We start from the raw sequence: 72,089 nt of genomic DNA, 5'->3' as shown, positions 1-72,089 counted from the left end.
CTTGCTCAGAGATGTAGCGGTGGAACTGGTTCTGCTGGCACTGCTCGATGTAGTCCCACTCTTGGAGAAAGAGGTCTATGTGCTGCACAGGACCAGGCACTAGAATACACATTCAATATTGGTTAACAAGTTACATTGACTTTACTCAAATTGGTAAAACAATTTTTTTTTAAATTTATTAAAATGTGAACAAATCAGTGAAATAAGACATGAAACTATTCCTACTTTCAAAATCAATGTTGTAGAATTTGACATCTCACCATTTGATGGTGGCAAAGGAAGATGCTGTCTTCTTTGTGCCATGCGTGGTGCAAGCTGATGATGTTGCTGGACTCTTGGAGACTCTTGGAGAAAGAGGTCTATGTGCTGCACAGGACCAGGCACTAGAATACACATTCAATATTGGTTAACAAGTTACATTGACTTTACTCAAATTGGTAAAACAATGTTGTTGTTTTTTAATTAAAATGTGAACAAATCAGTGAAATAAGACATAAAACTATTCCTACTTTCAAAATCAATGTTGTAGAATTTGACACTCACCATTTGATGGTGGCAAAGGAAGATGCTGTCTTCTTTGTGCCATGCGTGGTGCAAGCTGATGATGTTGCTGGACGTAAAAGCTCATTTCTGAAGATTTATGGGATATAGATTGGAGCAATAAGTTTCAGGTCTAGTCTTAGGGTTGTTACCACCAAGACTGAATGTTGGTGCTTATCAACCAAACATCCTAACTCCAACATTCTAGAATCAATGCCAATTATTTTGAATCAAAACCAACTCTTGACAACCACATTTTTGGAATGTTGGAAGGGTTAATTTGACTTTACTCAAATTGGTAAAACAATGTTGTTGTTTTTTTATTAAAATGTGAACAAATCAGTGAAATAAGACATGAAACTATTCCTACTTTCAAAATCAATGTTGTAGAATTTGACACTCACCATTTGATGGTGGCAAAGGAAGATGCTGTCTTCTTTGTGCCATGCGTGGTGCAAGCTGATGATGTTGCTGGACTCTTGGAGACTCTTGGAGAAAGAGGTCTATGTGCTGCACAGGACCAGGCACTAGAATACACATTCAATATTGGTTAACAAGTTACATTGACTTTACTCAAATTGGTAAAACAATGTTGTTGTTTTTTAATTAAAATGTGAACAAATCAGTGAAATAAGACATGAAACTATTCCTACTTTCAAAATCAATGTTGTAGAATTTGACACTCACCATTTGATGGTGGCAAAGGAAGATGCTGGGCCCTATTATGCACTTCTTAACTTGCCGTCTTAAGTGTTAATTAAGACGCACCGCCAGGTTAAGACCTACCGCCACCCTTATTATGCGCTTCATACGCGCTACTGCTATTATGCAGGTGTCGATAGGCGCCCACACATAAGACGTAAAACTCCCGTGCATATATTGCTCATTGTGGGAGTGTTCATATGTTAATGAAGTGCACTAGGCGCCCCTGCTATTATGCGATCTGACTTTGCTCCTATCGCTAAGAAGTGGTTTGAAAAGTTCTTAAGTTTAGACTTCATGCACGTTTTGAAACACGAGCGTGCCTCCGCGGTTTGCGCATGCATGTGGGCACACATGAACACGCACGTGGCTCCACGGCAAGACGTCAATTACGGTCACAGTATAAATGCTTTATTTCAGAAGGGAGAGGCAGAGAAGCGCGCTGACCTCCTTCTCAGGACTTCCATAATAGCATAGCGCTAATGACTCAACGCAGCCGGTTCTTAAAGGGAATGGCACCTGGCACACTGATTGGGTTGATTGAGAAGACGCCCAAAACACACCCATGACTAATTTCTTTGCTTAGCGCCGGGTTTTAGGCGCCCACTACAGCACGCATAATAGCAAAGTGGCCTTGACCACGCCTCCACGTCTTAAGTTTAGATCTACCGCCTCGTCTTATTGATGAAGTGCATAATAGGGCCCCTAGCCTGCTATAAAATCCCTGCTGCCGGCCGGTGTGAAATGCATTCTGGGATACTGACCCAAACTAGCGAGCTTGCTTTACACACAAACTTTAGTTACGTCACCTGCATCAGCTTGAATTTTCACATTGAATAGTCACATGCGTATGAAACCCCTATGCACATTTTCCCTCTTGCATTGACTGAATTAGCTTGCTAGCTAGATCATGATCACTAGTGAGCTGGTTAAAAATTACAGGAGGACCCCGAGGTGGCGATGTTTCCAGAGCAGACGATGACAATACATTTCCCCTTCATAGGAGTTCAGTATTTATTTATTTTTTAAAGGTTATTTTTTTCAGAGTGGGGCAGTACCACTCATATTTGTCATTTTATTGGATAGAGATAGTGAAGGTAGACAGGAAAGTACGGAGGAGAGGGCATGTCAGCAGGGCATGGGCCGGATTCGAACCCATGCCGACATGGGCATATGTGTGCACTGTAGCCTGAGAGGTAGAGGTGATAGAGGTGGTCCTCACAGACGCTGTAGATTGTGCATGTATCTATGTGATTGTAGGCAGAAACCACATTAGTCATACACGAGTTACACTAATAACATCACTAATAACATCACCAAATCAATGTAATACCTCAACAGGCTTCCTAGCCACAAGGTTTGGCTTGGCTGCAGCACCAGAGGCCCCTCCAAACCGGGGTTTTTTAAACTCAAGAGAAGAATGGCAAATTTAATTGGTCAGCAGAATAAAATTATGACAAAACAGTGCTTGGATAAAATGAATGAATAACATGGCAAAATGTTATGGACATATTCACCATTGAGACAGTCAATGCAGGCCCAGGCCGGAGAGGACTCTGCACAGGCATGGCAGGGACTGAGGCTGTGGCAGCAGCAGGGCCATGGCAGGAGGTGGAGCTGGACCCTGCACCGTAGTAGCAGCAGTCACAGAGGCAGACGTGGGTGCCGATGGAACACTGGATGACTGCTAAAGACACACAGAAAATATATTCTTATGCCAACAATTCAAACGTATTAAACTGACAATTAAAAGGTATAACAGTCAACCATTCAGAACACTTGTCTGCTCATACATTTGATCAAACAAATATAAAACTCAAAACGGTCAAACCTTTCTGGTAAGTATCAATTACCAGAATAAGAGAGACTGATAATGGGATCATTTTTCAGCATGACAAATAGTTACATTTCCTTACCTTCTGGGAGTGAAATCCACAGACGCAACGCCGTGGCCCACCAAACAGCAATGTCTGGCCATGTGCCTGCGCTGGACCGCCCCAGCAGTAGTGATGTGGTGGCCGAGGAAATCCATGGCAGGCAGTCCAAACTGGCACTTTGCTGGGTTGATGATTAATCCATGTTCCCGGAGGCGACTGAAGAGGAGACGGAGGTGGGATAGGTGCTCTGCCTTGGACGTGCTAGCTACCAGGATATCGTCTAGACAAACACAAAAGGGAGGTTGCCCAGCATGGCGTCCATCAACCTCTGAAAGGTCTGGGCAGCATTCTTGAGGCCAAACGGCATCCTCAAAAACTCAAAAAGTCCGAATGGTGTTATAACCGCTGTCTTGGGGACGTCCTGAGGGCTAACTGGCACCTGGTGGTATCCCCGTACCAAATCCACTTTAGAAAAAATAGACGCGCCCGCTAGATGGGCTGAAAAGTCTTGAATGTGTGGAACGGGGTAACGGTCAGGTGTGGTGACATCATTTAGACGCCGGTAGTCGCCGCACGTCCTTGGGAACGAGATGGAGAGGCGAGGCCCAAGGACTGTCAGAACGGCGAATGATGCCAAGTGCCTCCATGGCTGCAAACTCCTCTTTCGCGATGGTGAGCTTGTGTGGGTCGAGGCGGCGGGCCCTGGCATGCACTGGTGGGCCTTCCGTGGAGATGTAATGCATGACGCCGTGTTTGGTGGTAGCAGCCGAGAAGGTAGGTGTTGTGATGTCTGAGAACTCCAATAGAAGAGGAGAGAAATCGTCAGCCGGCGAGACAGCACTGGACAGCTTCATTGTGGCTGCGTCACTGCGCTCACATGACAAGGAGCCGAATGTCTCAGCGTTGACGAGTCGGCGGTTCCCCACGTCCACCAGGAGGCTGTTAGCGCAGAGAAAGTCAGCGCCTAAGAGGGGAGTAGACACCTTGGCCAACACAAAACTCCAGGTAAAACGCTGGTCAGCAAAACACAAACTCACAGTGCGCTTGCCGAAGGTAGCGATAGCACTGCCATTGGCAGCCTCAAGGGAGGGTCCTCGTTTCGCTGTTTTAATGTCTATTGCCGATACAGGCAGCACGCTCACCTGGGCACCTGTGTCACACAGAAAACGGCGGCCGGAGAGGGAGTCAGTGACGTACAGCAAGCCTGCAGAATGGCCGGCACCCACAGCTGCTAATGAGTGGTGGCCTGTGCGTTTCCCGACACACTGAAGTTGCATGGTGGCAGGCACTTCTTAGCTTTGTCCCCGAATTTCATATGGTAAAAGCACAACCCCGACGGCCTCACCCGTCGGGCCACAGCAGTAGCGGAGATGGAGAGTGGTTGGAACCCAAACTCATCCATGGTGGCTGTAAAACACTTCTTCCCAGCTGAGAAAAATATATCTGCTTCCTTGGCTAGCTGACGAAAGTCTGTTTTGATGGAATTAGCCATTGAAAAACGAACCTGGTCTGGTAACTGTTGCAGAAAAAGCTCATTAAAAAGAAAACACGGCTGATGGTCGCCCAGCAGAGCTAGCATGTGGTCCATCAGTTCAGAGGGTTTTGTGTCACCGAGCCCAGGGAGGGAGAGGAGCTGGCGTGCACGTTCAGATTCAGACAGACAAAAAGTATCTATAAGGTGCGCCTTCAAGGTAACATATTTGTGCTGTGCCGGTGGGTTTTCAATAAGACTCACCACTCTCGCTGCCGTTGAATTGGTTAGAGCTGCTACCACGTAGTAGTATTTGGTATTATCCACGGTAACATCTCTGAGGGCGAATTGAGCTTCAGCTTGTGCAAACCATGCTATGGCATTTTGTTCCCAAAAAACGGGCAGCTTGAGTGAAACTGCGTTTGTTGTCATGTTTCAATGATCTCCGAAAACGTTCGAGAGAATGTCAGGGTCACCAATGTAAGAGTGACGGCAATAACAGGACGATGTAGTCGGTTTGCCGGTAGAAAAACAATCATGTGCTTTATTCTCACTCTCTGCATGCGTACTGACAACAACAACATTCATTCATCTTTGTCCCACTTATATCCCGTCATATCACCCACTAAGCAGCCTGGGTGATTGAGTAAACACAAACATATCAACAGTGCTTTGTACAAGGCTGGAACGCCGTGAATTACGAATACTCTGCTCGCTAACGAGCGGTCACTACACCAGATGATTTTCCATTGTTACCAGCCAATGACGTGTGTGTGTGATGAAGATGGGTATGGGTAGCTATCTCGGAATTAATTAATTGTTCAGGTTTCAAACTAGTTGCTATGATTCTCCTAAATCCCCTCAGGTTATTATCAATATAATCCACACCTTTGATTAAGAGGTCTGCTCACCACTGTCCTGGGTTGATCCAGGTCTGGGTTTCAGTTTGGACTCTTTTGTAAACTGGTCGTTGTCGATGATCAGACAGACACCTCGCGGCTCACTGGTCATCTTATATGAACAGTCCTAGAAACACACACACACACACACACACACACACACACACATACACACACACACACACACACACACACACACAGAGCAGGGCCCAGTTGAATAGCTTCCATGAGTTTTTTTTTATTTTAGACAGTTTTTATATCATACCGCTCCCCACGCCCCACTTCCCTGAAGATCAGCAGGACTCCATTTGGATTTGGGAGAAATCGGACCCTTTTTTTTCAACAACACAGCAGAGGGTGGTGTCAGCACCGATGTCTGTGGAGGACGCCGTCTGGCTGGGACATCGTCCTTCTCTACAGTTTCAGGTGTAAAACATATTACTCTATTATGGGAACATTTTAGAGTCTATAGCAAGACTGACTTAAGGTGAGATCTAAATCTATCTTTTTTGTTTTTTTTGTTTTTTAGTTTAATTAGTTTTAATACAAGTAAAACATTCACAAGTAACACTTGCAAGTAAAACACCCACTAGTCAGAAAAAATATATGGTTGAGAAATCAGTATTGTGTAAGTGTGTCACAGTAGGTTAATTCAGAGGGTTTGATATTGTGTGTTCCATTCTCATGTGGTAAACAGCCTACTTTATGAACACATGCTATAGTATATAGTATACACATAGAGCACATACACTGATGAGCCAACATTATGACCACCTGCCTAATATGCTGTTGATATTATGCCTAATATGCTCATGCATCGATGAGCCTTGGAGCGCCCAACACCCCGTCACCAATTTGTGGTTTGTCCCTGCTCAGACCACTGTCGGTACTCACCACTGCTGACCGGGAGCACCCCACAAGCTTTGCCGTCAGGCCATAACAATTTGTCTCTTGTCAAAGTCGTTCAGGTCTTTACTCCTGCCCATTTCTCCTGCATCCAACACATACAACTTCAAGACCTGACTGTTCACTTGCTGCCTCATACATCCCACCCCTTGACAGGTGCCATTGTAACAAGATAATCAATGTTATTCACTTCACCTGTCAGTGGTCATAATGTTTTGGCTCATCGATGTAATAGTCGAGGACAGGTTGGTAGTGGTAAACAAACAAAATAGGTGACTGAACCCTGAACACCATGGATTGATTAGGTGGGAAAACCCTTAAGCAAATAATATTGGTAGGTGAAAACCTGGTAAATAAAATATAAAAGGTGGGTAAACCAAGTTTACTTGGGGGAGGGAAAAGTCACCATTTGTCAACAAGAATCCATGACAAATCAAAGAAATCATTTCCCAGCTGAGTTCAAGAGTTGAAATTACTCTAGTAGATTTGGCGGTCGGCTGAGGTCCTGCCTCAGTGATTCTGGAATGTCGAGTCTACCATAGTCTTCCTCCCTCACCGACAGTCGGATCAACATCAAGCAGTATTCTTGTAAAGAGTACACTGGCCTTGTTATGGTGACATCCAGATACTCCGGGTGACCATCCTCTTCATTGGGCGCTGGCATATAAACGTCTTCCAGGTTCCCTTGAAGATTTGCGCCAGTAAGAGAGGCTCTAAAAACCCACGGGTGAGTCAGAAAAGTATCCATGCGATTATACCCGCCCGGTGGTATGTCTCCGTACGAGACGGGCCGTCCGGTGAAGTTGAGCCACCATATTGTGGCGCTTTGTTCCGTTCGATTAATGAACTTCACATAGGTCGGAATATCTGAATTGAGAGATCTCAGAGATTGATTTTCACTTCCGCCCCTCTCACCTATCATGGAGGGTGAATGTGGCACGATCCACCCTGCATACTCACCGGCCATGGTCGTCACGTAGCAAGCAGCAATCTCTAAATCTATCTTTATGCAACCGGCCCCTATTCTTTAACCAACTGCTAAGACAACATTAAGCTAGTTACTTTAGCTAGCTAAAGATATTGACCCCCCCCCCTACAACTTGTCTAGATATTATGTTCCAACGTGTCTGCTGAATCCCACAGTAAGGGTATCTAGCTGACTAGCTAGCTAACGCTAGCCTACATAGGTGGTAAACAAACTGGCTACATTTTGGGAATATACATGGGTACTTTCTCGCCAAATGTTGTAGGGCCACATTTACAAAAGCTTAGCCCATGGAGGTGCTGGGCCCTATTATGCACTTCTTAACTTGCCGTCTTAAGTGTTAATTAAGACGCACCGCCAGGTTAAGACCTACCGCCACCCTTATTATGCGCTTCATACGCGCTACTGCTATTATGCAGGTGTCGATAGGCGCCCACACATAAGACGTAAAACTTCTGTGCATATATTGCTCATTGTGGGAGTGTTCATATGTTAATGAAGTGCACTAGGCGCCCCTGCTATTATGCGATCTGACTTTGCTCCTATCGCTAAGAAGTGGTTTGAAAAGTTCTTAAGTTTAGGCTTCATGCACGTTTTGAAACACGAGCGCGCCTCCGCGGTTTGCGCATGCATGTGGGCACACATGAACACGCACGTGGCTCCACGGCAAGACGTCAATTACGGTCACAGTATAAATGCTTTATTTCAGAAGGGAGAGGCAAGATACACATTCAATATTGGTTAACAAGTTACATTGACTTTACTCAAATTGGTAAAACAATGTTGTTGTTTTTTTATCAAAATGTGAACAAATCGGTGAAATAAGACATGAAACTATTCCTACTTTCAAAATCAATGTTGTAGAATTTGACACTCACCATTTGATGGTGGCAAAGGAAGATGCTGTCTTCTTTGTGCCATGCGTGGTGCAAGCTGATGATGTTGCTGGACGTAAAAGCTAATTTCTGAAGATTTATGGAATATAGATTGGAGCAATAAGTTTCAGGTCTAGTCTTAGGGTTGTTACCACCAAGACTGAATGTTGGTGCTTATCAACCAAACATTCTAACTCCAACATTCTAGAATCAATGCCAATTATTTTGAATCAAAACTAGGGGTGGGCATCAATGATCGACGATCGATAATTGATCGATAAGGATCTTGGTCGATCACAAAATATTTTGATCGATAATAATTAACTTTTTATTTATTTAAGTGCTCTCGTAGTTCATTATTGTGGATGTTACAGCGTACATTTTTGGTTAGTGCCATTCTGAAGTTCACGCGAGAGAGAGAGAAAGAAAGTTTCAGCCTCAAATGGACACAGGTTTAACTAAAGAAAAACGCATCACAACTTGAATAAGTGAAATTATTCTTTATTTATAATGTTTTATTTGTATTTTATTTATAAACCTGATATAAATATATCTTATAACTAACATATTTCTACTAACTACTAAATTAATACATTTTAATTATTCAAAGACAGAACAAATTATTCATTCAGATAGGAAGCCCATCTCCAAAGCCAGGTCCAGAATCCCTGGAATGACCTCCAGTTTCTCCATCTCTTCCTCAGTGAAAAGCAGCTGCTGGTTTGAGCTCACACACTGTTTCTTCTGAGGAGGCACCATCCATTCCTTCTGGGCCTTTCTCTTCCTCAGCTGTGTTACTGTGCTCTTGTTGACCTCTCTCTCCACTGAGCGTACCCGCATAACTCTGTCCCTCTGCTCTAAGAAGAAGCTGAACATACGCCCCCTTTTCTCCTCAGGCAGGTAGTGGAGAACCATTGGGTCGTGCTGTAACAGCCAGAGGCAGTACTCTTGCTCAGAGATGTAGCGGTGGAACTGGTTCTGCTGGCACTGCTCGATGTAGTCCCACTCTTGGAGAAAGAGGTCTATGTGCTGCACAGGACCAGGCACTAGAATACACATTCAATATTGGTTAACAAGTTACATTGACTTTACTCAAATTGGTAAAACAATGTTGTTGTTTTTTAATTAAAATGTGAACAAATCAGTGAAATAAGACATGAAACTATTCCTACTTTCAAAATCAATGTTGTAGAATTTGACACTCACCATTTGATGGTGGCAAAGGAAGATGCTGTCTTCTTTGTGCCATGCGTGGTGCAAGCTGATGATGTTGCTGGACGTAAAAGCTCATTTCTGAAGATTTATGGGATATAGATTGGAGCAATAAGTTTCAGGTCTAGTCTTAGGGTTGTTACCACCAAGACTGAATGTTGGTGCTTATCAACCAAACATCCTAACTCCAACATTCTAGAATCAATGCCAATTATTTTGAATCAAAACCAACTCTTGACAACCACATTTTTGGAATGTTGGAAGGGTTAATTTGACTTTACTCAAATTGGTAAAACAATGTTTTATTTTATTTTATTAAAATGTGAACAAATCTGCCTTAAGGGACAGTACCTGGTGCCGGACACCTACCTGGAGGATGAGGAGCAGCAGCTGGACCAGGTGTATAGCTACCTGCTACCTGCTACCTGCTGAATATCTATAAGAGTGCTCCACATACATACCACCCCCGTATGTCTGGCTCACGTGTCTGACAGACCCATGTTATGTATGCAATAGGCATGATGGGACTATTTTATGTTGTTGCTATACTGTGGGTGGGTGCGCTGATTGATATGTACATGTTATGTTGGTGCGTATTGATATGTCTCACCTTATACAACAACAATACTTGGAGGATGTGAGGAGTCATGTTCCTAACAGTTGAGGAAGGTCGACTGATCGTTCAATTTCCAATTGAAATAGATTCTCCATCGTCTGACTCAAGTCCCTTCCAAATATCCCAATGTCATGTCAAGTTGGAACTAATCTACTGATTTCAAGTTGGAAATAATCTACTGATTTAATCTACTGATTTAATCTATTTAATCTACTGATTTAAAGTTGGAAATAATCTACTGATTTAAATTAGAAAAACCTTCTATCTGAACAACCGTGTCTCTGTGGCAGCACTTACTAAGGTTGCTGAGTCGCTAAAGTCCTTTAACCTTCCTTTAACCACTAGGCCGGAAAAGCAGCCTGAATTCAAGTGGGTGGCTGCTGCTGCTGCTGCTGGCAACGTACGTTTGGGCCCAGGGAACGGGCATGGAAAGAGTCACAGTCACCAAACTCTACACACTCCTTCATTGTATCCCTACATTGTACCAATTCAATTTTCAGAGTCCTACGCCATTCCCTTGAGGGCACTGCACTACTTTCAATGGGTTCTGAAGGTCTGAGAGCAAAGCCCTTTCTACCCTAGGTAACTAACCCCGGTTCTAACCTTGGGTTCAAATCTGGAGTGTGTGGGACCAAATCTGTACATGTGGTGACCCGATGAAGCTAATGAAGCTTGAGATGAGAAAAGGGCGCTTGTCACTTTAAGGCCCAGCTGAGGGAGTTAGCGATTAGCCATGTTAGCTTAGGTCAGTTTGGCACTTTTTCCAGTGCCTGTCTGTGTATTCTAGTTGACAAGACATGGATATTGTTTGTTTCAAACGTTTATGCTAGGCTAGCTCGAGAGCTTCAAAGTAGAGCTAGCATCTGTATTTAGCTACTGTGCATAGCAGGGTTGCCAGATGGGGCGGATTACCCTCCAATGGGGCTACTTTTCATCACACTGGGCCGGAAAAAGGCAGTCGGGCTGGAGAAATAACATCATATAGTACTCTGGAGATTTCTTGGACTCTTTTGTAAACTGGTCGTTGTCGATGATCAGACAGACACCTCGCGGCTCACTGGTCATCTTATATGAACAGTCCTAGAAACACACACACACACACACACACACACACACACACAGAGCAGGGCCCAGTTGAATAGCTTCCATGAGTTTTTTTTTATTTTAGACAGTTATATCATACCGCTCCCCACGCCCCACTTCCCTGAAGATCAGCAGGACTCCATTTGGATTTGGGAGAAATCGGACCCTTTTTTTTCAACAACACAGCAGAGGGTGGTGTCAGCACCGATGTCTGTGGAGGACGCCGTCTGGCCGGGACATCGTCCTTCTCTACAGTTTCAGGTGTAAAACATATTACTCTATTATGGGAACATTTTAGAGTCTATATGAATGAATGAATTAGTTGAATTAGAATGAATTAGTTTTAATACAAGTAAAACATTCACAAGTAACACTTGCAAGTAAAACACCCACTAGTCAGAAAAAATATATGGTTGAGAAATCAGTATTGTGTAAGTGTGTCACAGTAGGTTAATTCAGAGGGTTTGATATTGTGTGTTCCATTCTCATGTGGTAAACAGCCTACTTTATGAACACATGCTATAGTATACACATAGAGCACATACACTGATGAGCCAACATTATGACCACCTGCCTAATATGCTGTTGATATTATGCCTAATATGCTCATGCATCGATGAGCCTTGGAGCGTCACCAATTTGTGGTTTGTCCCTGCTCAGACCACTGTCGGTACTCACCACTGCTGACCGGGAGCACCCCACAAGCTTTGCCGTCAGGCCATAACAATTTGTCTCTTGTCAAAGTCGTTCAGGTCTTTACTCCTGCCCATTTCTCCTGCATCCAACACATACAACTTCAAGACCTGACTGTTCACTTGCTGCCTCATACATCCCACCCCTTGACAGGTGCCATTGTAACAAGAGAATCAATTAGTTATTCACTTCACCTGTCAGTGGTCATAATGTTTTGGCTCATCGATGTAATAGTCGAGGACAGGTTGGTAGTGGTAAACAAACAAAATAGGTGACTGAACCCTGAACACCATGGATTGATTAGGTGGGAAAACCCTTTAGCAAATAATATTGGTAGGTGAAAACCTGGTAAATAAAATATAAAAGGTGGGTAAACCAAGTTTACTTACTTACTTACTTACGCCTATCGCTCCTTTTGGAGGAGCATAGGCCGTCGACAACAGTTCGCCAGGGTCCTCTGTCCTGTGCTTTGCTTTCCAGCTGTTTCCATGTTAGTCCACTCTGTGTGATGTCTGTCTCCAAGTCCCTGCGCCAGGTGTTCTTGGGCCGGCCTCTCTTCCTTTTGCCTTGGGGGTTCCATCTAAGGGCCTGTCTGGTGGTGCTGGTGTTTGGTTTGCGTAGTGTGTGGCCGATCCATCCCCACCTTCTTCTCTTGATTTGTTCTTCCACTGGTTGTTCGCCCGTTCTCTGCCAGAGATCGTTGTTACTGATGGTATCTGGCCAGTGGATGTTCAGGATCCGCCTCAGGCATCTGTTGATGAATGACTGCACTCTAGTCATTGTGATCTTGGTTGTCCTCCACGTCTCTGATCCGTATAGGAGTACTGGCTTGATGTTGGATTTGAAGAGTCTGATCTTTGTCCGCTGACTGATTACCTTGGAGCTCCAGATGTTCTTTAGTTGGATGTATGAGGCCCTTGCCTTGCTGATTCTTGCTCTGACATCTGCCTCCGTGCCACCCTTCTTGTCTATGATGCTACCTAGGTAGGTGAAGGATTCTACTTCCTCGAGTGCTGTTCCCTCCAGGTTTACTGGGTCTTCGTTGTTTGTGTTGATCTTTAGGATTTTGGTCTTTGCTTGGTGGATGTTGAGGCCTAGTTGTGTTGAGGTGTCTGCCAGTATGTTTGTCTTCTCCTGCATCTGTTGTCGACTGTGGGATAGTAGGGCAAGGTCGTCTGCGAAGTCTAGGTCGTCCAGTTGTGTTGAGAGTGTCCACTGGATCCCGTTTCTCCTCTGTGCCGTTGTGGTCTTCAATATCCAGTCAATGGCCAGGAGGAAGAGGAAGGGGGACAGTATACCGCCTTGCCTTTTTACTTGGGGGAGGGAAAAGTCACCATTTGTCAACAAGAATCCATGACAAATCAAAGAAATCATTTCCCAGCTGAGTTCAAGAGTTGAAGTTACTCTAGTAGATTTGGCGGTCGGCTGAGGTCCTGCCTCAGTGATTCTGGAATGTCGAGTCTACCATAGTCTTCCTCCCTCACCGACAGTCGGATCAACATCAAGCAGTATTCTTGTAAAGAGTACACTGGCCTTGTTATGGTGACATCCAGATACTCCGGGTGACCATCCTCTTCATTGGGGGCTGGCATATAAACGTCTTCCAGGTTCCCTTGAAGATTTGCGCCAGTAAGAGAGGCTCTAAAAACCCACGGGTGAGTCAAAAAAGTATCCATGCGATTATACCCGCCCGGTGGTATGTCTCCGTACGAGACGGGCCGTCCGGTGAAGTTGAGCCACCATATTGTGGCGCTTTGTTCCGTTCGATTAATGAACTTCACATAGGTCGGATTATCTGAATTGAGAGATCTCAGAGATTGATTTTCACTTCCGCCCCTCTCACCTATCATGGAGGGTGAATGTGGCACGATCCACCCTGCATACTCACCGGCCATGGTCGTCACGTAGAAAGCAGCAATCTCTAAATCTATTTTTATGCAACCGGCCCCTATTCTTTAACCAACTGCTAAGACAACATTAAGCTAGTTACTTTAGCTAGCTAAAGATATTGACCCCCCCCCCTACAACTTGTCTAGATATTATGTTCCAACGTGTCTGCTGAATCCCACAGTAAGGGTATCTAGCTGACTAGCTAGCTAACGCTAGCCTACATAGGTGGTAAACAAACTGGCTACATTTTGGGAATATACATGGGTACTTTCTCGCCAAATGTTGTAGGGCCACATTTACAAAAGCTTAGCCCATGGAGGTGCTGGGCCCTATTATGCACTTCTTAACTTGCCGTCTTAAGTGTTAATTAAGACGCACCGCCAGGTTAAGACCTACCGCCACCCTTATTATGCGCTTCATACGCGCTACTGCTATTATGCAGGTGTCGATAGGCGCCCACACATAAGACGTAAAACTCCTCTGCATATATTGCTCATTGTGGGAGTGTTCATATGTTAATGAAGTGCACTAGGCGCCCCTGCTATTATGCGATCTGACTTTGCTCCTATCGCTAAGAAGTGGTTTGAAAAGTTCTTAAGTTTAGACTTCATGCACGTTTTGAAACAAGAGCGCGCCTCCGCGGTTTGCGCATGCATGTGGGCACACATGAACACGCACGTGGCTCCACGGCAAGACGTCAATTACGGTCACAGTATAAATGCTTTATTTCAGAAGGGAGAGGCAAGATACACATTCAATATTGGTTAACAAGTTACATTGACTTTACTCAAATTGGTAAAACAATGTTGTTGTTTTTTTATTAAAATGTGAACAAATCAGTGAAATAAGACATGAAACTATTCCTACTTTCAAAATCAATGTTGTAGAATTTGACACTCACCATTTGATGGTGGCAAAGGAAGATGCTGTCTTCTTTGTGCCATGCGTGGTGCAAGCTGATGATGTTGCTGGACGTAAAAGCTCATTTCTGAAGATTTATGGAATATAGATTGGAGCAATAAGTTTCAGGTCTAGTCTTAGGGTTGTTACCACCAAGACTGAATGTTGGTGCTTATCAACCAAACATTCTAACTCCAACATTCTAGAATCAATGCCAATTATTTTGAATCAAAACTAGGGGTGGGCATCAATGATCGACGATCGATAATTGATCGATAAGGATCTTGGTCGATCACAAAATATTTTGATCGATAATCATTAACTTTTTATTTATTTAAGTGCTCTCGTAGTTCATTATTGTGGATGTTACTACAGCGTACATTTTTGGTTAGTGCCATTCTGAAGTTCACGCGAGAGAGAGAGAAAGAAAATTTCAGCCTCAAATGGACACAGGTTTAACTAAAGAAAAACGCATCACAACTTGAATAAGTGAAATTATTCTTTATTTATAATGTTTTATTTGTATTTTATTTATAAACCTGATATAAATATATCTTATAACTAACATATTTCTACTAACTACTAAATTAATACATTTTAATTATTCAAAGACAGAACAAATTATTCATTCAGATAGGAAGCCCATCTCCAAAGCCAGGTCCAGAATCCCTGGAATGACCTCCAGTTTCTCCATCTCTTCCTCAGTGAAAAGCAGCTGCTGGTTTGAGCTCACACACTGTTTCTTCTGAGGAGGCACCATCCATTCCTCCTGGGCCTTTCTCTTCCTCAGCTGTGTTACTGTGCTCTTGTTGACCTTTCTCTCCACTGAGCGTACCTGCATAGCTCTGTCCCTCTGCTCTAAGAAGAAGCTGAACATACACCCCCTTGTCTCCTCAGGCAGGTAGTGGAGAACCATTGGGTCGTGCTGTAACAGCCAGAGGCAGTACTCTTGCTCAGAGATGTAGCGGTGGAACTGGTTCTGCTGGCACTGCTCGATGTAGTCCCACTCTTGGAGAAAGAGGTCTATGTGCTGCACAGGACCAGGCACTAGAATACACATTCAATATTGGTTAACAAGTTACATTGACTTTACTCAAATTGGTAAAACAATGTTGTTGTTTTTTTATTAAAATGTGAACAAATCAGTGAAATAAGACATGAAACTATTCCTACTTTCAAAATCAATGTTGTAGAATTTGACACTCACCATTTGATGGTGGCAAAGGAAGATGCTGTCTTCTTTGTGCCATGCGTGGTGCAAGCTGATGATGTTGCTGGACTCTTGGAGACTCTTGGAGAAAGAGGTCTATGTGCTGCACAGGACCAGGCACTAGAATACACATTCAATATTGGTTAACAAGTTACATTGACTTTACTCAAATTGGTAAAACAATGTTGTTGTGTTTTAATTAAAATGTGAACAAATCAGTGAAATAAGACATGAAACTATTCCTACTTTCAAAATCAATGTTGTAGAATTTGACACTCACCATTTGATGGTGGCAAAGGAAGATGCTGTCTTCTTTGTGCCATGCGTGGTGCAAGCTGATAATGTTGCTGGACGTAAAAGCTCATTTCTGAAGATTTATGGGATATAGATTGGAGCAATAAGTTTCAGGTCTAGTCTTAGGGTTGTTACCACCAAGACTGAATGTTGGTGCTTATCAACCAAACATCCTAACTCCAACATTCTAGAATCAATGCCAATTATTTTGAATCAAAACCAACTCTTGACAACCACATTTTTGGAATGTTGGAAGGGTTCATTTGACTTTACTCAAATTGGTAAAACAATGTTTTATTTTATTTTATTAAAATGTGAACAAATCTGCCTTAAGGGACAGTACCTGGTGCCGGCTGACACCTACCTGGAGGATGAGGAGGAGCAGCAGCTGGACCAGGTGTATAGCTACCTGCTACCTGCTACCTGCTACCTGCTACCTGCTGAATATCTATAAGAGTGCTCCACATACATACCACCCCCGTATGTCTGGCTCACGTGTCTGACCCCATGTTATGTATGCAATAGGCATGATGGGACTATTTTATGTTGTTGCTATACTGTGGGTGGGTGCGCTGATTGATATGTACATGTTATGTTGGTGCGTATTGATATGTCTCACCTTATACAACAACAATACTTGGAGGATGTGAGGAGTCATGTTCCTAACAGTTGAGGAAGGTCGACTGATCGTTCAATTTCCAATTGAAATAGATTCTCCATCGTCTGACTCAAGTCCCTTCCAAATATCCCAATGTCATGTCAAGTTGGAACTAATCTACTGATTTAAAGTTGGAAATAATCTACTGATTTAATCTACTGATTTAATCTATTTAATCTACTGATTTAAAGTTGGAAATAATCTACTGATTTAAATTAGAAAAACCTTCTATCTGAACAACCGTGTCTCTGTGGCAGCACTTACTAAGGTTGCTGAGTCGCTAAAGTCCTTTAACCTTCCTTTAACCACTAGGCCGGAAAAGCAGCCTGAATTCAAGTGGGTGGCTGCTGCTGCTGCTGCTGGCAACGTACGTTTGGGCCCAGGGAACGGGCATGGAAAGAGTCACAGTCACCAAACTCTACACACTCCTTCATTGTATCCCTACATTGTACCAATTCAATTTTCAGAGTCCTAGGCCATTCCCTTGAGGGCCCTGCCCTACTTTCAATGGGTTCTGAAGGTCTGAGAGCAAAGCCCTTTCTACCCTAGGTAACTAACCCTGGTTCTAACCTTGGGTTCAAATCTGGAGTGTGTGGGACCAAATCTGTACATGTGGTGACCCGATGAAGCTAATGAAGCTTGAGATGAGAAAAGGGCGCTTGTCACTTTAAGGCCCAGCTGAGGGAGTTAGCGATTAGCCATGTTAGCTTAGGTCAGTTTGGCACTTTTTCCAGTGCCTGTCTGTGTATTCTAGTTGACAAGACATGGATATTGTTTGTTTCAAACGTTTATGCTAGGCTAGCTCGAGAGCTTCAAAGTAGAGCTAGCATCTGTATTTAGCTACTGTGCATAGCAGGGTTGCCAGATGGGGCGGATTACCCTCCAATGGGGCTACTTTTCATCACACTGGGCCGGAAAAAGGCAGTCGGGCTGGAGAAATAACATCATATAGTACTCTGGAGATTTCTTGGAGTCTTTTGTAAACTGGTCGTTGTCGATGATCAGACAGACACCTCGCGGCTCACTGGTCATCTTATATGAACAGTCCTAGAAACACACACACACACACACACACACACACACACACACACACACACAGACACACACACAGAGCAGGGCCCAGTTGAATAGCTTCCATGAGTTTTTTTTTATTTTAGACAGTTTTTATATCATACCGCTCCCCACGCCCCACTTCCCTGAAGATCAGCAGGAGTCCATTTGGATTTGGGAGAAATCTGACCCTTTTTTTTCAACAACACAGCAGAGGGTGGTGTCAGCACCGATGTCTGTGGAGGACGCCGTCTGGCTGGGACATCGTCCTTCTCTACAGTTTCAGGTGTAAAACATATTACTCTATTATGGGAACATTTTAGAGTCTATATGAATGAATGAATTAGTTGAATTAGAATGAATTAGTTTTAATACAAGTAAAACATTCACAAGTAACACTTGCAAGTAAAACACCCACTAGTCAGAAAAAATATATGGTTGAGAAATCAGTATTGTGTAAGTGTGTCACAGTAGGTTAATTCAGAGGGTTTGATATTGTGTGTTCCATTCTCATGTGGTAAACAGCCTACTTTATGAACACATGCTATAGTATATAGTATACACATAGAGCACATACACTGATGAGCCAACATTATGACCACCTGCCTAATATGCTGTTGATATTATGCCTAATATGCTCATGCATCGATGAGCCTTGGAGCGTCACCAATTTGTGGTTTGTCCCTGCTCAGACCACTGTCGGTACTCACCACTGCTGACCGGGAGCACCCCACAAGCTTTGCCGTCAGGCCATAACAATTTGTCTCTTGTCAAAGTCGTTCAGGTCTTTACTCCTGCCCATTTCTCCTGCATCCAACACATACAACTTCAAGACCTGACTGTTCACTTGCTGCCTCATACATCCCACCCCTTGACAGGTGCCATTGTAACAAGAGAATCAATTAGTTATTCACTTCACCTGTCAGTGGTCATAATGTTTTGGCTCATCGATGTAATAGTCGAGGACAGGTTGGTAGTGGTAAACAAACAAAATAGGTGACTGAACCCTGAACACCATGGATTGATTAGGTGGGAAAACCCTTAAGCAAATACTATTGGTAGGTGAAAACCTGGTAAATAAAATATAAAAGGTGGGTAAACCAAGTTTACTTGGGGGAGGGAAAAGTCACCATTTGTCAACAAGAATCCATGACAAATCAAAGAAATCATTTCCCAGCTGAGTTCAAGAGTTGAAATTACTCTAGTAGATTTGGCGGTCGGCTGAGGTCCTGCCTCAGTGATTCTGGAATGTCGAGTCTACCATAGTCTTCCTCCCTCACCGACAGTCGGATCAACATCAAGCAGTATTCTTGTAAAGAGTACACTGGCCTTGTTATGATGACATCCAGATACTCCGGGTGACCATCCTCTTCATTGGGCGCTGGCATATAAACGTCTTCCAGGTTCCCTTGAAGATTTGCGCCAGTAAGAGAGGCTCTAAAAACCCACGGGTGAGTCAGAAAAGTATCCATGCGATTATACCCGCCCGGTGGTATGTCTCCGTACGAGACGGGCCGTCCGGTGAAGTTGAGCCACCATATTGTGGCGCTTTGTTCCGTTCGATTAATGAACTTCACATAGGTCGGATTATCTGAATTGAGAGATCTCAGAGATTGATTTTCACTTCCGCCCCTCTCACCTATCATGGAGGGTGAATGTGGCACGATCCACCCTGCATACTCACCGGCCATGGTCGTCACGTAGCAAGCAGCAATCTCTAAATTTATCTTTATGCAACCGGCCCCTATTCTTTAACCAACTGCTAAGACAACATTAAGCTAGTTACTTTAGCTAGCTAAAGATATTGACCCCCCCCCCTACAACTTGTCTAGATATTATGTTCCAACGTGTCTGCTGAATCCCACAGTAAGGGTATCTAGCTGACTAGCTAGCTAGCGCTAGCCTACATAGGTGGTAAACAAACTGGCTACATTTTGGGAATATACATGGGTACTTTCTCGCCAAATGTTGTAGGGCCACATTTACAAAAGCTTAGCCCATGGAGGTATAGCCTGCTATAAAATCCCTGCTGCCGGCCGGTGTGAAATGCATTCTGGGATACTGACCCAAACTAGCGAGCTTGCTTTACACACAAACTTTTGTTACGTCACCTGCATCAGCTTGAATTTTCACATTGAATAGTCACATGCGTATGAAACCCCTATGCACATTTTCCCTCTTGCATTGACTGAATTAGCTTGCTAGCTAGATCATGATCACTAGTGAGCTGGTTAAAAATTACAGGAGGACCCCGAGGTGGCGATGTTTCCAGAGCAGACGATGACAATACATTTCCCCTTCATAGGAGTTCAGTATTTATTTATTTTTTAAAGGTTATTTTTTTCAGAGTGGGGCAGTACCACTCATATTTTTCATTTTATTGGATAGAGATAGTGAAGGTAGACAGGAAAGTACGGAGGAGAGGGCATGTCAGCAGGGCATGGGCCGGATTCGAACCCATGCCGACATGGGCATATGTGTGCACTGTAGCCTGAGAGGTAGAGGTGATAGAGGTGGTCCTCACAGACGCTGTAGATTGTGCATGTATCTATGTGATTGTAGGCAGAAACCACATTAGTCATACACGAGTTACACTAATAACATCACTAATAACATCACCAAATCAATGTAATACCTCAACAGGCTTCCTAGCCACAAGGTTTGGCTTGGCTGCAGCACCAGAGGCCCCTCCAAACCGGGGTTTTTTAAACTGAAGAGAAGAATGGCAAATTTAATTGGTCAGCAGAATAAAATTATGACAAAACAGTGCTTGGATAAAATGAATGAATAACATGGCAAAATGTTATGGACATATTCACCATTGAGACAGTCAATGCAGGCCCAGGCCGGAGAGGACTCTGCACAGGCATGGCAGGGACTGAGGCTGTGGCAGCAGCAGGGCCATGGCAGGAGGTGGAGCTGGACCCTGCACCGTAGTAGCAGCAGTCACAGAGGCAGACGTGGGTGCCGATGGAACACTGGATGACTGCTAAAGACACACAGAAAATATATTCTTATGCCAACAATTCAAACGTATTAAACTGACAATTAAAAGGTATAACAGTCAACCATTCAGAACACTTGTCTGCTCATACATTTGATCAAACAAAAACAAAACTCAAAACGGTCAAACCTTTCTGGTAAGTATCAATTACCAGAATAAGAGAGACTGATAATGGGATCATTTTTCAGCATGACAAATAGTTACATTTCATTACCTTCTGGGAGTGAAATCCACAGACGCAACGCCGTGGCCCACCAAACAGCAATGTCTGGCCATGTGCCTGCGCTGGACCGCCCCAGCAGTAGTGATGTGGTGGCCGAGGAAATCCATGGCAGGCAGTCCAAACTGGCACTTTGCTGGGTTGATGATTAATCCATGTTCCCGGAGGCGACTGAAGAGGAGACGGAGGTGGGATAGGTGCTCTGCCTTGGACGTGCTAGCTACCAGGATATCGTCTAGGTAGACAAACACAAAAGGGAGGTTGCCCAGCATGGCGTCCATCAACCTCTGAAAGGTCTGGGCAGCATTCTTGAGGCCAAACGGCATCCTCAAAAACTCAAAAAGTCCGAATGGTGTTATAACCGCTGTCTTGGGGACGTCCTGAGGGCTAACTGGCACCTGGTGGTATCCCCGTACCAAATCCACTTTAGAAAAAATAGACGCGCCCGCTAGATGGGCTGAAAAGTCTTGAATATGTGGAACGGGGTAACGGTCAGGTGTGGTGACATCATTTAGACGCCGGTAGTCGCCGCACGGACGCCAGCCTCCGTTGGACTTGGGAACGAGATGGAGAGGCGAGGCCCAAGGACTGTCAGAACGGCGAATGATGCCAAGTGCCTCCATGGCTGCAAACTCCTCTTTCGCGATGGTGAGCTTGTGTGGGTCGAGGCGACAGGCCCTGGCATGCACTGGTGGGCCTTCCGTGGAGATGTAATGCATGACGCCGTGTTTGGTGGTAGCAGCCGAGAAGGTAGGTGTTGTGATGTCTGAGAACTCCAATAGAAGAGGAGAGAAATCGTCAGCCGGCGAGACAGCACTGGACAGCTTCATTGTGGCTGCGTCACTGCGCTCACATGACAAGGAGCCGAATGTCTCAGCGTTGACGAGTCGGCGGTTCCCCACGTCCACCAGGAGGCTGTTAGCGCAGAGAAAGTCAGCGCCTAAGAGGGGAGTAGACACCTTGGCCAACACAAAACTCCAGGTAAAACGCTGGTCAGCAAAACACAAACTCACAGTGCGCTTGCCGAAGGTAGCGATAGCACTGCCATTGGCAGCCTCAAGGGAGGGTCCTCGTTTCGCTGTTTTAATGTCTATTGCCGATACAGGCAGCACGCTCACCTGGGCACCTGTGTCACACAGAAAACGGCGGCCGGAGAGGGAGTCAGTGACGTACAGCAAGCCTGCAGAATGGCCGGCACCCACAGCTGCTAATGAGTGGCGGCCTGTGCGTTTCCCGACACACTGAAGTTGCATGGTGGCAGGCACTTCTTAGCTTTGTCCCCGAATTTCATATGGTAAAAGCACAACCCCGACGGCCTCACCCGTCGGGCCACAGCAGTAGCGGAGATGGAGAGTGGTTGGAACCCAAACTCATCCATGGTGGCTGTAAAACACTTCTTCCCAGCTGAGAAAAATATATCCGCTTCCTTGGCTAGCTGACGAAAGTCTGTTTTGATGGAATTAGCCATTGAAAAACGAACCTGGTCTGGTAACTGTTGCAGAAAAAGCTCATTAAAAAGAAAACACGGCTGATGGTCGCCCAGCAGAGCTAGCATGTGGTCCATCAGTTCAGAGGGTTTTGTGTCACCGAGCCCAGGGAGGGAGAGGAGCTGGCGTGCACGTTCAGATTCAGACAGACAAAAAGTATCTATAAGGTGCGCCTTCAAGGTAACATATTTGTGCTGTGCCGGTGGGTTTTCAATAAGACTCACCACTCTCGCTGCCGTTGAATTGGTTAGAGCTTCTACCACGTAGTAGTATTTGGTATTATCCACGGTAACATCTCTGAGGGCGAATTGAGCTTCAGCTTGTGCAAACCATGCTATGGCATTTTGTTCCCAAAAAACGGGCAGCTTGAGTGAAACTGCGTTTGTTGTCATGTTTCAATGATCTCCGAAAACGTTCGAGAGAATGTCAGGGTCACCAATGTAGGAGTGACGGCAATAACAGGACGATGTAGTCGGTTTGCCGGTAGAAAAACAATCATGTGCTTTATTCTCACTCTCTGCATGCGTACTGACAACAACAACATTCATTCATCTTTGTCCCACTTATATCCCATCATATCACCCGCTAAGCAGCCTGGGTGATTGAGTAAACACAAACATATCAACAGTGCTTTGTACAAGGCTGGAACGCCGTGAATTACGAATACTCTGCTCGCTAATGAGCGGTCACTACACCAGATGATTTTCCATTGTTACCAGCCAATGACGTGTGTGTGTGATGAAGATGGGTATGGGTAGCTATCTCGGAATTAATTAATTGTTCAGGTTTCAAACTAGTTGCTATGATTCTCCTAAATCCCCTCAGGTTATTATCAATATAATCCACACCTTTGATTAAGAGGTCTGCTCACCACTGTCCTGGGTTGATCCAGGTCTGGGTTTCAGTTTGGACTCTTTTGTAAACTGGTCGTTGTCGATGATCAGACAGACACCTCGCGGCTCACTGGTCATCTTATATGAACAGTCCTAGAAACACACACACACACACACACACACACACACACACAGAGCAGGGCCCAGTTGAATAGCTTCCATGAGTTTTTTTTTATTTTAGACAGTTTTTATATCATACCGCTCCCCACGCCCCACTTCCCTGAAGATCAGCAGGACTCCATTTGGATTTGGGAGAAATCTGACCCTTTTTTTTCAACAACACAGCAGAGGGTGGTGTCAGCACCGATGTCTGTGGAGGACGCCGTCTGGCTGGGACATCGTCCTTCTCTACAGTTTCAGGTGTAAAACATATTACTCTATTATGGGAACATTTTAGAGTCTATAGCAAGACTGACTTAAGGTGAGATCTAAATCTATCTTTTTTTATTTATTTTTTGGTTTAATTAGTTTTAATACAAGTAAAACATTCACAAGTAACACTTGCAAGTAAAACACCCACTAGTCAGAAAAAATATATGGTTGAGAAATCAGTATTGTGTAAGTGTGTCACAGTAGGTTAATTCAGAGGGTTTGATATTGTGTGTTCCATTATCATGTGGTAAACAGCCTACTTTATGAACACATGCTATAGTATATAGTATACACATAGAGCACATACACTGATGAGCCAACATTATGACCACCTGCCTAATATGCTGTTGATATTATAAGCCTAATATGCTCATGCATCGATGAGCCTTGGAGCGTCACCGATTTGTGGTTTGTCCCTGCTCAGACCACTGTCGGTACTCACCACTGCTGACCGGGAGCACCCCACAAGCTTTGCCGTCAGGCCATAACAATTTGTCTCTTGTCAAAGTCGTTCAGGTCTTTACTCCTGCCCATTTCTCCTGCATCCAACACATACAACTTCAAGACCTGACTGTTCACTTGCTGCCTCATACATCCCACCCCTTGACAGGTGCCATTGTAACAAGAGAATCAATTAGTTATTCACTTCACCTGTCAGTGGTCATAATGTTTTGGCTCATCGATGTAATAGTCGAGGACAGGTTGGTAGTGGTAAACAAACAAAATAGGTGACTGAACCCTGAACACCATGGATTGATTAGGTGGGAAAACCCTTTAGCAAATAATATTGGTAGGTGAAAACCTGGTAAATAAAATATAAAAGGTGGGTAAACCAAGTTTACTTGGGGGAGGGAAAAGTCACCATTTGTCAACAAGAATCCATGACAAATCAAAGAAATCATTTCCCAGCTGAGTTCAAGAGTTGAAATTACTCTAGTAGATTTGGCGGTCGGCTGAGGTCCTGCCTCAGTGATTCTGGAATGTCGAGTCTACCATAGTCTTCCTCCCTCACCGACAGTCGGATCAACATCAAGCAGTATTCTTGTAAAGAGTACACTGGCCTTGTTATGATGACATCCAGATACTCCGGGTGACCATCCTCTTCATTGGGGGCTGGCATATAAACGTCTTCCAGGTTCCCTTGAAGATTTGCGCCAGTAAGAGAGGCTCTAAAAACCCACGGGTGAGTCAGAAAAGTATCCATGCGATTATACCCGCCCGGTGGTATGTCTCCGTACGAGACGGGCCGTCCGGTGAAGTTGAGCCACCATATTGTGGCGCTTTGTTCCGTTCGATTAATGAACTTCACATAGGTCGGAATATCTGAATTGAGAGATCTCAGAGATTGATTTTCACTTCCGCCCCTCTCACCTATCATGGAGGGTGAATGTGGCACGATCCACCCTGCATACTCACCGGCCATGGTCGTCACGTAGCAAGCAGCAATCTCTAAATCTATCTTTATGCAACCGGCCCCTATTCTTTAACCAACTGCTAAGACAACATTAAGCTAGTTACTTTAGCTAGCTAAAGATATTGACCCCCCCCCCTACAACTTGTCTAGATATTATGTTCCAACGTGTCTGCTGAATCCCACAGTAAGGGTATCTAGCTGACTAGCTAGCTAACGCTAGCTTACATAGGTGGTAAACAAACTGGCTACATTTTGGGAATATACATGGGTACTTTCTCGCCAAATGTTGTAGGGCCACATTTACAAAAGCTTAGCCCATGGAGGTGCTGGGCCCTATTATGCACTTCTTAACTTGCCGTCTTAAGTGTTAATTAAGACGCACCGCCAGGTTAAGACCTACCGCCACCCTTATTATGCGCTTCATACGCGCTACTGCTATTATGCAGGTGTCGATAGGCGCCCACACATAAGACGTAAAACTCCTGTGCATATATTGCTCATTGTGGGAGTGTTCATATGTTAATGAAGTGCACTAGGCGCCCCTGCTATTATGCGATCTGACTTTGCTCCTATCGCTAAGAAGTGGTTTGAAAAGTTCTTAAGTTTAGACTTCATGCACGTTTTGAAACACGAGCGCGCCTCCGCGGTTTGCGCATGCATGTGGGCACACATGAACACGCACGTGGCTCCACGGCAAGACGTCAATTACGGTCACAGTATAAATGCTTTATTTCAGAAGGGAGAGGCAAGATACACATTCAATATTGGTTAACAAGTTACATTAACTTTACTCAAATTGGTAAAACAATGTTGTTGTTTTTTTATTAAAATGTGAACAAATCAGTGAAATAAGACATGAAACTATTCCTACTTTCAAAATCAATGTTGTAGAATTTGACACTCACCATTTGATGGTGGCAAAGGAAGATGCTGTCTTCTTTGTGCCATGCGTGGTGCAAGCTGATGATGTTGCTGGACGTAAAAGCTCATTTCTGAAGATTTATGGAATATAGATTGGAGCAATAAGTTTCAGGTCTAGTCTTAGGGTTGTTACCACCAAGACTGAATGTTGGTGCTTATCTACCAAACATTCTAACTCCAACATTCTAGAATCAATGCCAATTATTTTGAATCAAAACTAGGGGTGGGCATCAATGATCGACGATCGATAATTGATCGATAAGGATCTTGGTCGATCACAAAATATTTTGATCGATAATCATTAACTTTTTATTTATTTAAGTGCTCTCGTAGTTCATTATTGTGGATGTTACAGCGTACATTTTTGGTTAGTGCCATTCTGAAGTTCACGCGAGAGAGAGAGAAAGAAAGTTTCAGCCTCATGGACACAGGTTTAACTAAAGAAAAACGCATCACAACTTGAATAAGTGAAATTATTCTTTATTTATAATGTTTTATTTGTATTTTATTTATAAACCTGATATAAATATATCTTATAACTAACATATTTCTACTAACTACTAAATTAATACATTTTAATTATTCAAAGACAGAACAAATTATTTATTCAGATAGGAAGCCCATCTCCAAAGCCAGGTCCAGAATCCCTGGAATGACCTCCAGTTTCTCCATCTCTTCCTCAGTGAAAAGCAGCTGCTGGTTTGAGCTCACACACTGTTTCTTCTGAGGAGGCACCATCCATTCCTCCTGGGCCTTTCTCTTCCTCAGCTGTGTTACTGTGCTCTTGTTGACCTCTCTCTCCACTGAGCGTACCTGCATAGCTCTGTCCCTCTGCTCTAAGAAGAAGCTGAACATACGCCCCCTTTTCTCCTCAGGCAGGTAGTGGAGAACCATTGGGTCGTGCTGTAACAGCCAGAGGCAGTACTCTTGCTCAGAGATGTAGCGGTGGAACTGGTTCTGCTGGCACTGCTCGATGTAGTCCCACTCTTGGAGAAAGAGGTCTATGTGCTGCACAGGACCAGGCACTAGAATACACATTCAATATTGGTTAACAAGTTACATTGACTTGACTCAAATTGGTAAAACAATGTTGTTGTTTTTTTATTAAAATGTGAACAAATCAGTGAAATAAGACATGAAACTATTCCTACTTTCAAAACCAATGTTGTAGAATTTGACACTCACCATTTGATGGTGACAAAGGAAGATGCTGTCTTCTTTGTGCCATGCGTGGTGCAAGCTGATGATGTTGCTGGACGTAAAAGCTCATTTCTGAAGATTTATGGGATATAGATTGGAGCAATAAGTTTCAGGTCTAGTCTTAGGGTTGTTACCACCAAGACTGAATGTTGGTGCTTATCAACCAAACATCCTAACTCCAACATTCTAGAATCAATGCCAATTATTTTGAATCAAAACCAACTCTTGACAACCACATTTTTGGAATGTTGGAAGGGTTAATTTGACTTTACTCAAATTGGTAAAACAATGTTGTTGTTTTTTTATTAAAATGTGAACAAATCAGTGAAATAAGACATGAAACTATTCCTACTTTCAAAATCAATGTTGTAGAATTTGACACTCACCATTTGATGGTGGCAAAGGAAGATGCTGTCTTCTTTGTGCCATGCGTGGTGCAAGCTGATGATGTTGCTGGACGTAAAAGCTCATTTCTGAAGATTTATGGAATATAGATTGGAGCAATAAGTTTCAGGTCTAGTCTTAGGGTTGTTACCACCAAGACTGAATGTTGGTGCTTATCAACCAAACATCCTAACTCCAACATTCTAGAATCAATGCCAATTATTTTGAATCAAAACCAACTCTTGACAACCACATTTTTGGAATGTTGGAAGGGTTAATTTGACTTTACTCAAATTGGTAAAACAATGTTGTTGTTTTTTTATTAAAATGTGAACAAATCAGTGAAATAAGACATGAAACTATTCCTACTTTCAAAATCAATGTTGTAGAATTTGACACTCACCATTTGATGGTGGCAAAGGAAGATGCTGTCTTCTTTGTGCCATGCGTGGTGCAAGCTGATGATGTTGCTGGACTCTTGGAGACTCTTGGAGAAAGAGGTCTATGTGCTGCATAGGACCAGGCACTAGAATACACATTCAATATTGGTTAACAAGTTACATTGACTTTACTCAAATTGGTAAAACAATATTGTTGTTTTTTTATTAAAATGTGAACAAATCAGTGAAATAAGACATGAAACTATTCCTACTTTCAAAATCAATGTTGTAGAATTTGACACTCACCATTTGATGGTGGCAAAGGAAGATGCTGTCTTCTTTGTGCCATGCGTGGTGCAAGCTGATGATGTTGCTGGACTCTTGGAGACTCTTGGAGAAAGAGGTCTATGTGCTGCACAGGACCAGGCACTAGAATACACATTCAATATTGGTTAACAAGTTACATTGACTTTACTCAAATTGGTAAAACAATGTTGTTGTTTTTTTATTAAAATGTGAACAAATCAGTGAAATAAGACATGAAACTATTCCTACTTTCAAAATCAATGTTGTAGAATTTGACACTCACCATTTGATGGTGGCAAAGGAAGATGCTGGGCCCTATTATGCACTTCTTAACTTGCCGTCTTAAGTGTTAATTAAGACACACCGCCAGGTTAAGACCTACCGCCACCCTTATTATGCGCTTCATACGCTCTACTGCTATTATGCAGGTGTCGATAGGCGCCCACACATAAGACGTAAAACTCCCGTGCATATATTGCTCATTGTGGGAGTGTTCATATGTTAATGAAGTGCACTAGGCGCCCCTGCTATTATGCGATCTGACTTTGCTCCTATCGCTAAGAAGTGGTTTGAAAAGTTCTTAAGTTTAGACTTCATGCACGTTTTGAAACACGAGCGCGCCTCCGCGGTTTGCGCATGCATGTGGGCACACATGAACACGCACGTGGCTCCACGGCAAGACGTCAATTACGGTCACAGTATAAATGCTTTATTTCAGAAGGGAGAGGCAGAGAAGCGCGCTGACCTCCTTCTCAGGACTTCCATAATAGCATAGCGCTAATGACTCAACGCAGCCGGTTCTTAAAGGGAATGGCACCTGGCACGCTGATTGGGTTGATTGAGAAGACGCCCAAAACACACCCATGACTAATTTCTTTGCTTAGCGCCGGGTTTTAGGCGCCCACTACAGCACGCATAATAGCAAAGTGGCCTTGACCACGCCTCCACGTCTTAAGTTTAGATCTACTGCCTCGTCTTATTGATGAAGTGCATAATAGGGCCCCTAGCCTGCTATAAAATCCCTGCTGCCGGCCGGTGTGAAATGCATTCTGGGATACTGACCCAAACTAGCGAGCTTGCTTTACACACAAACTTTAGTTACGTCACCTGCATCAGCTTGAATTTTCACATTGAATAGTCACATGCGTATGAAACCCCTATGCACATTTTCCCTCTTGCATTGACTGAATTAGCTTGCTAGCTAGATCATGATCACTAGTGAGCTGGTTAAAAATTACAGGAGGACCCCGAGGTGGCGATGTTTCCAGAGCAGACGATGACAATACATTTCCCCTTCATAGGAGTTCAGTATTTATTTATTTTTTAAGGTTATTTTTTTCAGAGTGGGGCAGTACCACTCATATTTTTCATTTTATTGGATAGAGATAGTGAAGGTAGACAGGAAAGTACGGAGGAGAGGGCATGTCAGCAGGGCATGGGCCGGATTCGAACCCATGCCGACATGGGCATATGTGTGCACTGTAGCCTGAGAGGTAGAGGTGATAGAGGTGGTCCTCACAGACGCTGTAGATTGTGCATGTATCTATGTGATTGTAGGCAGAAACCACATTAGTCATACACGAGTTACACTAATAACATCACTAATAACATCACCAAATCAATGTAATACCTCAACAGGCTTCCTAGCCACAAGGTTTGGCTTGGCTGCAGCACCAGAGGCCCCTCCAAACCGGGGTTTTTTAAACTGAAGAGAAGAATGGCAAATTTAATTGGTCAGCAGAATAAAATTATGACAAAACAGTGCTTGGATAAAATGAATGAATAACATGGCAAAATGTTATGGACATATTCACCATTGAGACAGTCAATGCAGGCCCAGGCCGGAGAGGACTCTGCACAGGCATGGCAGGGACTGAGGCTGTGGCAGCAGCATGGCAGGAGGTGGAGCTGGACCCTGCACCGTAGTAGCAGCAGTCACAGAGGCAGATGTGGGTGCCGATGGAACACTGGATGACTGCTAAAGACACACAGAAAATATATTCTTATGCCAACAATTCAAACGTATTAAACTGACAATTAAAAGGTATAACAGTCAACCATTCAGAACACTTGTCTGCTCATACATTTGATCAAACAAAAACAAAACTCAAAACGGTCAAACCTTTCTGGTAAGTATCAATTACCAGAATAAGAGAGACTGATAATGGGATCATTTTTCAGCATGACAAATAGTTACATTTCATTACCTTCTGGGCATGGGCGTCAGCAGCTTTTTGAATGTGGGGGGGACACTTATTTTTCGGGGGGTCTGGGGGTCCCCCCCCCCCCCGAATTTTTTTAAATAGTAGATTCAATTTCCTGCATTCTGGTGCGTTTTACACACAAAATAATCTCCCTCTTTCTTTGTTTTTCCTTGGAGCTGGCATGGTCTGCAATTACTGACTACTATTATGTTTTAGTTTAACACACAGAGGCCTGACACTGACACGTGGCACTTTTTAGGTACTTTATTAAATATGAAGATTCAAAAAGAATCAAAGAGTGAATTAGAAAAGAATGAGGTAACTTTGAGTCAACAAATTGAATAAAAAGTTATGAGGAAACATAAAATATGTACCTAGGCTACACAGAGCCTATTACAATCAAACTTAGCCCTCTTCAGTGCATTGCAGAACATACAACTATAACAAAAAAATAATAATCAAAGAGTGAATTAGAGCTGTCTCCACTGCCCCTGCCTGCTGCCCCTGCCTCTGACTCACTCTCACTCTCAACCACCTATATCAGGAGAAATGGGGATGCATTGAGCACTTGTTCATATTGTTTTTCTCTAATAGAACATTTGACATAGAAATACAATCATCAATACAAAAAATACAATCACAAGCATTTTAGAAATAGAAAAATAAATGGAACAGGTGTTTTCTTCTTATTTTTTAACCCTAGCTCAAGCAATCAGATGCAAAATTGATTCTTTGGGTGGGTGCAATGGCCAAATTAAATAGTGCAAATGCTCAGGGCAATGAACACGGGCAGGAGATGCAATAATGACAGGACAGGTAAGCACTGTGAGGTGTTTGTCGCCATTCTGTGCTTTTGATGACATTTCGCCTGTGTCTGTTCTGCATTTAAACATGCCTAACAAAACTGCTAGTGCCATATAGCTGATCTAGCTCGTATTTGGTTGCTAGTAGGCTATGCTAATTATATTGCTAATACAGAGAATGTCTCATAAGGTGCTAACATTCTTATCAGAAAAGCTGGCTGTGTTTGACCTTGGGAGAACGCAATGTTGCTGTTTGGCCACTCACGGGAAAACTTGGATGACTTTGACTTACTTTTCTCTTCTTAGAAAATGTTTTCCTTATATCCATCTTGGTGGATGATCTAAATATCGTCTTGCCTCAGTCTGAATGTTTTGAATCTGCGTGCGTGTCTGATGCGGCTGCTGCCGTGTTAAAAACAGAAGTAAAACGCGGAGTGGACTTCTGGATATGGGCAATCCCCTACTCATAAAGTGGAACGGATTTGATTGTGAAGCAATGAAAATAACGCTGACCAGTCATGCAACATATTTTTGATGGCAAATGTGGGGGGGTCCAAACGACCTTGTTTCAAAGGTGGGGGGGACACGTCCCCCCCCAAATATATGGTGGTGACGCCCATGCTTCTGGGAGTGAAATCCACAGACGCAACGCCGTGGCCCACCAAACAGCAATGTCTGGCCATGTGCCTGCGCTGGACATTTCTCAATCTGTAACCAAATGGAATGCTCAATTTCCTTGCATATACAATCTAGCGGCTAGATGTACTGAACAGCTTCGACATCCTTCTGAACCCCTCCCAATACCCACAGACACAGGATGGTAAGTAGAAGCTAGGCCTATTTAATTAAGTTGGTTGCAAAATGCATAGTATAATTCTTTAAATAGGCCTATCCTTTTTGAATAACCTAAAATGCTTGTCTAAATTGCGAAATGTAGACTATGGCCGCCGCCCATCATAGGCTAATAATAATTATCATCATCATAATAACAATAATTATTATTAGGCTATAATAACAACAATGATGAAAACAACAGGATAACATTTAAACCTTCCTACTTTTCAGTTAATCTGGCTGTTGATGTCATTTTGTCATAAAAAAAAACAGGCCATCACTGATTCATTATCACTCATTCCGTCCTCAGCGCTTGAAGAATATGCCGAACCGGCCATCCAGACCATCATTGGTCATTTTGGCCAAGAAATGACCAGCGATGATGACTCAACACCAGCCACAGCCCCGGACATCGATGCCATAAACGTGCAACGAGATGCCATCGGTGTCATGACAGCGCTTCGTGGTTATGGGGGCTTGCGTTTCTCAACAGCCTGCGAAGTCCTCATCCGAGACTTCAGCGAAATTTACCCAGAGTGGGCCACACTGGCCAACATAGCCTGCTTGATTCCCGTCTCCAGTGTGCCTGCAGAGAGAGGATTCTCTCTGCAGAACCGAATTAAAACTGCGCACCGAAGTCGCCTTGGGGAGGGCAAGGTCACACGGCTAATGCGCATTGCAAGTTGCGGAGAGACACTTTGCACCTTTGATTTCAAGTCCGCAGCTGCACGCTTCAATGCTGCCAAAAAGCGACGTAATAAGTAGCTGAATGATATGAGCAGCCATTGTTATTTTTTAGTTTATTTTCAGTTTTTACTCTAGGCTATTTTATTTAAGGCTATCCCCTATCTGAGAAAAGGCATAGGCGTATGCGCATTGCAAGTTCATTTAAATCCTATGTTAGAAAGGTTCCAATATTGAACGTGCCACTCTGCTGGCCCACGACTCACAAATGGACTCCGCTGAACGTTTGAAGGAGCGCCTGCTCTCTTCCATGAGACAACAGATCTCAGCCAGTCCCAAGACCAAGACCACCAACAGGGCAATCCAGACAGACTTGCTCGGCAGCACAACCAACCAATCAGACATGGCTTCCGTAACTCCCCCTCCTCCCCCTCCACTTCCTGCTGCTACCCCAAATCCTCCTCCTCCCCCACCCCCACCCCTGCCAGGCACCACTTATGGTGCATCACTTCTGGCACACTTTTGGTGCGCCACCCCTGGTGCACCCCCACCACCTCCTCCTTTACCTGGGATGCCACCTCCTCCTCCACCACCTCTACCAGGGATGGGGCAGGGAGGTCCACCTCCTCCCCCTCCCCTGCCTGGTATGGGCCCCCCACCTCCCCCTCCCCTGCCTGGTATAGGCCCCCTACCTCCCCCTCCCCTGCCTGGTATGGGCCCCCCTCCCCCACCACCTACTCCCCCAGGTATTGGAGGAGGTATTATTGTGCCCCAGAACGTGCAGTTCTCGGGGGCATCCCAAGGCCAGCCGCTGTCCCACACTGCGCATGAAGAAGCTCAACTGGCAGAAGCTGCCCTCCAGAGTGGTGTCTGAAAGCCAATCCATGTGGTCGTCAGTGCAGTCTGATTCCCTGGAACCTGACTACTCCAGCATTGAGGAGCTCTTCTGTCTGCCAGTGACTGACTCAAAGGCCAAAAGTACCAACACTACGGTCAAACGAGAGCCCAAAGAGATATCCTTCATTGATGCCAAGAAAAATCTAAATTTGAACATATTCTTGAAGCAGTTCAGATGCTCACATAAAGACTTTGTAGCTATGATCCAAAATGGGGACCGTTCCAAGTTTGACGTCGAGGTGCTGAAACAGATGCAGACGTTACTGCCGGAGAAACATGAGATTGAGAACCTCAAGTCATACCAAGGGGAGATAGAGAAGCTGGCCGGTGTGGATCGGTTCTACCTCGAGCTCCTATCAGTTTCATGCTACACCATGAGGATCGAGTGCATGCTTCTCTGTGAGGAGACCGCTTCTGTGTTAAAGATGCTGCAACCCAAAGCTGAGCTGCTGGACGCAGCCTGTGAGAGTTTGATGGAGAGCACTCGCCTTCCAAGTTTCTGCAAGCTCATACTTGACATTGGAAACTTCCTCAACTATGGGAGTCACACAGGCAATGCAGATGGCTTCAAGATCAGCACCTTGCTGAAGCTCACAGAAACCAAAGCCAACAAGTCCCGTATCACATTGCTCCATCACATCCTGGAGGAGGCGGAGAAAACCCATGCTGACTTGCTGAACCTTCCGGATGATCTAGAGATCTGTGAAAAGGCTGCTGGAATAAATGTGGATTCTATTCAGGCGGAGTCGAGCTCACTGGTCAAACGGTTGAAGGGTTCTGAGAAAAAAGTGTCCTCTTCTTCTCAGGAGGATATCAAGCAGCAGTATCTCACTGCTATGAAGGGGAACCTGGAGGCCTGTGAGGAGCTGCAGGAGCTCTTTGCCTCCATCGAAAAGAAGAAGGAAGAGCTCGCAGAGTATCTGTGTGAGGACACGTCCCGCCTCTCACTAGAGGAGCTGTTCAACACCATCAAGACCTTCAGAGGACTCTTCCTTAAAGCAATCAAGGACAACCAGACCTGGAGAGAGCAGGCCATCAAGGCAGAGAAGAGGAAGAAACAGCAAGAGGAGGATGACGCCAAGAGACCGAGGGGGGAGAACGGAAAAATAATTCGTAAAGCCCCCCCAGTTCAGGAGGAGGGCTGCATCATAGACCACCTGTTGGCTGACATCAAGAAGGGCTATGCACTAAGGAAGACCACCAGGGCCCAGGCAGACAGGGGCAGCCTGCCCTCTAATGACAAGAAAAGGGATAGCACCCAGCCTGAACATGCCAAGTTTGAGCGATCATCAGCCGTAGATACCCAAGATGGCATAGAAGTGGACAAGGTGGCATCAACCATTCAGCAAGGATCGCAGGACAGACTGCCACACACAGGGGAGTCCACATCAGGCCTTCCAACAGGACTCAAACTGGATTCATCAGAGACCATCGCCCCCCTCAATCCTGGATTGGATCCCCTGCTCAAGGAGGGATCTTCAGAGAGAGATGAGGGCATGGCTACTGAATCCGGGGTTGAGGTTAAGGATGTGAACCGTAACGAATTATCCTCTACTGGGGATGCTACTAGGGAAGGAAACACAGAAACAAAGGTGATGGATCAGAGAGGGGCTGATGGAACGGTGGTGGATGGGTGTCCAGTGTCAGCACCTACCTTGGCCACAGTTGACGGAGACACAAAGTCCAAAGAAAAGACCCTATGGCTTGCGGCTCTGTTCGAAGGCCTTGGCTTCCAATCGAGTCACACTCGAAAATGAGCCATAGGGGTAGAAAAAGGAATCGGGATTGGCCCTTAATGTATTCCTCTCTACCGGTGCCATACTCTCACACATCCACCAGGGGGACCAAACACTTTTGAGATTGCCAGTCTCAAACCCTTCCAACCTCAAAGCCAGTGCTAATGCTTTTAGTACTTCTTCCTGCCAATTACAATAAATAAACATCAATAAATCTTTGAAAAAGAAAGAAAGAAAGAAAGGTTCCAATATTCTAAGTTCATGATTATTATATTTGGTTATCATTTCCACCTTAAGAGCTAAGCTGTGCGTAATATCACCTGCCACCTTAAGTGCGCAGTGCATTCAGGACCGCATTGATTCAGATCGGAGAAGAAGTTGAAAGTACCACAAGTTTCTCATGTTACAACTCCAGTCAGTTAGCCAGCGGTGTGACATCAACAGTAAGGCAACAGTAACACTATTGTTATTTTATGAAACTCCGTTGTCAGATGTTGTTGTAATTGTTATTTCATTTTTATGAATCTGTAATTATGAGTCAACAACGGGTTTTGCAAGAACCACACATACACCCATTGTAGTGTTTGCAATCATCCTACCCATGCCTGAACTGTACCCTGCCTGAACCCACTAAAGAAACCTGAACACAAAGTCAATCTCCTGTCATGTGTGTCCTGATCGACGCCCGGGGGCGAATGGAGCATACTCTCATTGAACTATTCACCTTATACAGTCCTTTCCCATAACCTCACTAACAGCCTATTTATTTTCAAAGTTGTATTCTATTTTATTTTATCTGATAAAAGGCATATGAAAGGAAATTAGGCTAGCCTATGTGTCACGCCAGAAGCCTACATGTAACCTCTTGCACTTTTCAATAAAATGTTATAAATCTAGACATTGTGGTATTTCTTTATATACGTATCCCAGCCTGCCTATCAATTGTTTCTCAATAAACAGTTATGTTCTCCTCATTGTCATACTCCCGAGTCCGATTAAGTATGATTTGACAGGCAGCTAAACTAAATGCCTTCCCAACCAGCGAGACCTGGTTATAGAAATGACGTTGTTTTATTGATAAAAAAGGGTAAAACTGGAAAGAGAAAATAGAAAACTCACATTAATCCCAAACAATTTAACAGACTTCAGTTAACGTAATGTGGAGTCCGTTCATTGATCGATGCAGTCTGTTCAGTTCCCAGTGTGGCGCGCGTTCAGCGCTGGACATATGGCATAGCGCGCATGCGAATCATGAAAGCCTATATTATTATATTTATTATATAGCTCGCATCTAATCGTATCGGATGAGAAATAGACATTAAACGGCATATATAGGCTACACAACAGTAATCACCGCGACAAACATCTATATTATATTTTAATATGATGACCGGAATATCTCACGTTTGTCCGGTAAATTGAAATCTTCCCGGACACGTTGACCGACACCAATTTTTTCTAACGGAAACCCTGACACACACACAATAACGTGTGTACGTTCGTACACAACAAACAAAACCACACTAACAAAAAACAAACAAACAAGCTTCTAACAAAGCTAGATAGCTAACAAGCCAACACCTGTGTGGCTAGCCTAGTAAACACTGACACAGCTTAGCATGTAACTCAGTACACTAGTTAACAAACTAACACGTTTGGCTATGGAATGTGATTACATAGTTAACAAACTAACATGTTTGGCTATGGAATGTAACCTACTACATAGTTAACAAACTAACACATTTGGCTATGCCATGTAACTCGGTGTGTCGGCAATAAACATACAAACTTGTACATACACACAGCTTAGTAAACAATGCAGGGGGGTATTCCACGTACGTTGATTAGTATATCAGCGATTAAAATAAAAGCCGCGTTCAGGCAACTCGTGAATGGGATTCAAGCCTCAGGTGATTCCTCGAACGAGGATCAGGCTTATGTCATCAGTGTTCACAGAAGACGAAAAATAAGATGTAAAATAGTGCAATACTGCCGCAATTAACAAGGCGAGGGAAATGGTTTGGCAAGAAATTGCTGACCGATTAAATGCGTAGGTCATACTAGCCCCAGTTATTGTTAAATGTTCATATTTTAATGAATGAATATTTACTACTGTGGTGATATCAGTAGCAGGCTACATATAGTCATATTGTCACGATGACATAGTGGTTTTGACCGCTGCCATAGTATTAAATCATCCTTTTAAGACGATGGTTCAAATCCCTCTTCAGACACACTTTTTACTGCATTTCGTTGTCTGAATCTAATCTAAAATCTCATCTAAAAAAGTATGTAGGCTATAAAATGATGGTGTAGAGTAGACTCAGAGGATGTGTCAGAGTTGACTGAAGATGGTGCCGTTGCTGATGACAGCGAGGACACACAAGTAAAACAGCTCCAGATTAACCAGTTTCTGATCAGCCAGATGGAGAATCCACAGACCATGCCAAAGTACCAGAGGAACTAGCAGAAGCCTCAGATCTGTATGACAGTGTTATGGCTGCCACCATAACCGGGACAAATGCAAGTGAATTACTCGAGATCATAGCTCAGCGCTTGGAGGCAGAGAAGACAACCTTGGTAGATGACCGGACAGCAGCACTCTGGCCACAGTACATGGAGATGATTGACCTAGTCCGTGCATTCATCAGATTGGAGAAAACTGGAAATTGGGATCAGCACCTTGATACCCTGACAGACATGATGCCATTCATTCCGGCTGCCTCCGGACATAGCTTGTATGTGAAATATACAATAATCCTATAATTCTATACCCGCACCTGCTAACTGTAACTTGAATACACAGCGAAAATGTGGGCCAAATACAATTCTCTTCGTCGTTGATTTGAATGTGAACGATTGATAGCTTTTCCAAATGTCTCTTAACTTTTTCTAGATCTTTGATGGTATTACAAACATGTATTTGATGACATCATTGGTTATTTATTGTTTAACAGATATTATTATTGACAAAATACTAGTGTTCCTTCTTTATTTTACATAAATGAATATTCAGATCTTTTCCATACCTCCAGAAAATGCGCCAAATAGAAGACACACATCCCCAAGTTAACAAAAGATTTCTGGAAGATGGTCTGCAAGTTGTTCATACGTCAAATTAATACTAGGCTGGACTATCCCCCGACCTTGTAATAGAACAAGCCCTCATGCGAAGTATGAAACACAACGTTTGGTTCTAGTGGATGTGGGTTCTTTCCAACCCTGCAACATCTGAAATCAACAATGCAATGAAAGAAGTGACAGGGGTAAACTATGAAACTAGTGAACAGCACAAGGACCGTTCTGCATCAACACAGGAAAGAGACAACGCAGACACTAAATAAACAGACATAGGCAGACATCAAAATACTTGATGATACTTGATTGTTGGAGTCACAAAATATGTTGCCGGGTATGAACACCTTCAACACCTAATCACTGGTGTGACAGCCCATAATACGGTGAATGTGGACCATTCAAAAGAGGTTGGTAGAAGGGTCTTAAATCTCACAACATAGCTATCTATCTCACGGCATTTGATAACAATGTCGAAGCGAGAGGCGTTTATAGCTTCGGTCTGCAAAGAGAATGTGGAGGACTTTCTACATTTTGAAAAACTCCACGTAAGTTCTAACTTTGGAAAGATTACACCACGATTATGAACAGCCTTCATTTAAAGGACATGGTAGGGAAAAAGGTGACAGAATATACCTTCAAGAGGAAAGCACATGCAGTCACCATGGATTACAAATCCACAGTCAAACTGAACAAATTATCTGAAGCCTTCAAGTATGAACTCTGTGGGTATCCACCTGCGCTCTGCTCAAAAACAGTGTTTCTCCCAGTGAACAAACCCCAAATTGCAAAAGCAATATGGAACGCAGTCCCTCATGATGGTGCCAGAAAGAGACATCCCGTACTTTTCTTTACTTTTCTTTATTTGTATAGCACTTATTAAGACAGCAGTCACAAAGTGCTTCACAGTACATTTGGTAGAATATTGCATAACACAGCAAATAAACAGCCAGCGTAATTCATAAAAAAGTAAACAAGCATTTCACACAAGCAATAAAACAAATGATAAAATGAACGAATGATAAAATCAATGCAAATATCAGAAGTAAAAAGAGAAAACAACGTATAAAAATGCCATCCTATATAAGTGGGTTTTTAAACGTTTTTTAAAAAGTGGTACAGACCCAGCTAACCTGACAGTGAGGGGGAGGCGATTCCATAATGCTGGAGCTCCAACAGTAAAAGCACGGCCACCCTTTGTTTTGAGCCAGGTGTGTTTTAAGGAGGGATTTAAAAATCTCCAGGGTCTGAGCGGCCCGTACGTGGAGGGGGATGCTGTTCCAAAGTTTAGGTGCAGCAGCCGCAAAGCCTCATGGTCATGGGTAAAGGTGAGCCCATGTGGCTTTGGCATCGTGTTGAAAAGAGGCTGAAAGCGATGCAAATTACTCCACCCTGCCCCCACTGTGATAGATGACTCCAGTCCAGTATGGAGGGTTACCTGCTGGTTGCCACCTCCAAAGTGAGTTTCTTTAATCTCTCTGCTATATTTACAAGAATAGTTCTCACTATAGTCTACGTGAATAACTACGTCATTCTGGGTCAGGGTTTCTCTCAAACTCCTCAGTCTTTCAAACTGGTGCTTGATATTGTAAATGTGCCTGGAGAAGTTTGAGAGGTGTTCCTGTGTGAGCTCCACCAACTTCTCAATGGAGGTATTCATCAGAGCAACGCATCCGGGTACTTTCCCCTCCCGTAATGTCCACGCCCCTTTTTGGGTGATAGAAGAGTAGAAGTTTGACTGGCGGTCAATGGGAATTTCTGGTCTTTGCTACTTTAATCCGATAAAATAAGAAAACCGTAGTGCTTTTTAGATATTAGGAGCACAAATCCGATGGCCAGTTAGGCAAACTATTATATAGTGTCATTGCCGATCAATGATCGACGTCGTTATATAGAGAAAATGAATGAAATAGGGGTTGATTCATCAGAGCAGTCATACGTCATCTCCCTGTCATCAGGCATTTGTAGTTCTTCAGTTGATTTGCCGTGTAAATCCCCAGATGAGTGTTACATTAGTTTTCTTAAGATAGGATAATAAATAAATCTGTTCAATGGGCATTTGCCAAAGTAGCCTACTGTTAATCAGTATTTATCCTGTATGGTGTATATGAAGATGTTATGACGTTTTATCATGAAAATAATGAACAGCAAGCTCGATCCAAAACTAGGGCCGGTGGAGGAGGGCAATTGTCACATTGGACAGACTACCAAAACAGAAAAATAAAGTATCTTAACGACAGCAAAAGTGATGGATGTCAGAAATACATTACCTGGAGATTCAATAAGGTACTTTTATATGACAGGATATTGGTTAGGGTTATATGACACCTGTAGCGAGATAGATAGATAGAGCCAAAAGTAAAAAGTCGCTAATAAAAAAAGTCGCTAGTAATTGTATGACGCGCCAAACAATCCGCTGAGATGAAAAGTACGTTTTAGAGCATTTATTGAATAGAACAATCAAACTTGGCGACGTACAAAAATAATCCATAAGCGATCAAAACCAGAAAAATAACAAACTATGCGTATAGAATATGCGTATAATGCGGTCAACAAAAATACATCGTTCCCCTCTCTCTCCACTACCGCCATGCAAGGTGCGCAGGTGATTAAATTACCTTGCAATATCACCCCCCATAACCATATGACTTCTCAATATGGTGATCTAGGCAATAAACAAACAATCAAAGTAAACTCACAATAAACCCATTAGCCTGTTATACTAAATACCCCCTGAATCATATTCATACCTCCTACAACACCTCAGGCCTTTAGGTCGGGTGGTTCATCCACATGGATGGAGGCAGACTGAAAGGACACACATTCATTGCCTATTTCATAAATGTTCTCCATATAACGACGTCGATCATTGATCGGCAACGACACTATATAATTGTTTGCCTGACTGGCAGGGGCGTGTCCAGGGGGGGGCCAGGGGTGGCCCGTGCCACCCCTGAAATCTGATTGGCCACCCTAGGTGCCACCCTGATTGATTGGCTATCTGCCTAGTCACTCAGAGCAGAGGCCACTTCGCACCACGAGACAAACTTTTCGAACAGAACACCTTTTTGATCAGCGGTGAGGTTTGATTGATTGATTGAAAACTTTATTAGAATGTTTGCAGAAGTAGGTACATGAAAGTACATATGGCAGGTGTGCTGGTCTTGGCGCTCCTGAAGAAATGTGAGTACCATTAATGGTTAGACTTTTGCATAGCTACATATAGGCTACGGTGTTGTGCTAGTGGTTAAAACGTTTTAGCTGTAACATTATATTTTGTAGTAGGCTACTCTGGTCTCTCATCATCCGATCTCAGCTTGCTAGTAAACCTGTCGTCGAAATGCTAGCTAATGCTAACGTTAGGCTATAGGCTAGGTAACGTCAGCTATATACATTTGAATGCTTGAGTATGTTTTGTTTGTGTATTGTGCAAGTTATAAAGTGACATGTGTTATGTGATGGTTAATGTTACAGTATGAAAAGAAATCAGAGCATTCAGGGTTTCTTCCAAAGAAAACCCCCCAAAAGGACAGAGCAGCAGGACAGAGAAGCCAGAGCTAATGTTAGTCAGTCAGAGGATGAGCCAGCTGGAGGATGTAGACCCAGTTAGCCCACAGCAAGAGCCTCCAGCTTCTGCTGTACACATGGGTATGTATGTAACATTCTGATAGCTCCAGATGTATTTTTAGTAAGCACTTATTTGATAACCGTGATAATGTAACATTGTGATTAATTGCTATACATTTAAACTAAAGCCGAATCTTGTCGATTAAGCCTGTAGGGGTATTCATATTGTATTCATTTGAGTTTGGTAGCTAACATCGGCCTACTTACAAAAAAGGCTGATTTTGTCATTATGACCATTTCTGTGATTTTGTAGAGTCAAACAAGGATACTGATGATGAAGGCTGCACATCAGCTTCACCTGCACATCAGGGTATGTTGTACAGTATACAATACATACAATATAAGCCATCTACTTCTCTGCTTTCAGGTTGTTATGAATACAACTATTACTACTATTACTATTACTACTACTATTAAATTGATACAACTATTACAATTCCTGCATTGCTTTTTTCAATTACCTGTTTACTTCAGTAGATGTGGCTTTGAATTTCTCGTAATCTGATTTCATTATTTGCCAAAACCAAGTTTACAATGGCAGCTTCCTGTACCCCGGTGAACATTTGGCATTTTTTCCCCCACAGTAGAGTAAATTGTACAGGAAACTTGAAACTTTACAGTTAAGAGAAGCAATTAGAAAAAATTGTAAGAAAAAGAAAGGAGAGGCAGCTAGTTTTTTATGTTAATGTAACATATGTTTAAGAATTATTGTTTTTCCTTGTACCTGTACAGTGTACAGTGTTTTTTGTTTTGTTTTGTGTTACAATTGGAGTGCCTGCATGTTATAGTGTACAAAATATGCTGGTTTGTTTAAAGAATAAAAAACATCTGAGTTTAATATTACATTTGTATGGAGCCACTCTGTTGTGTTGTGATTGGTAGCACTGGGACTTTTAAACAGGGATTGTTATTTTAGGGTGTGTTCTCACTAGAACATTTGCTTCACTTGGAATCAGAGTTTAGGATGAAATTCGCTTTGCTCTGCGTTGTTTGGAGCTGTGAGAACGCACATTCGAAGTCACTCCCGGAGCAAACAACCAACACATGCTCCGGCGCTTGAAAAGGGTGGTTTCGCTCCGGTTAGAAACGACGCATCGAGGCTGTCCATAGGAAAACAACAGTGCATGCGTGTTGATCTGGATAAGAGCGGGACGAACGGGCAGTTTTCTATTTTCCTGACCAATCAACTACCACATCTGTTGCTTCAATTGCCTATGTTACTTTGTTTACATAAAGGGCTGTGAGAACGCAAATCAGAAATAATTTATGCAACAATGTTGCAAACTTATCCGCTTGCTCTGGGTCATGATTCAGATTTTCATGTAAGAACATGACCTTAGTAGCCCAATTAAAGTATACAATGGGGAGTGGAGACAGAAATGGTCATAAAAAGCACAAAATGGTGTGTACAAATTCACCAGAATGCAGGGAATTAAGTGTTAAATTCTCAAAATTGTGCCACCCATGCATAACAAGGTGCCCCACCTGGGCCACCCCAGTGAAAAAGGTCTGGACACGCCACTGCTGACTGGCCATCGGATTTGGGCAGTCTGGGGATTTACACGGCAAATCAAATGACAGGGATTAAAGCAAAAAAAAAATCTCCTGACGGAAAAAGAAATTCAGGCCAAATCGGGGCCGGTGGCTTTCCATGCGCAAAGCGTGCGTGCGATTTTCCGTTCTATGTTCTAATGCTTTGACTTTTCTTTCGAAAAATGTGAACACATTTCCGCGTTGTATAAAATCAATGACACATCGCTAGTCAACTAACACAGCTTGTTTTGTGAGCCTGCTAACAATGTAAAGTAGTGTTCTAGTTAACTAGGTAGCAGTCCAATCCATTTCGCTGCAGTATTTTGGCTTGACTAGCGAGTTTGTGTTGTGATTCTCAACAACGTTGAAACGTAGTTTCACCCTTATCCATAGTTTTGAATAATAAATGTGTGGACTGACGATGTAGCGCAGCCTAACTTATTCTAATAATTATTTAACATAGTTTTATTGTGATAATTATTCCCCCCTCCTCCCAGACTTACAAGGTCACATTATTATTGGATTGGTTGTTTGCGTGCCGGGTGAAGTTAGCTAAACATTTAACCTGCTAGCTAGCAAGAGACACATAATGTCACTCTCTAAAGGTCTAAAGAGGAAAGTTGACGGTGAAAACAGGGCATTTAAAGAGGAATGGACAGCGAACTATGCATTCATCCTACCTGGTTTCATCAATGCAAAGCCGTTGCGAGACTCACATTTTACGTGCTCACAATGAATGTTCCCTTCCACCTATACATGCGAGTCGTCCTTTCGTCAATGAATGCGATAAAGACGGACTAGAGGAATCGATTGATGCATAAAAACCTTGAGAACTGCCGGATTAAAGTGACGTCCATAATATTAATAAATATGAATAATACATTAGACTTATAGCGCTTTTCTAGACACTCAAAGACGTCCATATCACCAGATAGCCAACAAATAGTGACCGATGGGAGATGCCAGTTTTCTCATTAAGTGAGATTTAATAGCCTAATATTATTTTTTCTATTTTTAATGAATGGCTCATTGTAATTATTATCCCTAGTAATGTAGCGTGTTTGCTCTGTCGTTTCAGGAGCATATAGGCTAAGCGGATTCAGCTTTCTTTTTTTTTTGCGCCGATTTTGTTGTCAATGTTTTTCATAAAATTAAACTGCATTTGCTTTGTTACTGTTCACATGTGTGGTGCAGTCACATTTACATAGCCTATAAGTAAACATTAAGTTTGAATGATTTACTGAGCTGGCGTTACTTTTTTCAAACCACACACCGCATGTCGGCTATTTCAGCACCACGCATTGTCCACCTATTTATCACTATGAGGGGTTCAGCGGCAGTGCACCCCGCTCTGTTACTGTCGCATAGTTGTAGCCAATAAAGGCCTATATGTAGGCTATATAGGCTATTATATATCATTTATATACCTAATACCAACATCAAAATAGATTGTATGCCTCTACAAATCATATTACACCAGGTAAAATCCGTCACAACTTGGAATAAATCCGTCACAACTTGGAATAAATTGACGGAAATCCGTCGTAGCGACGTAATCCCTGAAATTAAGAACTCCAAATCCCTGATGACAGGGAGATGACGTATGACTGCTCTGATGTCTGAGGCTTGTTTCGGATCCGCTTTTCCATGTTTCACGTCAGGGTGATGCCTCAATAAGTGGTTTCCGTAGATGTGTGGTGTTTCCACAAAATGTAACCTCCACTGCGCACAGCTTGCATATGGCTTTGCTTTTGGCGACTGTAAAAAGTATTAATGTGTGTAGACTTCCTAACACTGTAGGGTATTGACTTCCTACACTGTATGAGGGTGTAGCAGGTTACTTTCTGCTGGGTTAGTATTCTGCGTTGTGTCTTTTTCACGAAGAAACACCGGTTGGATGAGCAGTGGATTTATTCCCTTTAACATAGACACATCAGAAACAGGTGTCACATCAGTTCTCTTCCACCATCCACATACTGTAAAAAATAAATACAATGATGAACACCAACATATTGTGACGTTAGAATTATATCTCAATTTTTGTCAACATTTAGTTTTCTACATAATCTGATCCATTAGGTGTTTATTAATGCCTGTGTGGTGTTATCTTTAAAATGTTGACATTTTTCAGTTAGTAATTAATCAAATACAAAGGTTCCATCTCATAGAACATAATGGAATGTAAAAACTTTGGTGCTCAATATCTCTGAACTACCCTAAATGGAGATAGAACCTTCTCATTCTAAGCTCACGATATACTGTATCACGAGGCAACATCGCCATTACAACTGGCACAATGTACATTCTCAAGACCAGCGCGCGCCTCTCCCCTCACGTTCACACGATGGCTAGCTGCTAGCATACAACCTTGTGGTTTTGTTGTTATGTCTCCCACACCCCCCCCCCCCCCCCCCCCACACCCGAAATACCCTCTGCACATACTAGTTGTTTTGTCCCACCCCCCTACCTGGTCTACACTCTGAGCAAACGCAATGTTATTATGTCGCCCCCCCTCCCCCCCGCCTAAATCTACTGGTGTTTTTGTACCCCCCCCCCCCCCCCCACCATGACCACACACTGTACATACTTGTTGTTTTGTCCCCCCGCCCGAACTACCCATTGTACATATTATATGTCTGTCCCCCTGCCCGAACTACCCACTGTACATACTTTGTGTTTTGTCCCCCGCCCCCACCTGTGGTGTATGTCCCCACCTGTCCTACCCGCTGTACATACCTTATGTTTTGTTGTATTGTTCTTCCCATGTTGGATGTATGTTTATCTTGTAGATAGTACTAGTTATTTGTCTGTATTATCTTGTAGATAGTACTAGTTTTTTTGTCTGTCTTACATGTAACGATGAATTGAGAATCAAGGACCCCAATTGAAATAAGCCAGTGGCTTTCTTGGGTTTTTATCCTGTTAGTTGACCTTGTATGTAATATGTACTTTCATGTACCTACTTCTGCAAATCTTCTAATAAAGTTTTCAATCAATCAATCAAACCTAGTAGCCAGTCTCACTCCTCAATCTTAATCAAAACAAAATATAAGAAGACAATTTCTTCTACACAGCTTAGCAAACACATAAACATCCACATTATATTCTGTTACAGTGTGTGTCGCAAAAATATTCAACCCCAAAATCTCAAATAACGATGGAGAGAGCAGAAAAAGACCGTGTCACCAGCTCAGAGTAAAACGCGTTCTGAGCTGGACCATGCGTGTCACCGTAATAGCGCCCCCACGGGAAACAAAAAAATGTATGCAATGTAATTAACGGGGTAGGAACCAATAATCTCAATCTCATTTTGGGGAAATTCACAACACAAATAAAATAGCATAATAAACAATATTGACTTGGCTACAAGGGCATAGGCTACTGTATGCTAATGTATCTTGCTGTAACCTTCTGTACTCTTCCTGTAGTTCTGGGTCGGTGTACATTTTGGCTCTGAATTTTGTCAGCCTAGCCTTTGCTAAAGCTCTCATTTTTTTCCACCTGCTGACTGTCTGCAATGAAACAGGACATAAAGCAAAAAATATAAACAGTTAGTACATGTTTACTCATTATACATAATTAGACAATAATGAAGTAGCCTATATAAATGTCATCTGTCAACTGTATCATAACACCGCGGATTGATTGATTTTCAACTGCATGAAATACCATAATGTCTATGGTTCACAGAGTCGGTCAGGAAGTCCAACAGCCAATAGCACAGCGAGGTGTTCACTCCCAGCCCATCCAGTTTTTGTACAAGCTGCTGGGGGATGATTGTGTTAAAAGCTGAGCAAAAGGTCCCCCGACCTTGTAATAGAACAAGCCCTCATGCGAAGTATGAAATGTTTGAAACACAACGTTTGGTTCTAGTGGATGTGGGTTCTTTCCAACCCTGCAACATCTGAAATCAACAATGCAATGAAAGAAGTGACATGGGTAAACTATGAAACTAGTGAACAGCACAAGGACCGTTCTGCATCAACACAGGAAAGAGACAACGCAGACACTAAATAAACAGACATAGGCAGACATCAAAATACTTGATGATACTTGATTGTTGGAGTCACAAAATCTGTTGCCGGGTATGAACACCTTCAACACCTAATCACTGGTGTGACAGCCCATAATACGGTGAATGTGGACCATTCAAAAGAGGTTGGTAGAAGGGTCTTAAATCTCACAACATAGCTATCTATCTCACGGCATTTGATAACAATGTCGAAGCGAGAGGCGTTTATAGCTTCGGTCTGCAAAGAGAATGTGGAGGACTTTCTACATTTTGAAAAACTCCACGTAAGTTCTAACTTTGGAAAGATTACACCACGATTATGAACAGCCTTCATTTAAAGGACATGGTAGGGAAAAGGGTGACAGAATATACCTTCAAGAGGAAAGCACATGCAGTCACCATGGATTACAAATCCACAGTCAAACTGAACAAATTATCTGAAGCCTTCAAGTATGAACTCTGTGGGTATCCACCTGCGCTCTGCTCAAAAACAGTGTTTCTCCCAGTGAACAAACCCCAAATTGCAAAAGCAATATGGAACGCAGTCCCTCATGATGGTGCCAGAAAGAGACATCCCGTACTTTTCTTTACTTTTCTTTATTTGTATAGCACTTATTAAGACAGCAGTCACAAAGTGCTTCACAGTACATTTGGTAGAATATTGCATAACACAGCAAATAAACAGCCAGCGTAATTCATAAAAAAGTAAACAAGCATTTCACACAAGCAATAAAACAAATGATAAAATGAACGAATGATCAAATCAATGCAAATATCAGAAGTAAAAAGAGAAAACAACGTATAAAAATGCCATCCTATATAAGTGGGTTTTTAAACGTTTTTTACGTTTTTACGTTTTTTAAACGTTTTTTAAAAAGTGGTACAGACCCAGCTAACCTGACAGTGAGGGGGAGGCGATTCCATAATGTTGGAGCTCCAACAGTAAAAGCACGGCCACCCTTTGTTTTGAGCCAGGTGTGTTTTAAGGAGGGATTTAAAAATCTCCAGGGTCTGAGCGGCCCGTACGTGGAGGGGGAGGCTGTTCCAAAGTTTAGGTGCAGCAGCCGCAAAGCCTCATGGTCATGGGTAAAGGTGAGCCCATGTGGCTGTGGCGTCGTGTTGAAGACAGGCTGAAAGCGATGCAAATTACTCCACCCTGCCCCCACTGTGATAGATGACTCCAGTCCAGTATGGAGGGTTACCTGCTGGTTGCCACCTTCAAAGTGAGTTTCTTTAATCTCTCTGCTATATTTACAAGAATAGTTCTCACTATAGTCTACGTGAATAACTATGTCATTCTGGGTCAGGGTTTCTCTCAAACTCCTCAGTCTTTCAAACTGGTGCTTGATATTGTAAATGTGCCTGGAGAAGTTTGAGAGGTGTTCCTGTGTGAGCTCCACCAACTTCTCAATGGAGGTATTCATCAGAGCAACGCATCCGGGTGCTTTCCCCTCCCGTAATGTCCACGCCCCTTTTTGGGTGATAGAAGAGTAGAAGTTTGACTGGCGGTCAATGGGAATTTCTGGTCTTTGCTACTTTAATCCGATAAAATAAGAAAACCGTAGTGCTTTTTAGATATTAGGAGCACAAATCCGATGGCCAGTTAGGCAAACTATTATATAGTGTCATTGCCGATCAATGATCGACGTCGTTATATAGAGAAAATGAATGAAATAGGGGTTGATTCATCAGAGCAGTCATACGTCATCTCCCTGTCATCAGGCATTTGTAGTTCTTCAGTTGATTTGCCGTGTAAATCCCCAGATGAGTGTTACATTAGTTTTCTTAAGATAGGATAATAAATAAATCTGTTCAATGGGCATTTGCCAAAGTAGCCTACTGTTAATCAGTATGTATCCTGTATGGTGTATATGAAGATGTTATGACGTGAAAATAATGAACAGCAAGCTAGATCCAAAACTAGGGCCGGTGGAGGAGGGCAATTGTCACATTGGACAGACTACCAAAACAGAAAAATAAAGTATCTTAACGACAGCAAAAGTGATGGATGTCAGAAATACATTACCTGGAGATTCAATAAGGTACTTTTATATGACAGGATATTGGTTAGGGTTATATGCAGTGATGCCGGTAACGCGATACTAAGTATCGCGATACTCTAATCTGATTACTTTTCCCAGTAACGAGTATTCTATCGCGATACTATTTCCAAATCAGTAATCTGATTAAAGTTACTTATTCGAGTGACTGTGCGTTACTATTGCGTTACTACCTCATAACTTAGGCTAAATGCAGTATTTCTTTGTAATGTTCGATAGTAAACAAACATTTATTGCTTTTCTCGCGTCTTGGGGAGTGACGTCAGTGATCACGTTTTCAACACGAGGTGCAGCAGAATCGCTCACGTGTATCACCACGCTGATTGCACAGTGTAAACAGAAGCGTATAATGGAGCGAGAACAGAGATATGCGTTAAATAGCTGGAAATATAGGGATTATTTTGAGTTTGTGTCAGCAAAGGATGACAAGAACATAAATGTTCGTTGTACACTCTGTGCTGGAAAGAAAATATTGTCCTGTGGTAAAACCACAACATCAAATTTAAAGAAACATTTGGAATCTCTGCACAGCACAGTCAAGCTCGCGGAGAAAGTCCCAGAGACCGCGGCCTCGACTTCTGCGGGAGGTCCCACACCGCTCAAGCAACAAAAGCTGGACTTCAGTAGGCCTACAAAATCACAACCTGTAAGTGTGGGAGAGTTGAATAAATTGGTCGGGCGGTATGTTGTAGAGGAAATGCTGCCCATAAACACAGTTGACTCGCCCTCTTTCCGTGCCATCATTAACAAGATCCCCACTACTACCAATGCCGAGCTACCTCACAGAACATCTTTTTCTTCGTACTTGGAGAAGGAGTATGCAGAGATGGAAAAACATCTGAAGGCTGCGCTGAACGAGGTCGACTATGTGTCAACTACAGCGGACATTTGGACAGCTAACAATAGGAGCTATATGGGAGTAACGCTCCACTGGATTAGTAGATCCACATTAGACCGCAACAAGGCTGCATTGGCGTGTAGGAGAATCCGCGGTAGACACACGTATGATGTTATTGGTGCAGAAATCGAAAACATTCACTCTTCATATGGACTAATCAACAAAGTAGTAGCAACAGTGACAGATAATGGATCTAACTTTGTCAAGGCATTTCAAGTCTATCAGCCTGCTGTCACAGAGTCCGATGATGAGACGGTGGAGGAGGCCACGGATGATGTCACTTTTTTAGATGTGTCAGAAATCCTATCAGCTGAGGATGATAGTGATGGCCAGCTGATTCTTCCCCCGCACCAAAGGTGTGCTTCACATACCCTCAACCTTATTTCTACAAGTGATGTGGAGAAGTACATCACTTCCAAACCAGAGAGCAAGGCTGTGTATAGGAGCAGCACAGCAAAATGCACAGCTCTCTGGACGAAAGCAAGCCGATCTACCGTTGCGTCAGAAACGGTGGAGGAGGTTAACAAAAGAAAGCTCCTGGTACCGACATCCACAAGGTGGAATTCCTTTTACGAAGCCATAAAGAGAATCGCAGAAATCCCCATGAATGAGCTGACTACTCTGTGCAACAAGCTGGGAGTGAAGTGCTTCAAAGACCAGGAGTACCAGTACCTGCATGAGTACTGTACCGTCATGAAGCCTCTAACTATAGCACTGGATATCCTACAAGGTGACTGTCCGTATGGGACTTTACTGCCCACACTTGAAGTCCTGATGCAGAAGACCCTTGCTGTGAAAGACACCCTATCCAAGATGACTGCAGGCCTTCCAGATGCCATAGTGCAGGTATGCTATGTTGTTCCATCTTAAAGATAAATAAATACATTTTCATTGCACTATTCATGAACATGGAGCAGAGTCACACCATACTGCAGTATGTAGGTTGTCAGTTGCACAAACTAATTGCATACATAATTAGTAAATAAAGGTATAAATAATAGACCTTATAGGCTACAACTAGATAATAATAAACATATCAAATTATATCTTTCAGGCTATCCAGACTCGTTTTGCCAGTGTGCTGGACAACAAAGATGCCCTTCTCGCAGCTGCTAGTTGTCCAAAATTCAAACTCCGATGGCTGAGAGATGAAGGTAGGAGGGAGCAAGTAAAGGAGCTTCTCACAGCAGAATGTCGCAAAACTGCTCCTGCAGCACAGAGCCCTGCCAGTGTACCCACCACGACTGCCAACCAAGGCGAGATGGACTTTTTTGCTTTTGAGGCGGAGCCAGAGGAGACCTACTCGGCAGAAAAGGAAGTCATGGACTACTTGAGGTCAGGGCATGAGCTTCAGATTCTGAATCAGTATCCAAACATTAAGAACATTTTCTTGAAGTATAACACTCCAACCCCATCTAGCGCTCCTGTAGAGCGGCTCTTTAGTCTGGGAGGTTTGGTGCTCACGCCTAGAAGGAACAGACTTTCTGACAAGAGGTTTGAGAAGCTTCTGTTAATGAGATACAACCACTGGTTTACTCGCCCCTTTCCACTGTTTCACTCATAGTGTGTTCATGGCCTCAGTGTTTCCTCTACATGCATTTCATCGTGGCGGGCCGCCACGATGGAATTTCCTCCGCCACCATTCAGATTTCTCAAAAAAAAAAAAAAAAAAAAATTCTCAAAAAAAAAAAAAAAAAAAATTTTTTTAGCTGATTAAAATATATCTGATCCTAGATCAGCGCTATAATGGATGTTGACTAAAAGTGCACCTAAATCCACGCCCATCTCTCTCTAACCGCTGATCCAAAATCAGATTAATGACATTCAGTTGACGACGTGACACAAGGGCTCCTGATTGGTCTAAATGTGAACTGTGGTATTATTGTTATTGTGTACAGGCCACCGTAGTGACATCCGGGGGGTATTCCATCAACATCGCTAAAGGGGAAATCCAGGTTTAGTCTGATAAATCTCGCGAGAGTTCTTACAAATATCCAGGCATGCTTGAGTGTGTTGTTGACAATCGTTCATGTCCTTCATTAAACGTTTAGCTTTGTCATTTGATACGCCGCCTACGACTACCATCTCTCTGCACTACAGTAAACAGTTAATCAGTAACGTTAGCCGCTTTTGTGCTCATGTAGGCCTACTTCGTATTATATTATAGCTGATGATCTTTGGGTGTGTATGTGACTGTCAGTCACAAGTTTATATTCTGTATATTCATTATTTTATTTTTTTGGCCATCCTCTAGTTTTGGCTGTGATTAGGAAAAAAAAAAAAAAAAAACGTTGTTTTGAGCGCGCGTGCGCGTTTCATGCGCGTGCACGCGAAAAAATCGCGCGCGCTACGCGCGCGGTCACGGCCACCCGCCACCATTGTAAAAATTCCTGGAGGAAACACTGGGCCTCCATAGCGTGTTCATGGCCTCCATAGCGTGTTCATGGCCTCCATAGCGTGTTCATGGCCTCCTTCCAGTCTTGACAGCTGAGTTCACTCTTCATTGATAAACTCAGACTCACCCAGTTTAGGATTAGGATTATATTAGGATCATATCTGAATGGTCAGGGTAGGTTTTAGGTTTTGTGAAACCACTCCTTGCTAGTTACTGTGTTAAATAAAGATTATATTTATTTTATTGTTTAAAAACAAGTATTTATGTTGGGTGAGGCAAAGAAAGACTCTTTATTTTGTTGTTTTAAGTTATTGTTTAAAGTTTAATTATGTAATTTAAGTTACTGTTAAAATAAAGTGAGTTTTGGCAAAACCAGTTTTCATTTTTATGTTGCGGGGGGGGGGGGGGGGGGGGGGGTCGGGTGCCTAGGCAGCTGCCAATAGTAACTAAAAAAGTAACTAGTAATCTAACTTAGTTACTTTTTAAATCAAGTAATCAGTAAAGTAACTAGATTACTTTTTAAAGGAGTAATCAGTAATCAGTAATCAGAATACTTTTTCAAAGTAACTGTGGCAACACTGGTTATATGACACCTGTAGCGAGATAGATAGATAGAGCCAAAAGTAAAAAGTCGCTGAGAGACGCAACCAGGGTCTGGGCTGGTAATTGTATGATGCGCCAAACAATCCGCTGAGATGAAAAGTACGTTTTAGAGCATTTATTGAATAGAACAATCAAACTTGGCGACGTACAAAAATAATCCATAAGCGATCAAAACCAGAAAAATAACAAACAATGCGTATAGAATATAGAATAGAATACAGTTGCCTATACAATGAAATTGTAGTGGTTCTTCTGAAGGTGCAAAAACAGAAAAACATATTCACATATTCACAAACCTATACACATAACATATCACAAATATTACACACTAGAAAAATTCAAAAGCGAAAATGCTATAAAACAAGCTAAGAGACAATGAGGTCCGTGGTGTCAAGTGCAAATAAAGACAACAATATTAAGAAAATAAAAACAACTATAAAAGCAAGCTAAAAGACATGAGGTCAGTGTCTCATCATATGACTTCTCAATACGGTGATCAAGGCAATAAACAAACAAGTAAACTCACAATAAACCCAGCCTGTTATACTAAATACCCCCTAAATCATATTCATGCCTCCGACAACACCTCAGGTCTTTGGGTGGTTCATCCACATGGATGGAGGCAGACTGAAAGTCTGTAATCCTACTTTGATTGTTTGTTTATTGCCTTGATCACCGTATTGAGAAGTCATATGGTTATGGGGGGTGATATTGCAAGGTAATTTAAGCACCTGCGCACCTTGCATTGCGGTAGTGGAGAGAGAGGGGAGCAATGTATTTTTGTTGACCGCTGTTAGAGCAAATTATCAATAAAGGCAGCCTGTTTCGTTTCAAGATGTATAAGAAATTATATTTAATATTTTCCTCTATAGAAGGAGGAAGTTTACAGGTTCGTCAGACGCATCTGAAGATTCAAAGTTCCTCGTAAAGTCAAGATCATTCATTACATCTCAGTATTTATGCACTCAGGTACCCTCAGGTAAGAGGTCCGCCCTCGGGTGAGGTCTAGACCAATCATGAGCAATGGGTGTGGATTTGTACATCGAGGAAGATGATGGGGGATGAAGGTTAAGGGGGAATCGGCCCCCACTTTCTCCTAAAGACACAAAGGTGAAAAAGGAACACAATGGCTACAACTGGTTTAGTCTGGTCTTAGAGTACTGGGTCTGGGGAAACACAAAAGTCCAAAACTGCTCTAGATGGCTTAGTCCATCTAGGTAGAAAAGAGAGCAATCAGGTCTTTGTAATCATTTAAATTTGTCTGTTGTCTAGCCAATGTCAAGCTTCAAGTAGAGAAACTGGTTTCATTTTGTGTTTACAACAGGAAATCAGTTTCTATAGCTTTCTCTAGATATTCAATTTTCTGTTGTGAAGTTTGAATCTTAAATAGAGAAAAATGTCTTATTACATATAATAGTTTTCTCTCACACCGCATTATACGCATATGACACAGATGAACCACTGATGAACCAGATGAGACACTGACCTCATGTCTTTTAGCTTGCTTTTATAGTTGTTTTTATTTTCTTAATATTGTTGTGAATATGTGAATATGTTTTTCTGTTTTTGCACCTTCAGAAGAACCACATTTTCATTGTATAGGCAACTGTACAAGGACAATAAAGTCTATTCTTTCAACCCTTCCAACTTCCTGAATGAGCAGGGAGAGTTTGAGAAGCCTGAGGCCTTCCTGCCCTTCTCTGCAGGTATATAGCGCAAAACAAAGTACATCGCTATAGATAAATGTTGATGATGGATGGAAATAAATGGCTGATTGAGCTTTTTTCTTGTTATTGTTGTTAATGTTTCAGGGCCTCGTATGTGTCTTGGGGAAGGACTAGCTCGTATGGAGCTTTTCCTGATTATGGTGACGCTTCTGCGATGCTTCCAGTTTGTCTGGCCTGAGGACGCAGGGGAACCTGACTACACTCCTGTGTTTGGAGTTACTCTGTCCCCCAAGCCCTATAGACTAGGTGTAAGGCTGAGAGGGAACCAGTGAGGGGGAAGAGGTCAGGTATAGTCTGATATTATCGATGTGATATAGTTAAACCCTGTATGTTGTTGTTGTACGTAAATCTATTGTACTTGCTATTGTGTTTTACACAAATAATTGTTGCTGTCAGTTTTGCTTTGTATAACCTTGATTAAGATTGATGGAACACTTGGCGCACTGTGTGACAAAATGTTGGTTCAAGTAAATATGTCTTCCTCCTTCGTCTCCTTCCTTACATGCGTTACCATTGAAGAGCATACGTTGTTAAAATGTTATTGGACTGGTATGTAATATTTTTGTAAAATAAATAGTTAGCAAACATTAGTTTAACATAAGTTATGTGGAATGTTTGGCTTGCTGAATTCTTAATAAAAGTATTTATAAATGATTGTTCTGCAGTTGTTCCTCGTCTCTAAAGCATCTTTCACACAGGTCACAACCAATGAATCGAGACTAGCAACCTGTCTTGTACAGTTGCAATCAAAATTATTCAACCCCCAATTGCACATTAGGTTTATTGGCAAACTATTTCTCAGCTGTTTGCAATAAACAAATTACACAATAACTGTTTAAGTAGTTCAATGAAACTAATATTACACGTTTAAAAAAAAATCCAAATTCAACACAAAATTCTACTTGAGTAGGCTACAGCTCAAGCAGGAGTTGAAAATGTGAGAAAGATGCGGTGCCAACAACAGATTAACATTGCTATTAAAATCGATTTTCTCGGACCTAGCAAAAGTGAACCCTCGCATATGGAGTATACGGTTTAGCAATCGGTTTTGCGAATCACATTATTGCATTACAATTTGAATATTGACTCAAATAACGCAGGCAAAAGTGGCAAATGAATATGCTATTTTGGGATTGCATAGTCATTTGCACATTAGAATGAACTTTAGAATTTTGTCAGCTACAAAGCAGCGCATGACTTTGAAAATTAAATGTCAAATGGCTTTGCATTATAATTTTAATATTGACAGTGAATGTGCACATCAGGTACATGAAAATGAAAATCATTAGAATTGCATTTGAATTTGAATATTGTCTGAAAGAATGCATGCAAAAGTGGAACATGCAATTGCAATCTCATATTGCATTAGCATTTGAGTTCAGTCTACTATATGCTTCCATACCTTGGTAGCCTAGTGACCATGTCGTTGCTCATTGATAGTACAGTATCGTGTCCTCACTCTCCATAAAATTGGATAGCCTGGTTATATTACCCCACATTAACCACTGTAGCCTACTGTCTATTCATTGACATGTACATACTTTTATCAAGCTGAAGCAAGCATATTTTCTTCAGAATAGTCATTAGTGACGTTGATTACTGTGAAGTCAATGCGGACGGTGGTCAAGTTGTTAATGTAGCCTCGCGCTACGTGCACTGAATATGAATGTAAAAAGTAAATATATTTGCATGAATATCAATATGTACAGTAAAGATATATCTATACAGTGTGATGCGTACAGGACAAGGACGAATAAGATATGTGCAGTGCGCACGTATCCTTTGTGCACTCCTTCATAATACATGAGGCAATATTTCTTATGTCGGTGGAAATGGTATCCATTTCAAAGCGTTTCTCCTCTTTCATACTTCTGCCAGCGGAGGCGCAGTTGATAATTTCTCCAGTTTCTATGCGTACGCATGGCTGCCAGTGTGCTTAGAGGTGCGCACAGTTTCACAAGATCTCGCCTCTTGGGGTATCGATGATCATGAAATGCATCTGCGTTTCCTGGGGCCTCATTTATAGAAAGTACTTTGGATCAAATTTGATCTTACCCGTGGCGTACGTAGAAAACCACGTCAAAGTAGTGATTTATAAAATTTCAACGTGAGTCAATTTGACCGTGGAAACGATCGTAGCTCTACGTCAGGTAATTGACTTGACGTACGCACATTACCTACTGGTTATGCGGAGTTATTACAGGCATTTTTCGGAGTTCTGTCTGGCTTTTGACTGACCATTTATATGCAACGTTTGCAGGAAAAGTGCTATACAAATACAAAGTTATTATTATAGGCAACTATGGGCGTCAAAAAGGGTGGTACAAGATGCTCGTTCACGTGCACAACATTTTAGAGTTGATTGTGATTCATAAATGGAAGCAGGTGTGGGACTTGCAAATGCCACTGGCGTGCGCACTGTTTTATTAATCCGAATGTTGGTGTGGGTAAATGTTCTTGCTTTGCGTAGGTACGCAAGCCGTTTACGCCAGTTATACGCAAAGCTTTATAAATGAGGCTGGTCCCATAGGCTACATGAAGTCAACAATCAGCTCAGGAACACAAAATTGAGAAATATGTAGAGAAAGATAGACAGTTTAATGTATACATCTTCCACTGTATCCAAAATATCCAAAATATAATGCTTAATATGTCCGGGAGCCATGGGGTTGAACCAGCTTTTCTGCTGTTTCTTGTTGCATCAGCCATGACTGCAGCATCCTCACTCAAATGAGAGGACGTGACAGAGTTAGGACGTGACAGAGTTAGGACGTGACAGAGACAGCCACTGAGACAGCCACTGAGACAGCCACCGAGACAGCCACTGACACGGCAACTGACACAGCCACTGACACAGCCGCTGACACAGCCACTGAGACAGCCACTGAGACAGCCACTGAGACAGCCACTGAGACAGCCACTGAGACAGCCACTGAGACAGCCACTGACAGCCACTGAGACAGCCACTGACACAGCCACTGAGACAGCCACAGCCACTGAGACAGCCAATGAGACAGCCACTGAGACAGCCAATGAGACAGCCACTGACAGCCACTGAGACAGCCACTGACACAGCCACTGAGACAGCCACTGACTCAGCCACCGAGACAGCCACTGACAGCCACTGAGCTTTTTTTTCTCCTCCCTGATGATCTGGTTGGTGGACGGGACCTCCCTGATTGGCTGGTTGGTGGAGGGAACCTCCCTGATGACATGGTTGGTGGAGGGAACCTCCCTGATTGGCTGGTTGGTGGAGGGAACCTCCTTGATGACATGGTTGGTGGAGGGTACCTCCCTGGTTGGCTGGTTCATGGAGGGAATCTCCCTGATTGTGAGACAGTTTGACCTCCAGACACTTCCTCCTCAGGCTCATGTCCAGCCTGGGCTCTTGCTTCTCCTGCAAAGCCCTCTGGGAAGGGTTGGTGTCACCAGTACTAGCCGGGTGGGGCAGGATGACCGTTCTCAGGTTAGGCTTTGTGTTCAGGTTGGGGTTAACCTGTGGTCTGCTCTTGTCCCTCAGCCGGCTGTCCCACAGAGAGAACACAGAGCCGGTCACATGGCCCATGACCCTGCTGTCTCCCGTGGCCAGCGAGGGCACCAGAAGAGACGTCAGGTCTCCCACGTACCTGGTGACCCGCTGGGGGAAGCCCCAGAGACGATGGCTGAGTTTGCCTCGGACGTGCGACTCCAACTTCTCTCTGGTCTCCTGAGAGATGAAGGGGACGGAGGCGGCCCGCAGGAACATCATGATGGGCTTGCCCTCCGTTGCCGTGGTGACAGGCTGGCACGGAGAGTTGGCCCGTGGGCAGGAGGCACTCGTGCCGGACTCCAGGGGGCGTCTGGGGCGGCACTGGGCCTCCGGGGGTCCACGCCTCCACTGCACGACCAGCCGGCCCGGTCTGGGGGTAGGGCTCTGGTTGAGAGTGGCGTGGGTAGTACTCTGCTCGGGGCTCTGGTTGAGAGTGGCGTGGGGGTTAGTGGTCAGGTCTTGTTTGTGCTGGTTGTGATGGAGGTCCGGGTCAGAGTCTTGAAAATCCAGAGACAGCAGGGGGTCACGGGTCGTGTTCTCAGAGGAACTGTGACAGGCACTGGAGTCTTGCTGGCAGGCTGAACTTTTTGACTGGAAGAAGTCTGGCACGCCTGGACACCTGTCCCCCCCCCCTCTTCTGTTCCTATGGCGACACGTTCTACAGGGCCTCTGAGAGCAGCAGCTGGACGACTGAGCCGAGGAGGAGGGCCAATTGGAGCAGGAGGCGGAGTCAGAGGAGGAGTCAGAGCCCAGGTGCGTATCCAGCTTAAACTCCAGGATGTCCAGCATCTTCTCCAATCGCTTTTTTAAAATTTGGTCTGTGAACTCCTTCAACAGCTTTCTGCAGGAGGACAACAAACAGGGCTCTCATTCTGGCTAACACAGCAGGCATTTAGGCTGTTCATGTTATCATCAAACCACTTTAGTTTAACAAAGAATTATGACAAATCATAATTAATGACACTTACATTTTTTGGTCAATTGTTGGTGTCGAGATTTCCTCCTGTTCAAATACAAAATGGGAATGTAATGTAAGTATTAGCCTTTTAAATACACGCAAGCCCTATCCAGTGGCGGATTAAGGTGGTCAGTGGCCCTAGGCTACTCCTTTGTGTGAGGCCCCCCCCCCCTTTTTTTTTTTTTTTTTTTTCCTTTCCTAACACCAGGGGAGCCACCCCTCCTAAATGTCGTTGTTTGGTACCTGTACTGTAGCAATGACAATAAAGTCCATTCATTCATTCATTCATACACGAGCCTCCCCCTCCCCAAAATACACAACTCACGAGCACCCTGCACACACAGACCACTCATAATGCTTTACCATAAAACACATTGTGCTTTAATAACATAATGCAAACAATAAAAAATGCACTGAAAAGGTTGTTATCATCCTGAACTATCTCTGTTGCTCACCTCACCTCAGTTCTGTCTCTATTGCTCTCCTCTCCTGTTGTCTGTCTCTCTGTTGCTGTCCTGTTGTCTGTCTCTCTGTTACTCTCTTCTCCTGTTGTCTGTCTCTCTGTTGCTGTCCTGTTGTCTGTCTCTCTGTTGCTGTCCTGTTGTCTGTCTCTCTGTTGCTCTCCTCTCCTGTTGTCTGTCTCTCTTTTGCTCTCTTCTCCTGTTGTCTGTCTCTCTGTTGCTGTCCTGTTGTCTGTCTCTTTGTTGCTGTCCTGTTGTCTGTCTCTCTGTTGCTGTCCTCTCCTGCTGTCTGTCTCTCTGTTGCTCTCCTGTTGTCTGAGAGAGAGAGAGAGAGAGAGAGAGAGAGAGAGAGAGACACACACACAAAATCAATACAGCAACAGTCCAAATTACATCCACAAAATAAGAGATAGATGCCCAGATTAAGGCAACACAATCATAAATGGTCCTACCCTTAGAAGGTCTTTTTCCTTGATTTTCTGGCAGCAAAGTCCTTAATGAGGCTGGTGTAATCCAATGTGCGCAGAATGTCAGACTCAATTGACATCAGGCACAGGTGATTTAGCCTCTCTTGGCCCATTGTGGATCTTAGTTTGTTTTTGACAAGTGCCAGTTTAGAAAAAGACTGCTCCCCGCTGGCATTCGTTACAGGCAGAGTCATAAACAGTCGGAGTGCAACATCAACATTGGGAAACACTGCCTGTATTTTCCTTCCTCTTATAAGTTTCAGCAGTGACCTCGCTGAGGTGTCCTCATTTTCTTTAATGAATTCCCTGAATTGTCTGATTTCCTCCAAAAAATCTTCCTCCAGATCACCTGCATATTTCTTCTGCAGATTAGCCGCTCTTGTGCGAAGATCTAGCATGGAGATGGATGGAATATTGTTCAAAAAACCAAATGTCTGCTGAATATCTTTGTATGAGTGATACCTCCTCTCTAGTTCCATGACGAGTCGATCTATGACAGTGATATAAACCGTTACTTTAAAGTTGTCTCGGCCTGATCGCTCACAGTCAGGTTCAGTGGATTCATCTGCCTGTTTTGTTCGTCTTCTCTGCCTCTGTGTGTCTGCTTTGTAGTATTGGGACAACCAGGACATGTTTTTTGCAGCACTCTCAAACTTGTCAAAATCGTCCCGAAGACTGGCCACGTAATCCCTCAATGAGTAGACTAAATCAACAGCATTACATAAATCCAGCTCTACTGCCTGTAGAGCTTCGCTAGTTTTGTGAAAGCGCTGCAGTATGGTGTTCCACATAGAACACAGAAAGGCGTTCTCTAATTTTTCCATCTTTTTGTAAAGTGTCGTGGCATCATCCCGAGTAGCGCCAGTTTGGATCGGGTCATCGCTCATCTTCTTCAGTGACTCTTGGATGTTGGCATAGTTCTGGTGTAGTGCTTTTGTTGCTTGCGCATGTGCTGACCATCTAGTATCTGACAAACTTTTCAATGTCTCCAGCCTCTAGTTGTCAATAACATTTAGCCCCGCAGTTATTATCTGCCAACGCGCCGTGGATTTGGAACAAAAATTATAAAGCGTCTGTACAAAATTAAAAAATTCCATTGTCACAGGGCAACAATCTACACCGGCAACTCCCACTAAATTGAGTGTATGCGCTGCGCAGGGTACCCACTCGGCCAAATTATTTATCTTCTTAATGCGTGCTTGCAAACCACTGTAAATGCCGGACATGTTGGCTGCATTGTCATAACATTGGCCTCGGCAGTTATTGATGTCAATGCCCATTTCTTCCAAAACGCCAAGAACAGACTGATAAAGTGACTCCCCTGAATGACTCTGAATTGGCAAAAACTTAAGAAAACGCTCCTCCACGCATCCATCTGGTGACACATATCGTATGATGAATGTGAGCTGGTCTGTGTGTGCAACATCTGGTGTAGAGTCGACGCTGATTGAAAAATACTTTGTTATTTTTACCTGACTGATTATCTCAGCTAGGACATGCTCTCCCATCAATTCAATAAATTCTAAGCATGTTGTTGATGAGAGGTAAGATGTGGTTCCCTTGCCAGCATTTCCATATTTGTCTATGTGCGCTTTCAAGAATGGATCAAACACACTGATCGCTTCCAAAACACCCATAAAATTCCCATTATCAGGCTGGCCAAAGGTTTCACAGTGTCCCCTCAATGGTAATCCTCGCTCTGCAAGAAACTTCACCACTACAACCACTCGCTTTAACACATCTGTCCAATAAGCACACTCGTTGTTAAACTGCTTTTTTAGTTCTGAGTCAATACAGCCAGCAGCAGCGCTGCGCATCACATGGCTTTCGGAACCTTCATGCTCAGCCAGACACACTGCTGCGTTTTTCCAGTCATTGTAGCCTGTTTTGAGTCCTGATTTATGAGCACCGTCACCAAATAATTTACATGCGAAACAAAATACTTTTCCTTTTGCAGGTGAATAAATTAACCATTCTCGAGGCACGGTTTCGCCATTTGACTTTTTTCTTTTAAATAGTGTTTTTGAAAAATACCTCTTCTGATGCTTGTGCTGTGTTTCTGAAGCGGCGACATTAGCATCTTCATTTTGACAACATTGTGGCCCCATCTTAATCCAATATGTTCTCATGTCTTCACCAACTGTATCCCACAATCCAGGATCCGAGCTGTAAGTGGTGGTAGGATTTGTGTCTGGACTTGGTGGTCCACGTGTTGCCTCCTCTTCTTGATTGTCCTGCTCGGTATCAGTGTCACTGTCAGCTGGTGGTGGTACTGGTAAAGTTAGTGCCTCTTCTCCGCGCTCAGCCTCGACAGCCTGCATCTCTCCCCCCATGGCCATGTTCGCCTCAGCGCTGCTTGTGCTAGCGACACCCGACCCAGAGCTAACAGTTTCGTGGCTCTCACTCTCGACAACATTGGTCGTTTCAGGCGCAGCAGCATTATTAGAAAAAAATGTTGAAATCTTGGGCAACTTTGCTATATTTAGTTCTTTTTTCATTAGTTCTTTTCGTTTTTTGGCCCCACTCATGTGCGTCCGCTTCATTTTTGCAACTTTTGAATTTCTGGTTTGGTTTGGTTTGGTTTCCAAAACGGAAATGGCTAAACGTCACTTTTGAACTTCAGACTTAACAAACGGATAGAAAATATAGGGGGGCCTCAGGATAGAAAATATAGGGGGGCCTCGCCGCCTCAGGATAGAAAATAATATGTTATTTTATTATTATTATCAAATTTTTTTTTTTTTTTTTTTAATCCAATGTTAGGTGGCCCCCTAGTGGTGGTGGCCCTAGGCTGCAGCCTAGTAAGCCTATGCGTTAATCCGCCACTGGCCCTATCACACAGCCTTAAGACACAGCCCTGACACACAGCATTAAAACACACAGCCCTGACACACAACCCTAATCATAACACACAGCACTAGCCCAACGTTGCTTGACGCTCATTAATATTAATATTGACGCGCAGTTTACCTCACTTGCCGGGAGCGCGCCGGTGCCACCTTTCCTCCGGTTAATCATCCAGCTCAGGAGCCAGAGCAAGGAGAGGATACACACCATGAGCTGCAATCCAATGACCGCATCGAAACCTTGAAGCTCCGAGCTGGGAACCAACCTTGGAACCGAGCTTGGATCCAAGCTTGCAGACGACTGCAAGGGCACGCGGAAGCGCACGAATTTGGTTGAAGTGGCTGACATGTTAACGGTCCGGTAACATCGCCATGGCTATAGATAAGTAAGCGCAGTCTGTCGCAATACGTGTACTCTCTGATAGATACAGCGTGTCTGAATGTTGTTGATGATTGTTATGGGCTATATATCAATGTATGATGACGTTATGTTATTATTACGTCATGGCGTCACCAGGACAACAAAATGTATTGTTGATTGTTGCGTCATTGTTTGCCCAAAAGCACTTCATTACGCTGTGTCTTGCATATTGTGTTTAAATGACCAATACAATTTTATTTCATATTTTATTGCACTGTAAATAATATAGCTCTGCGACTCCTTCCATAGTAATATCCTTTCAGTCTGATATGCATTGTTGCTAAAACCGTATACTCCATATGCGAGTGTTCACTTTTGCTAGGTCCGAGAAAAATCGATTTTAATAGCGATGTTAATCTGTTGTTGCCACCGCATCTTTCTCACATTTTCAACTCCTGCTTGAGCTGTAGCCTACTCAAGTCGAATTTTGTGTTGAATTTGGATTTTTTTTTTTTACGTATTATATTATTATATATTATATATATTAGTGACATTGAACTACTTAAACAGTTATTGTGTAATTTGTTTATTGCAAACAGCTGAGAAATAGTTTGCCAATAAACCTAATGTGCAATTGGGGGTTGAATAATTTTGATTGCAACTGTACAAGACAGGTTGCTAGTCTCGATTCATTGGTTGTGACCTGTGTGAAAGATGCTTTAGAGACGAGGAACAACTGCAGAACAATCATTTATAAATACTTTTATTAAGAATTCAGCAAGCCAAACATTCCACATAACTTATGTTAAACTAATGTTTGCTAACTATTTATTTTACAAAAATATTACATACCAGTCCAATAACATTTTAACAACGTATGCTCTTCAATGGTAACGCATGTAAGGAAGGAGACGAAGGAGGAAGACATATTTACTTGAACCAACATTTTGTCACACAGTGCGCCAAGTGTTCCATCAATCTTAATCAAGGTTATACAAAGCAAAACTGACAGCAACAATTATTTGTGTAAAACACAATAGCAAGTACAATAGATTTACGTACAACAACAACAACAACAACAACAACAACAACAACAACAACAACAACAACACCATACAGGGTTTAACTATATCACATCGATAATATCAGACTATACCTGACCTCTTCCCCCTCACTGGTTCCCTCTCAGCCTTACACCTAGTCTATAGGGCTTGGGGGACAGAGTAACTCCAAACACAGGAGTGTAGTCAGGTTCCCCTGCGTCCTCAGGCCAGACAAACTGGAAGCGTCGCAGAAGCGTCACCATAATCAGGAAAAGCTCCATACGAGCTAGTCCTTCAAAAACAGAAAAACATATTCACATACCGGTATTCACAACAATATTAAGAAAATAAAATCAACTATAAAAGCAAGCTAAAAGACATGAGGTCAGTGTCTCATCTGGTTCATCAGTGGTTCATCTGCGTCATATGCGTATAATGCGGTCAACAAAAATACATTGCTCCCCTCTCTCTCCACTACCGCAATGCAAGGTGCGCAGGTGCTTAAATTACCTTGCAATATCACCCCCCATAACCATATGACTTCTCAATACGGTGATCAAGGCAATAAACAAACAATCAAAGTAGGATTACAGACTTTCAGTCTGCCTCCATCCATGTGGATGAACCACCCAAAGACCTGAGGTGTTGTCGGAGGCATGAATATGATTTAGGGGGTATTTAGTATAACAGGCTGGGTTTATTGTGAGTTTACTTGTTTGTTTATTGCCTTGATCACCGTATTGAGAAGTCATATGATGAGACACTGACCTCATGTCTTTTAGCTTGCTTTTATAGTTGTTTTTATTTTCTTAATATTGTTGTCTTTATTTGCACTTGACACCACGGACCTCATTGTCTCTTAGCTTGTTTTATAGCATTTTCGCTTTTGAATTTTTCTAGTGTGTAATATTTGTGATATGTTATGTGTATAGGTTTGTGAATATGTGAATATGTTTTTCTGTTTTTGCACCTTCAGAAGAACCACTACAATTTCATTGTATAGGCAACTGTACAAGGACAATAAAGTCTATTCTATTCTATATTCTATACGCATTGTTTGTTATTTTTCTGGTTTTGATCGCTTATGGATTATTTTTGTACGTCGCCAAGTTTGATTGTTCTATTCAATAAATGCGGATTGTTTGGCGCATCATACAATTACCAGCCAGACCCTGGTTGCGTCTCTCAGCGACTTTTTACTTTTGGCTCTATCTATCTATCTCGCTACAGGTGTCATATAACTAGTGTTGTTCCGATACCGATACTAGTATCGGCATGGCCACCGATACGCACAAAAATGCTGGTATCGGTATCGGCGAGTACTAACAAATAATAACTCCCGATACCACGTTGCGTTTTTCTCAGCTTGTCTGTAATCTGACACCGCCTTCCTAACACAGACATGCGCAGACATGCCCAGGCATGCTCCTCCCAGAGCAGCTGCTCTCAACCAATGGCGTGGCAGCTTTCGTTTTCACTTTTCACTATCGCGGAAAAACAAACACGCATGCTATAGAGGAAAACATGTCGGCGGTTTGGAGATATTTCAAGGTGGATAGTCCGGTGTGTACAAAGGCTAAATGCACAATTTGCGGTCTCAATGTGTCGAGGGGTGGCACTAAAGCTGCCAGTTTCAATACTAGCAACTTAATTAAGCATTTAAAGCTAAAACATATTAAAGAGCACGACGAGTTTCTGTCATCTACTGCAGCGACAGCGAGCAAGAGAACGGATGGAGCAAAACAACAAATGCTGAGTAGCGCATTCCATAAAAAGGACCAGTGGGACGCGACGAGTGAAATGGCAAGAAAGATGACTGAGAAAATGTCTGAAATGATTGTGCTCTGTGACCTGCCCCTCTCCTTTGTTGACAATGTGGGACAATGGGACAATGTTGTAAATGTTTACTTGCTGTTGCACTACTACTACGACTGTTTTATATCTTAAAGTTATTTTGTTTGTAAATGTTCACTTGCTGTTGCACTACTACTACGACTGTTTTATATCTTAAATGGATATTGCACTGATTGGCATCTGTGAGAGCCACATTTCAGGTTTTATAAGGGGTTGATTTTCTTGTCACCATACCAGGTAGACAATAAAAAAAAGTTCTATAGCATTCACTCTCTGTTGGTATTTTTTCCTGTTTTACAAAGGTTTTGAGCAGTGCCAGACTAAGTGTTAGCAATAATTTTACATCGAGGTGAGTATGCGGCTCAAATTATTATTTTAATTTTTTATTTTATTTTTTTCCCCAAAACGCCGTGGTATCGGATCGGTACTCGGTATCGGCAAGTACTGCACGGTCAGGTATCGGTATCGGTATCGGGATCAAAAAATGGTATCGGAACAACACTACATATAACCCTAACCCATATCCTGTCATATAAAAGTACGTTATTGAATCTCCAGGTAAAGTAGGCAATTTCTGACATCCATCACTTTTGCTGTCGTTAAGATACTTTATTTTTCTGTTTCGGTAGTCTGTCCAATGTGACAGTTGCCCTCCTCCACCGGCCCTAGTTTTGGATCTAGCTTGCTGTTCATTATTTTCATGATAAATTGTAGCTAGCTAGCTATAACATCTTCATATACACCATACAGGCTACTGATTAACAGTAGGCACTGATTAACAGTAGGCAAATGCCCATTGAACAGATTTATTCATTATCCTATCTTAAGAAAACTAATGTAACACTCTCATCTGGGGATTTACACGGCAAATCAAATCAAAGATCGACACATCCCTGATGACAGGGAGAGGACGTATGACTGCTCTGATGAATCAACCCCTATTTCATTCATTTTCTCTATATAACGAAGTCGATCATTGATCGGCAACGACACTATATAATAGTTTGCCTAACTGGCAATCGGATTTGGGCTCCTAATATCTAAAAAGCACTACGGTTTTCTTATTTTATCTGATTAAAGTAGCAAAGACCAGAAATTTCCATTGACCGCCAGTCAAACTTCTACACTGCTATCACCCAAAAAGGGGCGTGGACATGACTACCCGGATGCGTTAGAATTGCATAGAGAGTTTGAATTTTGTCCGCTGTAAAGCGGATGCGTTTCCTAGAACATGTAAATGCAATTGCTGATCACATTATTGCATTACAATTTGAATATTGACTCAAATAACGCAGGCAAAAGTGGCAAATGAATATGCTATTTTGGGATTGCATAGTCATTTTAATTTTGTCAGCTACAAAGCGGATGTGTTAACTAGAACATGTAAATGCAATTGCGAATCACATTATTGCATTACAATTTGAATATTGACTCAAATAACGCAGGCAAAAGTGGCAAATGAATATGCTATTTTGGGATTGCATAGTCATTTGCACATTAGAATGAACTTTTGAATTTTGTCAGTTACAAAGCAGCGCATGACTTTGAAAATTAAATGTCAAATGGCTTTGCATTATCATTTTAATATTGACAGTGAATGTGCACATCAGGTACATGAAAATGAAAATCATTAGAATTGCATTTGAATTTGAATATTGTCTGAAAGAATGCATGCAAAAGTGGAACATGCAATTGCAATCTCATATAGCATTAGCATTTGAATTAGGTCTACTATATGCTTCCATATCAAAAAGCTCCTCTTCCTGTTTTAACCAGGACAAGTTTCTGCTTTACTTTTAATACTAAGCAGAACAGATGTGTGGATAGCAACAGAGATCTGGAGGTTTTTAAATTTCCCTGGCCTTCCCCCCCACTTAGCCATTGTTATGTCCCTGGCTTTTATTGTTTTATTGTTTTTAGTCCTTTTATCTTCTCTTCTTTTAAATTGTTATCACATCTTGTATTGTGTTGCATTTTATTTAATATCCTGCACTTTACCTGTTTTACATCTGTGAAGCACTTTGGTTCAGCTGCTGCTGTATGTAAATGTGCCATATAAATAAAGTTGACTTGACTTGACTTGAGATTTGACGATTGAAACCTGTATGTTATTTTAACCTACAATCAGGGAATATTCAAATATGTATAGGAACTTAGTGTGATTTTGAGATCCTAACCTGGGCAATGTTGGAAGCAGCTGGCAGGCATAAGCAATCAAAATAACTTTTCCTGTACAAAATCGCCGCCCTGTGGTTGAAATAGATATAACATTGAGCATATCCATGTGTCAGGGTGACTAATCATGGTGACCTGATTGGTTACCATAAAACTTGCTATGACATTACAATTATGGCATTATAATTATCCATAAAAGGCATCATGTACTAATGCTTAGCTGTTGCAGCCGGGCATAATAATATGATCAATGACTGTGTTATAAGTAACATTTACATTGACCTTTAGCAGACCTTTAGCAGACGCCTTTATCCAAAGCAACTTACGTTTAAAGTAAGTGAATCATCTATACATCAGTCATCATAACAAAAACAAATATATACATTTACAGAGAGGCACAATTGCAGACAATGGCATTGTAAATTGGGGGGTAGGGCCATGTGTGACATTCCAAATATAAACACGTACTGTATTAAATACTGTATTAAATACATTTTAATAGAATCAGTGGCGGCCTACGGCCATGGGAGACATTCCTAACATTGACACTTATCAAATGTATCTCAATGGAGGGATGGGTTACTGTGTCAAAGTATCACAATCGGTAAATGGCTGTATTGGCTGTATATGTAATATACTGAATGGTAAAGATGTGTTTACACAAAAGCACACCGACACTCGTGACATGGCATAGAGACTAAACTGTTTTAATTAGGCTACTTATTATATTATTATTACATTATTATAAGTGTCATGGGTCTTTGTCACATACATGAAAAATAATATCTGTGCAATTAATATCTGAGTCATGAGAAGTATTATTTGAAGGACAAAATAGCCTAAACTGTTTTAAAATACAGCACACACACCTTAAGAGTTACAGCACACACACCCTAAGAGTTACAGCACACACACCCTACGAGTCACAGTACACACACCCTAAGAGTTACAGCACACACACACCCTAAGAGTTACAGTACACACACCCTACGAGTTACAGCACACACACCTTAAGAGTTACAGCACACACACACCCTAAGAGTTACAGTACACACACCCTACGAGTTACAGCACACACACCTTAAGAGTTACAGCACACACACCCTACGAGTCACAGCACACACACCCTAAGAGTTACAGCACACACACCCTACGAGTTACAGCACACACACCCTAAGAGTTACAGCACACACACACCCTAAGAGTTACAGTACACACACCCTAAGAGTTACAGCACACACACCTTAAGAGTTACAGCACACACACACCTTAAGAGTTACAGCACACACACCCTAAGAGTTACAGCACACACACACACCCTAAGAGTTACAGTACACACACCCTAAGAGTTACAGCACACACACCCTAAGAGTTACAGCACACACACCCTAAGAGTTACAGCACACACACACACCCTAAGAGTTACAGTACACACACCCTAAGAGTTACAGCACACACACCTTAAGAGTTACAGCACACACACACCTTAAGAGTTACAGCACACACACCCTAAGAGTTACAGCACACACACCCTAAGAGTTACAGCACACACACCCTAAGAGTTACAGCACACACACCTTAAGAGTTACAGCACACACACCTTAAGAGTTACAGCACACACACCTTAAGAGTTACAGTACACACACCCTAAGAGTTACAGCACACACACCTTAAGAGTTACAGCACACACACCCTAAGAGTTACAGCACACACACCTTAAGAGTTACAGCACACACACCCTAAGAGTTACAGCACACACACCTTAAGAGTTAAGAGTTACAGTACACACACCCTAAGAGTATGGACAATTTGTACTGCTAATTGTATCCTGTTTTATGTCTTGTACTATTGTCACCTTTATCCTGACTTATCTTGCCTTTTGTTACTCAAAAAAAATGTTACTCTCTTACACTTGTGTAATGTGATGTAACAATAAAACTTGAAACTTGAAACAGTATATGGTCAAATTATCTGCAGTGCTGGGCTTGCAGCAGTCAGGTGATCCTGAGTCAATAATGAACTTGTAGTGATTACTGGCAACCAGTATGAGCTGGTTCAGACTACACTGGGTAACAGGCGGACACTGGGTAACAGGCGGACATTGAGTGATCATTGAGCAAGCCTGGGCTGAGACTGTCGCTGGACAATCAAACTTATGTACCTTGTATCTCAAGGCTAGCAAACTATGAACTTTACCTTTAACCTTATGTGCTAACTTCGTTGCAAGATAGCTGCTGCAACGCCTTTACGCAAATAAATCATTGTGAATGAATTATAATGATATGACTAACAGAAATACTCAATACTGCTTTCTCCAGGAGCTCAGCTCTTAGCCGAACACAATGGGAGTATGAATAAATCAATCAGTGATCAACTCTCTAGTTGCCTCGCAGCCCTGTCCTCGGTATCCAGAGATCTAAGGTCAATGAAACACACCACTCTCTAGTTGCCTCGCAGCCCTGTCCCAGGTATCCATAGATCTAAGGTCAATGAAACACACCACTCTCTAGTTGCCTCACAGCCCTGTCCTCGGTATCCACAGATCTAAGGTCAATGAAACACACCACTCTCTAGTTGCCTCGCAGCCCTGTCCTCGGTATCCACAGATCTAAGGTCAATGAAACACACCACTCTCTAGTTGCCTCACAGCCCTGTCCTCGGTATCCACAGATCTAAGGTCAATGAAACACACCACTCTCTAGTTGCCTCGCAGCCCTGTCCTCGGTATCCACAGATCTAAGGTCAATGAAACACACCACTCTCTAGTTGCCTCACAGCCCTGTCCTCGGTATCCACAGATCTAAGGTCAATGAAACACACCACTCTCTAGTTGCCTCGCAGCCCTGTCCTCGGTATCCACAGATC

General features: G+C 42.9%; 1 pseudogene across 1 annotated transcript; it reads left to right on the top strand.

Annotated features, from left to right (window-relative positions):
* The first annotated feature begins 32,652 nt into the window (after positions 1-32,652).
* On the top strand, positions 32,653-55,802 carry LOC308171207 (inverted formin-2-like; annotated as a pseudogene). The gene is made up of 3 exons: positions 32,653-32,863; positions 33,714-35,075; positions 55,695-55,802. The product of its transcript is annotated as an inverted formin-2-like (transcript).
* The last annotated feature ends 16,287 nt before the right edge of the window (positions 55,803-72,089 follow it).

Source organism: Nansenia antarctica, assembly GCF_963989245.1.
Source record: "Nansenia antarctica genome assembly, chromosome: 15".
Lineage (NCBI taxonomy): Eukaryota > Metazoa > Chordata > Actinopteri > Argentiniformes > Microstomatidae > Nansenia > Nansenia antarctica.
Note: the sequence above shows the minus strand (reverse complement) of the source record. Positions and strands in the feature narration are given on the sequence as shown.